Raw genomic sequence first — 72,089 nt, 5'->3', positions numbered from 1 at the left:
AAGTTAGTTAAACGTGATTGATGTCAGGTTCACCAATTGTAAGACCAAAAAATGAGCTAATGTCTAACTTACTATGAGAAAATCACAAACTCAATAACAATACATTGACACCCTCTTGTCTACCATGAAAACCAAATAAACAAAAAGGAAGTAACACAAAGTTAGAAACCCCCTCTTTCATTTGTAGCTCCCATGTCCCTCTTTCTTCTCCATATGATGTAGCTCCAAATTGCCTATAATGCACACAATTAGGAAGCAAGAGTCTATGATAGGAATAATGCTATGAGAATACTAGAAGATGTGATTTAAGTGTGAGCACAAGAGTGATAAATAAGAAGCTAGAGACCTAAGGACTCAAGCTAGGAATCAAGGACTAGAAATGAGAGGAAGAATGCTCATTTTATAATCAACACAAAAGATGAGAGCATTGGAATTTTCACCTTGGATATGCAACTTGGAAAGAGATTTCTTTGAGAATCCATGATGCATATGACACAAGATGCCACATGTAGGATTTTATGATGCTTGGAAGTAAAACAAGGCTAAATATGGTTGAGAATCTATTACGCGTCATATGACAGCTCAAACCTAGTTAAAGCCAAGAATCTATGATAAAGGAAGCTAAATATGGATGTGTGTAATGAATAAGAATATATGGATTATGACATATCTTAGCCAAGTTTCAATGGAGAATCAACAAGGAATCATACCCAAGTGGCATGATGATGTCAATATTGTGTGGAATATTCAAACTAAAAATCCATTACTCCACACAAATAGGAATTAGTAAACATGGAATTAATCATGGAAAAATATGACTTAGGAAATTGTGAATTTTCAAAGTTTTTGAATGATAAATCAATTAATTAATAAAATAAATTAATTGAGGATGATAATTAGGAAAAATAATTAGTAAGAATGACATAGGATTAAATTATGGGTTATTGAATCCTATAGAGAAAATTAGTACTTGGATCATGCACAGTGACATGGATCAGTAGGTACAAGTCAATAAATAAACATAATTTTCTTATATTCTTCTTGTTTATCATTAAACATGTATGTTATAAATAGATGTATTATATAATCATATAATTTATATATAGACAAAGAAGTTCCGTATAGAAATATAATTGTATAATCACTTTAAACTTACTACATTTTATATTTGTCACTTTCACTTTCCATTTGATGAATTGCAGGACCCACCAAATAGGTACTTGTCAGATCTATATACATTGAATGAGGGAAATGAGGAAATAGTAGATGAAAGCTCTACATGTAGTACAACTAAAATAGGGAGATCAACTAGATCTTAAAAGGTTAGAAAAAATTTGATAAATGCATGCAATTTTTCCTTACTAATGGGAGGTCATGTTCTTATGATGATGAGACCAAAGGTGACATCAAGGTGCCCTTTTGGTACACACACATTGAGAAAGAATGGGTACCCAATGAGCTACCTCCAATTAACACAGATTTTTGTGTTAATGAGAGGATATATCACATTGCTCCATCCTCATTACATGGTTTGAGCCTATTTTCCATGGATGGGATAAAAGTATGTTACAAAAAAGTTGTCGAATTGTTCAAGTATCTCAGTCTATGTTACAATTACAATGATTGGATGTAAATTGTTCGATATAAAAAAAAGTATGTGTAGGTATTCACTATCAGCTAATTATATACAAAAAAAAGAAAATGACCAAAGTAAAATATTTGCTATGTACATTGATGGGAGACCAAAAGCAACAGGTAATATTGCAGGTTTTATAAATAGTACGTGACCTTCCTAAACTAGTAAGCAACCCAATTGCATATTTGAGGTGTGTGAGGGGAATGAAGTTTTTGTTTGTGCAATAAAGTCAATAAGTGCAAGGGAAGAACTGCTAATAGATTACCATTTAAATCACATATATACAAACAAAGTTACTATCATTGGGATTGTAAGTACTATATACCATTTTGTTAATAAGTTATTTTTCATTGTCTATTGCTTTCAGTTAGCTGAATTTTTTATGTTTAATATTTGTGATAGGATGATATGGATCCACCAGATGATAAGGGCCACTAGGATGCTGCTCCCACCCCTTCTTTAGCAAGGTTAAACCTTAATGAAATTGTAAAAATTAGATGGTTTAAAAATGTTATTTTATTTATGGTTTTTGAGTTTTTATGATAGTTTTATTGATATTCCTCTCACAATTTGATGTTCAGGATAAGGGAAAAGCACCAGTAGTAAGTACCAGGCCACTAGCTATGCCTTTTGATGAGGATATTGTTGAAACTCCCAATGTAACAAAAATGTTGAAGAAAAAAATTTAAAAAATTAATTTGGAAATAATGAAAATTTTGGTTTGGATATTCACAAATCGGCATTGTCTAGGATGTATTTGAGCAAAAGTTTAGTTAGTGCATTGTCTTTCATATTCATGGTGGCTTTTTGCTTTGTAGTATTGTTAAATTTTAATCAAGCATTCAACTTAGTACCACCTTCTATTTAAAAACTTGATTCGTAACATTGTAAAGTAATTATTGATAGACTGTTGATTTTGTTATGAAGATGATTGGCCAAATTGACTAAAAAAGTGCGACACTATCCTTTTATGAAAATGTGATGATGATGTAATTTGACCAGGATGATGACTAGTAGACCAAACCTATGGTCAAATTAATTGATTTATTAACATTGACAACATGCCAAGGACACAAGACATGGATTAAAGACATGTAACACTTAACCAATATCATAAATGCTATAAGATTGAGATTGATTGGTATGGTTGATCATAATAATATTGATAGATATTATCAATATTATTAAAATGGTTTGATGATGCCATGATTTGACACTAAGAGACTTGAGAATGCCCATGATCAAATGACAAGAATGATGGTTTGACCTAGCACTGAGAGCCATGACAGTACTAAGGTCAAATTGATAAGTTTGATAGATAGATAGGTTTTTGAGACACTAAAAGCCACAATGATTCCTAGGGTTGGAAAAATAATGATAGATTTTTTATTTTTGATATGTTTCAAGTTGATTAGGACTAATTCTAGGTTATTCAAATTTGATTTGGGGTGATTATAGGTTGATTTGATATGATTTTGAGTTAATTTGATGAGATTTTGAGTTGATTTGAAATAGTTTCAAAATGACATGCAATTTATGTGAAAGAGGATAGAAATGATGAAATATGATCAATTTGTCCAAAAGATCAGAGTTAGTGGAATGAGAAAATGGGGTGAATTAGTATGTAAGTGTGATGAAATTGTAGATGTGAACCATTTTTTGAGCGTCTATAGTGGCGTTGTAATATGAATATGTGTGTGTGGAAAAACCATCAAATTTATTTTCATAAAGTTAATATTTGACAAGATTACATGGAAATTTTCTTTTAGATCCCTTCACTGGGAGCATTAATTATTTATGAAAAAGGACAAGTGGCACATATTTGATCAAAGTTAAAAACCTGACTGGGAAGGATTGTAAGGACAATTTCACCAAACCTCACTCCAACCAATCACACGTGCCACTAAGAGAGAAATTTTGGAAAGTGTGAAACCTTGAGATATAATGATGGGTTTTTTTATTGCATTCACAATTTCAGCTCAAGTGTGAATTACTTAATTTGTTGTGGTGGCCACAATTTGGTTTGCAATAAAGGAATGTGAGAAGACTCTGAGATGTTGGTGGTTGAGCTTGGTGAAGAAATGGGTGCCAATGATTGCACTGAACTAGTGAAGATCATAAAAAATAGTGAGGTTGCATGGGTTTACTATGTTAAGGAGTATTGGTGTCATTCATGGAAGGCATGGAAAAGAATGATACACACATTTCCATGCAATTCATCAACTCTTGGACTAATAGGAAGGTAAAAATTAATGAGATGGCATTTAAAATAATGAAGGAGCTTTTTGCTAGGGTTGCATAATTATCCCTAGAGGGAAAGAACTGGTGCAAGCAGGCCAAGGTGTCTAATGAAATGAGTCTAAAGAATTATTTTTGAGCTAAAGAGGATCTTATCTTGATGCATGGTGGGTTCTCAAGAGAGGATCTTTTGGAGCCTTGGGATGTGATTTTCTATCCCATTGTGAGGTATATTACTCTTGAAGATTGGTTCAAAGTATTGTATTACTACCACTTTCCCACTCTCAACTATTTCAGAAACCATGATTTGATTTCCTTTCCACACTTAAATCTAAATTCCATGGAAGGCTACATTTTTAAGGCTAGAAAAAATATAGAGTAAGGGAAACCCTTTTATATCATCCATCGAGGTTTCATGAACAAACTTGACAAACACCACCTTACCATAAACTTGCCACTTCTTGTCAACCTACTGGCTACCATTACTCTCCAAGTCTCCATGGACTCGAGCCCTAGCTCAAGCTATAAAAAAGTGAAAAATGCCTAGTTTTGAGGTGATCATAAGTCTCATAGAGTCTAAAATAGACATGAGGAGGAGCAAGAAAACTAATAGGAGAGCTAATCAACAACTCCAAATGGAAAAATTAATCTCCCCCCCCCCCCACACCCCACAAAAAAAAAAAGGAGTTTAGTTTTGAGTCCACTAAGAGTGAGAAAAACCCCACCAAAAGGAAGAGGTGACACCTAGATATTGAGAAGAAGGCAACACCTAGCCTACTTAGCCCCTCACATATCTCAGACATCCTAGAAGTCATCTTGTCCCTAAGTAGAAGTGGGAGTGCATGAGGATATCACCTCCCCCATGATAGAATCTCTCAAAGATAGAGGGAAGAAAGGGAGACATAGTCATGGATAGAGCCAAATCAAGGATTAGCTAGAGAGGTAGGACAATTCAATGAAGGAACTTGTAGATAACCATATTGGCATATCTTGAAAATTCAACACCTTGGCAAAATTGATCACAAAGGTCATGCACTCTACTTTCACCACTCTCTATTTTCTATAGGTAAACAAGAAATATTTGAACAAAGAGAGTGAAACTACCTACTTGATCTATGTTTTCTTGGTGCAGGATTGGATGAAGATGCTACTTGATATCCATTCAAAGAGGAGGGGGTGGACTTGAACATTGAAGAACCCAAGGAAAAGAAGGAGGAGGAACAACAAGAGAAAGAAAGAAATTAGCCCCTAGTTCTTTGTGTGATTTTTTTGGTTTTTTATGATTTGGATGCTATTGAACTTGATGCCCTATGTGGATTTTATTATGTATTTGATCATGAACTAGACTAGTAGTAGCAATAAGTTTTCTTGCTGTTGGTATAAGTTTCTATATTAAGTTTTTTGATAAGGGTTGCTTATTTTTGGAACTTGTCTTTAGTTGGTTTTTGAAGTATAAAACTAGTATCAGTTAGATAAGTGGGAGGTGACTTTTGACTATTCTTCAACCTATTTGTACTTCAAGTTCAACCCACCTTTCTTTTGGTTGTCATCTAATACTTCAAATACACAAATTAAAATCAAGTATCATTTTTTTAGAGAATTAGTTGATAGTGGTAATATTAAAAAAATTACTATTTTGAACATCAATTAGTAGATATTTTCACCAATTCATTAGAGAAAAAACATTTATTGCCTAAAAAGAAATTTGGTTGTAGATGATTTGGATAAAAAATATCTTTGTTTGTTAGCATAGGACAAAGGGAGAGTGTTGAAGTTTTAAATTATCATGAACCCTCTTTGATTTTCACTTACCTATCAATACCTACTAGAAGTAAATAGAGAGGAGTTAATGCAACCTGTAGTTGAATCCAACATTGCTAAAAAAACCTCTAGTTGGATTCTAACATTTCACAAATTGTGCAACAACAAAAATCAGGTGAACATAAATTTTGGTAGGTGATATTAAATTCTAAATTTATAGGAAATAATTAAATTCAATAACAAATTACAAAAGGAAAGAATGTGTTTCAATATTCATTTTTTATTATGAAGTGTATACTGTAGGAAAAATAATAATTTTGTGTTTTATGTGATTCAAATAATTTAATGAAAAAATGTGTTTTACCTTTTGAACATTGATAAGTGGATATGTGCAAGATCATGGTGTGGCAAAAATTGGTGATATGAAAAATATGTAGTTCTAAAATACCTCAAAGTATTTCAAAATCTATTCCAACTTTTTTCCCATCCATCATGATACCAAACCAAAAATTTAATACCTTTATAAGGCCTAGTATATCTTTGGATAATAACTCTACGTGGTCAATTTTAAAAATGTCCCAAAAAATGTGTTTTTGGCATGTTCTTGTGTGTGCATTTGATGACTTTTTTCCCACCCAAATTTGATGAAATGAAAAGGGTTTCTTAAGAATGTTCCTAACTTTTCATAAATGTAATGCCTGTCAAATTACAAGGTTAGTAAGTAATTATTACTAATTGTCTAATGGAGTTATGTATAAAGTGTTGATTGACACACTAATTGAAAAAAAACTATAACTTTCAAATGGTACAGTATTTTGAAATCTAAAAGATGCATCACATTCTATGGTTCTTCTACTATAAGGGGAAAACAATTATAGAGTTTTGAATTAGTCAAGGTGGGAAAACATGAGAGTTATTTTATTTCAAAAATACTATAGTAGAAAATTCATAATTAATTATTTATTTAGAATAAAGATACCCTAAAATATGCTCCACATCTGAGCATGATTTTACTTCTTATATCTAGAATCTTATTAAAAAATATTATCATTTGATTTTGATTAAGGTTGTTAGACATACATCTACTTCTTATTTTTGTCCTAAATGTTTTGTACTATTGCATTAAAATTAACACTTTTGTCCAATCAATTTTAAGTTTTTCTTTTTTCCTGATAAGGCCTTATAGTTTAGAAACTAAATTCAACTTCTTAGAGAGTCTTTTCTCTCAAATTTTTGATAGAAAGTTCATAACAAGTTGAAAACTACACATCAAGTTGACATAACCCTAATTTTTTTATTTTCATTGACACTTGTGGTTATAGTTTGGTTGACCATGATCCTACACGTACCCAACTCTAGGTAGTTAGTAAGATCTCTTAGAAATTCCATATTATTTTTGGGTGCAGCCCTAGATGATTACAAGTTTAGTTTATAAACAATAGTACTGTCATAGTTTATTTTTGAGAGTTCATAATTAGTTTATCTTATATTTATTTATTTCTAGAATTGAATACAAATAATACAACTTGTGTCCAATTTTTTATTTATAGTTTTACTTCCTCTATGCATTCTTAGTGATTAGGAAAGAGAAAAGTTGGAATATTCAATAGTTTCTACCTTATTTTGGGGATTTAATATCATTAAATGGTATTAGAACTTTGTATTTGTGTTTTATATTTACAATTCAAATATGAGCAATGTGATTATTTATAAATATTTTTCCATAGTTTGATAAACTAAAATTAAAAATTTGGTAAATTATAGGAGTTTCATTTTGTATCTAGTCTTAGTCTAACATAGTTGTTAAGTCTCTAAAAAATATTTACCTATTAGTGTAGAAGATTGCATTTCCAACTTATTTGGTTTTGAATACATTTTAGCTTGGGTAAATCAAATAGATTTTTTACTTCTCTTGTTCATAATACTTTTCATTCTTAACCTCACCTAACTTTTCTTTTTATAGATAGGGTTATTTATCTTAATTATTTATTTAAATAAATTAGGTGGAATGAATGTGTTGATCCCTAATGTGTTGAATTCATGAGTTCTATTGTACCCAAATTTAAAATAATATTGTATTCTAAGTCTTTCTATTATTAAGATTTGTTTTATTTTTTCTAAAGTTACTTTCTAATATGTTAAGATAAAACACACACACACACACACACACACACACACACACACACACACACACAGTGGTGATTTCTAATGTGGCTATTTGGTCATTCTATCGTATCCAAATTTGGTTTTACCTTTTAATAGATGGTGTGTTGCTTGCCTTTTGTTTTCCATTATGCTACGACAATGTTTATAGATTTATTTTGGAGGTTGATCTTTAAGTTTCACATACTTTATTCTCTATTTATTTAAGAGGCATCAACCACTTGCTTATGTAGTACTGTGTGTGTATTTTAATATCTTAATTTTACACTAGATTTAAGTATTACATATGTGTGAACTAATTTTTTCTTATAATGCAATGGTTTCATATCTTTTGGCATAATGGTTATCACTGCATGTGTTTATTTTATTGTATCATTTTTATAGTCTTTCTGACTTTCTAGATTTCTAGGTTTTCATATTGGCCTCTACATTTTGTGGGAGTTATTTTTCTCTGTTGTCAATGGAAAAAATATGTTTGGTTGTCATAGCTCTTTGGTTGGATCCAATTATCTAGTCGATATTTGTTAGACTTCCTCTTCACTACATATGGATTATTATCCAAGAAATTATAGAGTGTTCTTGGAACCTAAATATTGGGAAATGCCTTTTCTAGGTTATATTAAAGATGATATGCTGGGAACTATCTTTTTCTATGAGTGTCCTCATATTTGAAGAGGAATTAAGAGGATTATTAGTAATGAGATTCTCTTTCCTCCTGGGAAAATATTGATATATCCCTCTCAAATTCTATCATTTTTTGTCAAATCCTCTTGATTTATTGCAGTCTCCATTTCATTTGGAGCTGATAGTTTCTAGTTTTATCAAACCCAATTTCTTGCAAGGAAGTAAGCTTGTTAAAGCTTGTCAAAAATATGATCTCTAGAGTAGTGCTACTCTCAGTGGGAGTTTGTTTCATCATCATGCACTTCTTAGTAATCATAGTGTTTATGCAACATTTAAGAGCATTAAAAAGGCCTTAGGGAGGCAATCTTTTCATCCAGTTAAGGTTGCATTGCAGTAGTATGGTGATTGTTTGCCCAAAAGTTGTGTTAATAATGTGCATCAAATTATCTTTGACATTTTGGATCTTCTAGAGCATTAATCTTCTCAGGCATCTGTTCCCCCTCTGATATCCCCTCCCAATTACATACTTGATATTACTCTTAAGCTTGGTAATTCTGCTCCTACAATAGAAGTTATGAAAGAATAAGATTAGATGGTATGGTGCTATTTTTGTCTTTGTGATTTGCCTTTTTTTTCTAAGCAAGTTGATGCATGGAGCTTTTTCAACAAATTGGCTAGCATTTGGTTTGGTAGAAAGGTTTTAATCTTGGCAGCATCTTTCTAACATTCTTTGATTGCATTTTGGAGATACTTACTCATTTTGTTAAAGTAATATCAAAGTTGTTTATGTAAATATTTGTACATATTAGTCAGATGATTATGTTAGGTTCTCTTCCTCATTAATAAACCTATTGTGAATTGGAAGTTTCATTTATGGGATATTATAACAAGGTTTGATCACCTACCATTTTCTTCCTTCTTTTCTTTTTCTTATCAATGGGTTATGAATGAAGTTTTTCTTCCTAGTTCTTTTCTCTGGGAGATCCTTTAATGTTAGAATTAGAGTATATGTAATATATATATATATATATATATATATATATATATATATATCAAGTGGCTTTGTCACTATTTTTTTTTTAAACATAAAACATATATAGTAATAAAAGAAAAATAAATTCAAATGCACATTTATATTTTAATACCATTTCTTGCATTTGAAATTTTTAAATTATTTCTTGACTTCTAGTATATAGCCAAAGTCAGTAGCATATCAATTGATATCATTTCTTATATGTATTTTTTATATACTTCTTATCCAACATTACTCAATTGAATGATTGATGCAAATATAATACCTTTAAGAATTAACAAAAAATCAAGAGATAAAATTATTCTTCATTACCAATTCAACTTTCAATATTGCAATGAAAGAAAATACTAGGTTAAGAACAAATTTGCAAATTTCTATTTTTTATTATTTTTTCACAAATTTAATTATTTTTTGGTCATTTTTTATCATTTTTAAAATAAGTTCTATAAATTTGGATTTTTCATGAAGCTTCCTAAAACCAAGTTAAGATAAACTTTGAATTGGAAACAAGATTTCAATTTTTTTTTTTTTTAAACTTTATAAAAAACTAAAAAAATACTAAAAATAGGTAATTTTATATGTCCAAATGAAATTCCTAACCCCAAACATATCAAAATGATGAATTATAGAAATCTAAATAACTTCTCAGAGTAAAAATACCTATAAAATTAATACAAGAGCTTATAAAACAATGGTAATTTATGAGCCTCTTATCTAGGAGATTGTGGGTTTGAGTCTACTCAAACTTAACAAATACTAGTTAATAATTTTAATAACTAATAATAATTAAAATTTGTGACCCTCCAAAGTCTCATCAATAACCCATCAGAATGTGCTTACCAAATAATTGAGATATAGTTATGATAATTAATATAATTATATTATTAAAACTATGATATTTAATGTTTAAATATATAATTGAACACTCTAGTTTAATAATTACTATTTCTTATATCAAACAAAAAACTAAAGTAAATATTCTATTTAAAAATTATAATATACAATAAACATTCTCTCATATAAGAAATAAAATTGAATAATAAATATCATTTAATTCTAAGGAAATTTAATATATAAATAAAATTATAAAATATAATATTTTAGATTTTTTTGGATAGAGGTAAAAACAAGTTTTATAGGGATCCAAAAATCAATGTTTAATGTAAAAGGATAAAAGAAGTTTAAAAGTCCCTACAAACTTCTATGCTAGATAGAGAAATAAATATTAAATATTGTAAGAATTTGCCTTAGGGAAAAATTCACCCAAGATCGAAGAACTCAAACACAAGCACAACTATAGACCAAATAGACTATGATCAATATATCAAAGCATTCTCTCATACATCACTCTATGTACATACACACTAGGAGTGCCTCTATATAAAGGCCTCTCAAGGTGCATCTAGAATGGGTCTAGAAAGAACACAGAGATAAGATAAGCATGACAACTAAGCACACGTCTTATTCTTCATTGTAGATGAGAGGATAAGAATGATAATGTGTATCTCAAGTGGAGATGTTGTAGACACCATGTTCTTAATTAGGGTTCTAATTCCTATGTTGTAGACACCATATGCATAAAAGAGGTGTGAACTCCTATGTTGTCAACATGATAACTCACAAGAGTACACATACTCCTAGGTGACTAATAAATAAATAATAAAATAATGCATTAACCTAAGTAAACTTAAGTAAGTGTAAATAGTAAATACTTATTTACACTGACACCCCCCTTAAGTGCAACTTAGGGGAATGCACTTAAGCTTACAAAATCTAGGATGAAATGCATGATGGGTCCTAGCTACTAGGCCATGTTAGATAGCCATGTATAGAATGAAAATGAAATCTCTCATAAAGTGGAGCAAGAGGTAAAACCTCATGGGAAAAACCCTCCCCCAAAAAGAGAGATGAAAAGACAAGATGCATGGATGGATGGAGTAGTCAAGACCCCCCATTACAACATAAATCTAGTATATACAAAAGTGAGGAATGAGAAGGAAAAAACCCCCTAAGAGAAAAAATTTCCCCCCATAAAAGAGAAGAGGAAGAGAGACAAGGTAGTCCCTCCCCCCCCCAAAATAAAAAATGTTGGTTGGTGATAGCCTCTCCAAGGTAGAAGCTAGTCCAAGAGTGTTGAATGATGTTCCTCCCCTTTAGAAGGAACAATGGTAGAGGTACAGGTGAGATGCTTACCTTGTGTGTGGAAAGAATCTTGATGATGAAGGGTGTCTCTAAAACTTGCTCAACTATCCCTATGTTGATGTTGATAGTCACCCCTTCCAATAGTGCTAAAAAGAATGAGTGCAAACCTAACAAGGATGTTGGTAGAACCTATTCCATAGAGACAACTATCTCCTCAACTAATAAAGGGACCTCCTACAACTGCTATACATAAGGATCCACAATCACATCAGCCTATAAAGATTGATCATGTAGAGAATGGACATGAAGGTCAAAGTGAGCCCTCACAATAACTGTAGAAGGATCTTCCTCATCAAAAAGAAGATGGATATCATCAAAGAAGTCTCCCAAATCTATTGCATGTGACTCCATGAACAAACCTAAAATCTTTGCCAAGAAGTCATCACCTAAGGTTAAAATTGGAAGATAAGCTATACCCTACGATGCTGAAGTACATGAATCATTCATTGTGGTAATGGATGAAGAATTCACCTCAAAGAGAAGATGAATATCATCAATGATGTCTCCCACATCTTCAATGTGAGACTCCACAAATAGTTTTGTAATGTCTGGAAGGAAGTCATCACATAAAGGTAAAGTAGGAAGACATGAAGGTTCTTACTACACTGAAACTAAAAAATTTGTGGCTAGAACTAGATTAGTAAAAATAACAAAAGCATTTGGAGGTGAGATTTCATCTAGAGTTGAAGGTATCATAACTAGAGTGATCGGATGTAGAATGTCCTTTGGAGATGGAGGAACACATGGATCTCCATATGCTTCCCAAAGACCCATCCAAAAATCATGAGGAAAACTTGCCATTCTAAGAGGAGCAAAAGATTCCTTACTAATACTATGATACATCAAGTGACAAAGTTGCAAAAGATGTGTCCAATTAAAATATGGTGGCAATGAATAGAGATAGGGAAGAAATTCTTGATGGTCTCTTAGATTATCAAGTATCAAAGAACTTCATTGGTGCTAGTTCCAATGTATGATTTAGGTACTTTACCAGTTGCCAATTTAGGTCCTATTTTTGAAAGTAATATTTATGTCCATAGAACCTATAATCTGATTGTAGATTTGGAAAGTAGAAAAAAAATGCACTTTAAAAAAAATAAAATCTAATTTGGAATCCAGATGAGCTTGTACTAAACATTTGAAGTAGAAAAATTTGGGATTTGTGACTTATAGAAAAATTTAGGAACATAGATCTGAAACCACATGCATCAATGTGTAGATCATGAAATTCTACCCCAAAATAAAAAAATTAAAAATTAAAAAAAAACAAGTCCATATGAGGGAGATATCGCAGTTTGAAAATCACCACTATTATTATTTTTCCTGAATTGCCACCGCACCTCCAAAAATCAAATGACTCTAGATTTCACCTCGGATGTCCAATTTTGATGAAACAAAAGTCAATTTGGGGGTTTTTTAACCTTATTAGTGTGATGAAAATATCTAATTTGAACTAGCAAGCACCAATCTTCACCCATGAAAAATCTATCCTATGGCTCGATACCCAAAAAAATTCTAGAAAATAATGCAGATCTGAGTTTTTTTTAGAGATGTAGATGAAAAAAATGCAGATCTAAAAATTAAATGTACAAATCTAAAATGATCATACCAATTTTACAAATCGGCCTTCAGGTGCCAAGTTGCAAAAAAAATTACCTCAATTTTGACTATAGCCTAGAGTACACAAAATTATAATCAAAATTTCACTAAATTGACACACCAAATGCAATGAAGGGGTCCACTTTGGCTCTAGACACTCCTAATGACTACACTACTCTAGATATAGGTCAAGGTGCTAAAGCAAGAAGATGGTCTCAAATGGCTATGTGAAGAGAAATTCCCCAAGAGCTCTAATACGATGTAAGAATTTTCCTTAGAGAAAAATTCACCCAAGATCAAAGAATTCGAACACAAGCACAACTGTAGACCAAAAAGAGTATGAACAATATATCAAAGCATGTCCTCATACATCACTTTGTGTACATACACACTAGGAGTGTCTATATATAAAGGTCTCTCAAGATGCATCTAGAATGGGTCTAGAAAGAACCAGGAGATAAGATAATCATGACAACTAAGCACACATCTTATCCTTCATTGTAGATGAAAGGATAAGAATGAGAAGGTATATCTCAAATGGAGATGTTGTAGACACTTTGTGCTTAATTAGGGTGCTAACTCCTATGTTGTAGACACCATGTGCATAAAAGAGGTGCAAACTCCTGTGTTGTCAACATGACAACTCACAAGAGTACACACACTCCTAGGTGACTAATAAAAAAATAAAAAAATAATTCATTAACCTAAGTAAGCTTAAGTAAGTGTAAATAGTAAATACTTATTTACACCAACAAATATAACCAACACCCTAAACCAGCAACTAGTAAAACTATCTAATACAAAACAATAAAAATAAGGACAACACCTAAGAAATCTCTCTAAGAGCTTTGACCACCTAGATCTTGGTGATCTCTTGGACTCCGACCATGGTCCTGGAACCAAACAAGGTATGTGTGGGATCTTGGCCAATAAAACTACGCCCTTAAGTGGCAATGAAAATCAAAAAATCAAGGTTATGTCAATTTGATGTGCAATTTTCAACTTGTTATGAAATTTCTATAAAAAATTTTGGGAGAAAAGAATCTCTATGAAGTTGAATTTAGTTTCTAAATTACTAGGCCTTGTCTAATTTTTAAAAAATTGATTGGTAAATTTTTTGAATTTTAATTGAATAGTACAAAAAATTTAGGGAAAAATAAGAAGTAGATGTATGTCTGACCACATTAATCAAAATCAAATGATAATATTTTAAAATAAGATTCTAAATATAAGAAGTAAAATCATGCTCAAAAGTGAAACATATTTTTGGATATTTTTATTCTAAATAATTAATTAATTATGAATTTTCTACTATCTAATTTTTAGAATAAAAAATTCTCATGTTTGACCACCTTAACTAATTCAAAACTCTAAAATTTGGAAAAAATATTAAATATAAAATAAAATAAAAAATGGCATGTAGAACAAAATGCAGAAAAGAGAAATATGCAAAGGCATTACATACAAAATTAGACTTAGTGAAACAACCAACAATGTTACATGTTGAGCTATCGATATGCATAATGCTAAATTACAAGAACTCCTTCGAATCCCTCTCTTGAAAACTCAATATTGTAGATCAACTCTAGGGTTCCAGGTGATCTTGCAACCTACTAGAATCCAATCAATTGAAGATAAATGTTTTTTTTCAAGAGGAGGCCTTTGCTGGTTTGACTGTTTTCAAATAAAAATGAAGAATCTATTCACTATTTCAAAATAAATGCACACAAAAGAACTATGTTTTTGTATTTTTTGTATTTTTAAATGAATGCAATCTAATAATGAAACTAGTATGAATTCCTATTCTAACAAGGGGTTAGTAAACCAAATAACAAGAACTTTAAAGCAAATAACATGAAATTGAAATCCTAATGGACATAAGCTATGGAAAAAAATATGTCTGGGAGTTAAGCTTTCAAAGAAACTGGTGGGTAACTAATGAAAGAAGAAGCAAAACTTCCTTGAATCCACTAATGCAATCATTGATGGGAAACTTAGTAACCCTATGATGTTTCACTCTTAATCAAATCATAAGGCCATGAAAAGTGCATTCATGTGAGGCAAAGAGTTATGCAGGTACAATTTGGTGATTTCTTCTTGAGCTAGATATGTCAGCAGAATTCATAAAATCATAGCAAACACCAAAATTAAAAGATTGCACAACCAGAAAAAATGCAATAAACTTTTGGCTCAATCACAATTCCATGAACATAAATTCACAAAATATGACACATTCAGGCAAGAATCACTATACTCCAAATGTGATCACCAAAAGCACAATATTATTGTAAAATAATGGTAGCCCTAATTACATATTACAAAGGAGTATTTATAAGAAAGCATCTCCTTAATTTTTGTTGAGAGTTAGAGATATCTTCATGTAATAATATGCTTTTAATATAATAAAACAAATTAACAATCTAAGTGGTGCTTAGTAGGACTCCATCCATTTTTATATTCATTAATTGGATGCATGAGCCTTTACATGTCATAAAACAAATAATTTATGAGAGAAGAAGAATAAGAAAGTCTTCAATCAAACTAGAAGTGTCCGAAAGTGTCAAAAATAGAAGCTAATCCTTCATTGGGTGTCTGTTGGAGTTAAACTATTCTTAGAATGTGTTTTTGATGCATGTAAAGCTCTATTTTTGGAACTAGAAGTTAACTATTAGTGCACTTCTAGAAAAGTGCACCTTCTCACTAGCTCACTAGGCATCAATGCACTAACACAATAGCACACTTGCTCACCTCAAAAGGTCCAAAAGAACAAAATTTTATTGAGTGTCAAAACTGAAATTCTAGCTTCTGGGTTTTGTAGCCTTCATACCAAAGCTATGTCTAGATGCTTTCCCTTGAATTTCTCAATAATATCAGTAATCTTTGTTGCATCTAGTAAATCTAAAGCATCATACTTATCTTTGACCTTTTTTGTATAGTTTTCTACTTCAATACAAGTATCAGATAAATCCTCGAGTTTCCTATCTAACTCTACCAAGGCTTATTCTATTTTGAAGGCCTATTGGATGCCATCATCACTAGAATATTCTTCAAAAATCTTCTAGAAATTCTCTATGGGCATTAATTTCTCCCATTCATTATCCTAAAAATATCTCAACACATATCACTATAATATTTCTTTGCCTCCAAAATTTTCTCTCAAGCTTGGTCCTTGAGCTGATGGATCTCCACATGTAATGTTTCCATTACTTTATTACTATCTACTATCTTCTCAATCCAATCATCAATTAAATTTAACTCCTCTACTGTATATACATCTACAAGAATCTTGTACCTCTACCCTTTTATGGCCTATAATACATGTAAATCTTTACTCCAAGCATGTACTTCATTCATAATACTAAAATCTTGCTTTAAAATTGCTACCATTTTGTCTACATTTTCCTAGGTAGCATTTAGTAGCTTCAAATTTCCTTGGATTATTAGGAAACCCTTTTCTTCAAAATGTTCTTGCCACTACTAACAGGCCTTCAATAATGGATCCAAGTGTACACCTTCCCCATCTCTAACTGTAGTGTTTAGAGTCTCCTCGAGGTGTTTAGGATCCAAGAGACCAACAACTTTGGCTAAACATCCTCTTAGGATTTCATTTTTCCTATGAAGTGTTATAAATTATGCCCCTTCTTTTTCTAAGCTTTTGAAAACCTCCTTCATGCCCATTGTGATCATCAACTTGGTTGTATCCAACATATGTTTCTCGAGCATAACCTCTTTGATCTGATAGTCTTGTGGGCCTAAATCTTCTACATCTACACTAGGAGGAGGGATAGCCACTTGTAGAAACAAATCCTAGTTTTGATTATTATTGAGGAATGTTAAGGCTCTTGCTTCCTCTGATGGTCACTCAAGTTTCTTCAGAACCTCAACCAACTCTATCATGCCCTCTTCATTGGAATTGAATTGTCGCTTCTTATTTCTTATTATTTCCTTTCACAACCACCTTGGGACTTGTTTCGACAAATGCCTACCTCTTGAGGATGAATGAGTTTTCTTGGCTACTCCTTTTCCCTTATCACTCCTCTTTGAGGTTTTCTCCATTTGCAAAGGCTTTTCCTCTATAGTTTTTGCTTTAGCGGAGCCCATAGTTTATACCTTAGTGTCTTGGAAGGCTTGTTGAGGATATTCAACCATTCATCCCTATTTAGACACTTCATAAATTTCTATTTTCTATGGCTCTTCCTCCTACTCCTTTTGAATCTATTCTTCTTCAATACTTGGAGGTAGGGGAGTAGCAGAGCCTTTATCCTCAATCGTGACATACACTAGGGATGGAGGAGTAAGATAAAGACCCTACAATTTTGGTGGTATTTGTGTCCAATATTCCTATTTGGCCTCACTTTTTGGGTATCCCTGATCTTATCCCTAATTAACTCCATTCCTATAGGCATAAAATCAAAATTTGACATCTTGAATATGTCAGTGCCCTCTACATCTTTCTCATCAATCCATTGTTGTACTTCATCCTCTGAGGTAATTATTTCTAGAGGTTCTTCTAGGATTGATGGTAGTGTAATAATGGAACTTATCCTTCTTTCTTTTTCTATGGCTATTGCTAGTCATGTTCTTCTTTTCAATGGTACTTCCTCCTCCTCGTCTTCTTCTTCTTTGTCTTCAGGAATGGAGTTTAGGACATATGGAAAAGGAACCATCCTTGTGATCACCCTTTTCCTTTTCTTGATAGGAGCCTTGATCTTTCTTAGTTTCTTAGGGGTAAAAGAGGATGCTTGTTATGTCTATAAAGGAGGAGATACTTCTTGGATTTCAACTTCTCTTTCTTCTTGGCTAGGTGTAGCTAGTGGCACTTAAGGGTCTACCTAGATTTGGAAAGCTCTAGTATCTTCCAAACCTTACACATTTTCTTCTTGTTGTTTGGAGATGTTAGGATTTTACCCTCTTCTGGTTCAACTCTTCGAGGAGAACTCCTCTTTCTTTTTCCCTTTCCTTTTTTCTCCTAAGGGTGATAGTGTCCAACTAGTCTATCCAATTGGTATATCATTCTAGGCCTAATGAGAAACTAAGCTACAAAGATAGGGATAGTGAACTTCTTCCCTCTACCTTTGGCTAGGTGGGCTTGTGTATCAAAAACCATTATCTTAGGTATTGGATCAAGTTTAAATGGTTTCCTTAACCAATCTTGCATCATTTTACTGACATGCCTTGCCTAATAATTAATATAATCATTCTCTTCCTTGTCAACCTCTACATTCATAATGGGTTGTTCCCCAATTTTATCTTCATTGAACAAAGGGTTGAGTAGCTCCCTTGAGTCTTGTTGCAATATCTCTAATGGAATATTTACCTTTAGAGCCTTTTCTACAAAATACAAAGTCATCCTACAATAATCCATGATACATATTCATTTTTTGCATTCATCCAATGGTCTTTGATGGCTTCTTCATGCTAGAATTCCTTGCCTACCAGATATTGGACTCTCCCAATATTATCAAAGCATGACCTTAGAGAATCATACTCTTCTAGAGGATATTGATCCCATTCCCACTCAAAATAATGAATATCCTAATTTTTCTTTACTTGAAAAGGTCCTATGATTATAGGCCATGTCTAACATGGTCTACCCTACTTCCTAACTCTATCATATGCAAACTCAACTTGGCGAACAATCTCCAAAAGAACAAGTCTATCACTAGGATATCTTGAGAGCTTCTTCAGATTGATAGTGGCACCACCTACCCTCAAATATGTGAATGTTCTAAATTAAATGTAATAGGCACCAAGTGCTCTTAAATTACCTATGCCACTACATCATCTGATAACCTCTTTGTATAATCTCCTTCTATGAATATGATTATGGAAAATATGAAGGCATCATTGACAATTCTATTTTCCTTGTTCTACCGTGAGAGTCTCTTCATCACCAATTGTGGATAAACAATATATGGCCAAGCATGTAGATCCTACATGTCACCTCTCTTGCATAGCCCTATGTAGTCTATTACCCTTGTGACTAATAAATACACCAAGTAGGATGTCATATAGAATTTCCTTTTGTCCTTAACTGCCTCCAACTGTTCACACAAATTTTCACTCAAGGTATTGATATAACCAAGTGGTATCTTTTCCATCTTGATGTTCTTGATAAAGTACACCATGAAGATATTTAGGTTTCGGGCTGCCAGTAGACCCATTACACTACTCAAAAGTATGATTGAGTACCCAATATCTTCCTTCATATATCCACTTGTCATATCCACTTTACCAATTATCTTCTATAGAGGATTCTTCTCTATAATGTAAGAGGATTGGATGGTCTCAAAAGCCTCTTTTAACTATTCTTTGTACTTTCTTTCTTCGACCTCATAGGTTAACCTGATAAATTGATCCACCCTTGGGAGATGGAATACTCTCTCAATGTTGTTGGGTCATAGATCGAGAACAATCTCTTCTGTAACACTCTTCACCACACTTTCCTTTGGAACAAAGTGTTGTGCAAGTGTCAAAATAAGTTCTAAATATTGCACTGACATTGGGTGTGAAGCTGCATTTAGCAACCCTAATCAAATTAATGCAAAAACCATAGCCAATCTCTCAATGGATTTTTTACAAATAATTAGGAATTTTTCCAAATTAGTGTGTGCCAAATTTGTGTCCTTAATCTATAAGTAGTCATCTTGGAACCTCAATCTTGATGGAATGCCTTAGAATTTGAACACAATGGGTTTTGGCACCATTTTCTCGCCTAATGAGATGCCATTATATCTACACAAAAGAGAATACAATAGTTCAAAATAAAAAAATATTAGCCCCATCCTAAAAAAAATCTAAAAAATTAAACACAAGAAAGTATTGAAACAACCCCCTTATTATCCCTTTTCTCTTTTAAAGAAATTTCAAATGTAAGGTGTGCACCAATGCACCTCATTAGGTGTGCTAGTGTGCACCTCTAAGTATTTTATTTGCATTTTGGGGTGTGCATCAGCGCACTTGACTAGGTGCACTAATGTGCACCCATTTTCCATGGGGGGATAATTTTTTTTTAGGTTTTTCTTTTGAAGTCTTTGAATTTTGGGTGCGTGCTAGTGTACCCAAATAGATGCCCAGGTGCACACCTAGTTCAAATTTTGTTTTACACTTTTGCTTGCATTGTGGATTTACATTTAGGTTTTTGAGGGGATTGTATGCATCAGGTGCACCCAAGGAGGTGTACTGATGCACACCATCCCTCATATTTTGTGTGGCATGACATAAAATAAGTTTGCACCTTAGTATGAGAGTAGTTTTGGAGTTAGGAGATGTGGAGTTGGAGAGGTATGGGTGTTGTTGAGTCAAGAGAGCTAAAGTCAAGGTGGAATAAAAAATGAAGAGGGGGGAAGTTCTTATAGACCCATCTTGATCGGGTGTTATGCAACTATACTAATGTGTAAAACCCTTTCTCTTGTCCTTTTGGTGCACTGGTGCACCTGGTATGGTGCGCTAGTGCACCTTTTACTTTGGAAATATTGACTCTTCCACCAAAAAATTTTGCTTTCGTCAATTGAGACTCTTGAGTTGGGACCCAGATAAGAATTAGGGCACTAGGTAATACCTTAAAATGACTCAAACCCTAGACTAAGGCCCCAAAAAGGCCAGTCTAAAAAATTTGGGGGTCCCCATTTCTGACTAAAATGGGGCATGCATTATGGAAAATCAAAAAACTAGACCCAAAAAAAGGAAGAAATGACAAAGGCATTTCTTCATCAACAAACATTCCTTCAACGTATGTCAAACACCAACTGAATTTCAAATATTCTGTGTGTATTTTGAATGACTTCATAGTCAAAACTTCAAGATCCAAAACCTTCAAGTTTAGTGTGTGTTCAGTGTATTCATTTTCCTTGATATCTCAAGATGCAGTCTATTAGAAGCTTCTAACAACTTGGAAAGAATCTTCCACCCCTCCTAGCTCATTCGTTAGAATCTCCATGAAGTTTTTTTATTGATCCTTTTGCCTAACTAGATGAGAGAATCAATCTAAGAGCTCTTAGCAGACCATCACTTTTCTTTTAAATTTTCAAGCAAATCCTTTGGATAATTGCTCCATATAGTTCATAATGTTGCCATTTGATCTTGGGATGAAGCAATGTTTTGGTACTAGATAACTCATTTTGAATGTGTATCAATTTTCCATTTTAGATCATTTAGAATCCTCTAGTCTTAACATCATTCCTTCCCTTTATTTCCTTTTCTTTATTTTCTTTTGTATCCTGACTATGCTCAAATTGTGTAGCCCAAACATTGGTGTCATTTCTTGGATTTGATCCTTTTGTGAACATCACTTGTGTTCCTCTTTTAGAACATTTTGAAAATCCTCATGCCAGACAATGATCTTAGCAATCCTTTGAAAAGACCCTTTTGTTTGAACCAATTGGGGTTTCGATCATCCCTTGCTATCTTTGACCTTGGTTCAAAAAAACCTAAAATAATCGATCTTTAAATTTGTAAAGATTTTGAGAACTTGTTAATCTATAATCCTAAAATCAAGATTGAAAGTCCCCAATTACTACAAGTAATATTCATTCTTTAGTTAGTATAAGACACACAATCATCCAAATTTTTTGACAAAGAAATACCTCTTCCTAAAATCAAAACCAAAAGAGTAGTTAGCAAGATATGTCAAGATAAAATCTCAAGTGCACCTTACCCCCTGGACTGACACAAATCTGAAAGAAAGCATGCGACTGAAAGCAAACAGACTTGCAGAAAATAAACACACTTGTGAAAATAAAATCTAACTAATAATTTTTTTAAATTTTTTTTAAAAAAAATTGGGTTCTTTTTAGGCTTCAAAATAATTTTTCAAAAATTTCCCATTCACTAGAAATGAAATAAATCCCCCCTATAAGGAACTAAGCCTAAAAGTATTTTCTCTAAGAATCTCTGCAATCTGATAAGGACTAGTCCACAAGCATTGAAACTTGGTGTGGCTACCCAACTTTTGTTTCACCTTATCCTAAAGTAAAACAAGGTCAAAAATTTTGAAGGATTTTATTGTGGCTCTCTTATCAAACCATCTCTTGATGATTGCCTAATGTTTAGCTATGTGCTCCAATGTAGCTAACCATTTCTCATCCATCTTGAAAAGATTCATCAATCTAATTTGTACTTTGTTAGCATCTTCAACATATCCACTCATGAATTTTAGAATAGGGATTCTAAGATTGAGTAGAAACACTGGCTCTTGTCCATAGACAAGAAAGTATGGAGGTCACCAAAGCATTCTTGACCCTTACTCGATTTGTCCTTAGAGCCTATTTGAGTTGTGTATGCCAATCTTTAGGATTCTTTTTCAATAACCATCTTATTACTATGATCAATTTATTGTTTTGTAGATTTAGCTATCCCATTTCCTTATGGTTAATAATTTGAAGAGAACTTGATGATAACTTGATTTTAAAATGCTCACTGATTCAAGAATACTAATGTGAAAGAAAACCCATTATCACACATAAGGGCAAATGGCATTCCAAATCTAGTGACAATATGTTCTTCTAGGAAGTCTGTTACTAGCTTAGCAAAGCAATTTCTAAATGTCTCTACTTCTGTCCATCATGTACAATAATCTATGGTTGTGACACTAAATGTGTGTCTAGTTGATGATAGTGGATTGATCAAACCAATAGAATCTAGCCCCCACTTTGCAAAGGGATGCACCTCATAAACTAGTTGTAATTGCATCATCGAGTGCCTTTCCCTATTAGCACTAGTTTACAAATATGACCAGAATGCACATGCTCAAAAGTGTCTTTAAATATCATGGGCTAGAAATAACCCAATCTTAAAATAATATGAGCAATTGCTTCTATAGAATAGTATCATGTTCCATACTTATCATGAAACTATTCTAGGACTTCTTTTGCTTCCTCCTGTCCTAAGCACTTTATGTAGATTCCTTCATAGTTCATTTTGTACAACTTTCTATCATGTAGTATGTAGGACTTGCACTTCATTTTGAGTCCCCTACCTTGTGAACTATTCATCCAATTGGGGCACTAATTTTGTAGAAGATAGTAAAAAATTTCCTAGTACTAGACATCTGTCACTACACCTTGACCAATATCAACTTGAGATACTATCATTTTCTTTTGGTCATTCTCATTCATTTCACTATCAAACTTGAATTCTTTTTCATCCTCAACCTGACTATCAGCTATCATCTTTGATAATTGTTGACCTTTGACTAACCTCATGGGTTGGATTTATAAATCAAATTCTTCAAGTATTTCTAACCACTTCCCTCATCTTTCACCAAGTTCATTTTGCATCAACAATGTCTTTACCACTCAATCAGATAAAATAGCATGCATCTTACTTCTTAATATGTAATGGTGGAGCTTCTTTACTACCTTGATCAATGCAAAAGATTGTTTATCAAGATTGGAATAATTCAACTCAACATTCTTCAGAGGGCAACTCATAAAAGAAATGGATATTTCATCTTCCTTTCTATTCTTCTGTGTTAGGATCCTAGCACACAAAATGTTCTAAAGTAAAGGAATATATATTTAAGTGTAGTTAATAATTAGGACTTATTAGTATCAAAGCCATGGAAATGGCCACTTTGGTATACTCAAATGATTTCATAATTTTCAAACCCCATTCTATCTTAGCTCCCTTTTTGAGTAAATCATTAAGGTGACAAACTATCTCTGCAAATTGCCATATAAATTTCCACACAAAATTTCTCTTCCCAAAGAAAGACTTGAGTTCTTTTCAACTATGAGGAGGTGATAGATTCAAAATATCCTCAACTCTATCAAGATCAATAGAGATCCCAGCTTTAGAAATGACATGACCTAGGAGCTTTCCCTTAGTGACCCCAAATGAGCATTTCTTGGAATTGTGAGATATGCCATATTTTTGACATCTATTAAATACCTATCTTAAATCAGCAATGTGAGTACTTTGATCCTTTGAGAAATTTATCAAATCATCCATGTAGATAACTACAAACTTATTAATCAATCACTTAAAAGCTTCATCTATGGCTCACTGAAATGTAGCTCTTGCATTAATTAGTCCAAAAGGCATTCTCCTATAAGAAAAACCATTTAGTTGTAAAAGTTGTCTTTAGTCAATCTTCTTCATCAACCATTACTTGATTATATCCTAAATATCCATCCAAGAAAGACATCATTCTTGAACCATTCATGATTTGTAAAACCTCATCTAGTGAGGGTAAAGGATAATTATCCTTTTGTGATGCAAGGTTCAAGTTAAAAAAATTGACACAAAGACGAATCCCCAGTCTTCATCTGCATCAAAACCAAATTAACCACCCATGTAGAGTGGTGACTAGGGAAGATAATCTTGGCATCAAGTAACTTCTCAACTTCTTTCATTATCACTGGTTCAATGATAGGATTTACAAGTCTATGTCTCTACCAAAAAGGTTTGACACTTGGCTTTAGTGGGATGTTATGCATGATAATCTGAGGATCATATGTTTTTAGTTCTTCATAGCTCCAAGAAATAACATCCTTATACTCAGTAAACAATTTGAGCATGTCTTCCCTTTCTTGTGCATTGCACACTTTTCCTATCTGCACCATTCTTGGATCTTCATCAGTACCCAAGTTGTACGAGTCACATTCATCAATCCTCTTTTCTTAGGTCATTCTTCTATTAAGTGCTAATTCATCATGATCAAAAATGCATTCTAATTCAACCATCCCTTTTGGAATAGTGTTGGTTTTTAGATTTAGGATCCCATCTTCATCTTCAAGTTCATCATTCTCAAGTTTATCTTCTGGAATGTCATCTATTTCTTGTCCATGAAAGTGGTTGTTGCACATGATAAATTTGAGTATATGTTGATCATCCTAAAAGACCTAGAAGTTTGTAATTTTTTCAAGAATAGATGGAGTGGCAACCAATTCTACTAAAAATCTTTTCAATTTCATTCTCTTGACTAGTTGTAATGCACTTGCTAAAATGGTGAGAGCATTTGCTACCATGTTTTTCCTCCTTAGAATAGACTTTATGTTTAAAGTTTCAAAATCATCCATTAAATCCTATGCCTTTTTCCTATAAGTGAGCAACCTCTTATCATTGTAGGAGTATATGGATTTCACTTGTCAAATAATTAACTGAGAATCTCCCTCAATTATGAGAGTAGAAATTCCTTTCTCTAGTGCAAAGAGAAGTCCTCTAATCAATGCTTTGTATTCTACAACATGATTAGTACATCTAAACTATAACTGATATGCTATGTAAAAAGGTTACCTTTTGGATTAACGAACTCAATACCTAAACTATCTCTAGATCTACATTTGGAACCATCAAAGTGAAGTGTCTAGATTAGATCTTCCTTGGGTTTTCTAACTTTATGCTTTTTTGTCCTTAGTTTCTCTTTCACTTGGGCTTGGAACTATTGTTTCTTGGGAACCCATTGTAACTTTTCATCTTTGTGAATTTTTGATAGAGAAATTGTATGATGTTCTTGCTTGTCTTGAATTTCTCCTATCAATTGTTTGATCTTTTCAACTTAAGGTTGAGGACAAAAAACCACTAAATTCCATCCTTGCCCTTTCACATATCATCTCCTTTTCTGAACTTTGACCATTCCTGGGGGAGGAGAAGAAAAACCTCCACAATCTAAAGATGTGTCACTAAATGACAAATTTATATCTTCAATTTCCTCTTCAACCTTTTCCACCAGTTCAAATAAGTTTATGAGACTTTGATATTCTATAGTTTCCTCTTCTAAAGTCTTATTATTCTTCTCTCCCATCATGTGTGTTAATACCTTTGCAACTACTTCTTGACATGATGAGCATTCAAATTCAGAGTGACTAACTTTATGCAATCAGAAAAATCTTGGAAGAAGTAGGATGCTAAGATCAACTTTCTTTCCTAAACATTGTAAATTAGCCACCATACTATCTATAAATTGTTTCACAATTTCATCCTTTGGGATTAGAATCTTGAGTTATTTATCTTGATACCCTAACATTTGGGTTGAAATTATATCAAATGCCATCACTTTGTAGGATCCTAGGTCTGATTGTAAGAATGTTATCCCATTCAAGGCATTATATTCTATGATCATCATTGTTAATTTTGGTTCTATATCTATCTTGATCTAATTGATCAACCCTTTCCATGGTAACCATAACTGAGTGAAATCCATAGAAAACCATCCTCTTAGGCATTTTGTCCATTCCCTACTTAGAAGTAATCCATATTTTTTTAGGATATCAATTACATGTATATCAATGATAACCTGGATCCATGGGTCAATTCTCAACTATATTTGAACATCTTTTAATATGCCAATAACTTTCACCTCTGTTTTTTCCATCTATATCACTATTTGAGTGGGGGGTTGAGGATTGACTCCTAACCTTTGGCATGACATTGTAGGAAGCTCCAGAATCAATATGGAAATTATGAAGATTCTTTTCAAACATCCTGATGCTAAGAAAAAATAGGGGCACCTCCACTTTGTCTTTGAACATAGTGGGCATTGCCTCTGCATCATTAACCTATTGAGGTACTATCTTTTGAGGGACAATATTTGTATTATGGGGAGTCTTCATATGATTGAGAGTCTTCCTCAATTCTTCTCAGTGTCATGGACAATTTTGTAACATGTCAAACATAGACATGTTGGCCTTTGTTTGTTTTAAATATTCCATGACACTATACTTTTCAATAAACCAAGCAAGATATTTCAATATTGTAGGTATGTTTCCTTGGTTTTGATTTTGTTGTCCTCACGATGGTCTTTCTAGCATTGGATTGTCACTCACTGTTGGATCCAGAAGAGTTGGTTGTAGTGCTAGAGGAATTCCACCTGTTAAAGGTTCTTTTCTACTCCTTAGATTGTATGTATTTTGATTATCATTACAAAAAGAAAACATCTCTTCATGTTGAAGGTCAAGTTCTTGACTAAATGGGAATGAGAACTCCTCATTGGCTGGTTGTTCTACCTATACATTTTGTGTAGAATCATACGATTATAATAGCATATCATTAAACTATATAGGAGGAGAGCTGTCATTTACTTGTGATCTTTGATTGATCTCTTGATTACCATTATAGTACGAACCATCATTATTAGGTGCATTTTGACCATCATCATACTAATTAATATCTACACACTCAATATTATTGTTATTATATGGAAGAATTCTTTCATTATTTAGATAGATGTTCCATTGTTGGTTCTACCTTTGGAAGCCATTATTAGGAGGATTTAAATTATTCCCTCCATTATTGTTTCCTACATTGTTGTTCCTACTATTGTTGTTGTCTCCATTGAAGTTCTTTTTACAATTTTGGCCATAATTTTTTTGTAAGGACCAATTTTGTTCCCTTGAAAATTGTTGTTTTTCCCTTGTGACAACCTTAGATGCATCAACTCATTGTTTATTTCTGACATAGTCTTTTTCATTTGACCAAATCCTGAAATAAAGCTATTGTCTGCTTCTACAGGAATGACTACCTTCTGCTCAAAGAAAAAAGTTTTCAGTGGTTCATACCCTGGATACATTAGAGTGGGGTTTTTTGGAGTGGGTACCTACTTTAATGGAATTAGATTCATAGGTATGAATTGGCTAGGCATCATGGGTACTCTAGCAAGGTATGTTGGCATTGTTGTGACAGCTTGAGCTAGAAGCATCAATCCTCCCCCATTAGAATTGGCTTGTTTAGTAAATGTTATTGCTTCTACAAAGACCTTTTCTAATGTGTTAATATTTTCTAGAGGAAGTCTTCTTAGAAAGATAGTAGTAAGAGGATCCATAGCATTCAAATAAATCTGAATAGCTACTTCAACTGGTATAGTATATGGTATTTCCAATTTGTGATATGCCATATGAAAGTGATGATTGAAGTGTGAAACCATCTCAGCTAGGTCCTTTTTGATGGATATGAATTATTGATGCATCAGCACTGGATTGATAAAAGTTTTGAATTGCTCAAGGAATAATCTTTTGAAGGTATCTCAATCTCCAATGCATCCAAGTGGTAAATTAATGTACCAATTAAAGGAAACTTCCCCCAAAGAGTAGGGGAATAAACAAAGAGCAACATCTTCACTGGAAATCTATTTTTGGTTGCAAATTTCTTTGAATACTTTGATGTGATCTCCAAAAGTTCTTGTTTCTCCATAAATGAACCTTGGGAAAAACTTCTCAGGGTTCTTGAGAAGGTCATGGAGTGCATCTCTCAAGTTTATTAGGGAGTCCACGAAATTTGCAAAAGAGGCCATTAGAGGATTTTGTGGACCTAAGGGTGGTTTTTGTGGAGGTGGAATGGTTGGAATTTTTGGTGGCCCACTAGGTGGTTGAAATGGAGGGGGAATTGAAGAAGTTGATGAAATGTTGAATGGAAATGGTTGGATTCAAGGTATTACTTTATCACTACATGGTTTGTAAAAGTGGGTAAGCTCAAGAAACTCGTGTGCACTTGGTGAAGATCTCAAAGCTCACTAAAATGGGGATTCTGGATCAAAATCTCTAGTTTGCATTAACTCTAGAAAAAGAACACCTCTGTAGAAGCACACTTTCTCACAAATTAGGTGCACCACAAAATTTAGTGTAGTTGCATAGTAGCTCACCTAAATTTTTGAAAAACTTAGGAATTTTTTTGATCTTGTAAAAAGTGCAAAATTCTAAAAAAGTGTAGAATTTCAAAACTTTGACAGATTTCCTTCTATTCCAAAAATTAAGAGGACCTCCTTCTAGTGCCACTTTTTTTGAGCTATCATTATGCACGATGCTAAGTGACAGGAATTCCTTTGAGTCCCTCTCTTGAAAAGTCAATCTTGCAAATCAACTCCAAGTTTTTGGGCAATCTTGTGACCTACTAGAATCTAATCAATTGAAGATAAATGTTTTTATTCACAAGGATGTCTTTGCTGGTTCGACTATTTTTAGATAAAAGTGATGAATCTATTCACTATTTCAAAATAAATGCACACAAAAGAACTATGTGAATTTTTCTATTTTTAAATGAATGTAATCTAATAATGCAACTAGTATGAATTCCTATTCTAACAAGGGGTTAGTAAAGCAAATAACAATAACTTTAAAGAAAATAATATGAAATTGAAATCCTAATGAGCATAAGCTACAAAAAACAACACATCTGTGAGTTAAGATTTTAAAGAAATCGGTGGGTAACCAATGAAAGGAGTAGCACTTCTTTGATTTCACTAGTGCAATCGTTGATGGGAAATTTAGTAACCATATGATGTTTCACTCTTCATCAAATCGCAAGGCCATGGAAAGTACACTCTTACAAAAAAAAGAGTTATGCAGGTACAATTTGGTGATTTCTTCTCGAGCTAGATAAGTTAGTGAAATTTGGAAAACCATAGCAATCACCAAAATTAAAAGATTTTACAACCAGAAATAACACAATAAATTTGACTCAATCACAATTCCATTAACATAAATTCACAAAAATATGACACATTCAGGCAAGAATCACTACACTCCAAATGTGAGAACCAAAAGCATAATATTATTGCAAACTAATGGTGGCCCCAATTACATATTACAATGGAGTATTTATAAGAAATCATCTCCTCAATTTATGTTGAGAGTGGGAGATATATTCATGCAATAACATGCTTTTAATTTAATAAAGCAAACTAATTATATACAAACTAGCAATCTAAGTGGTGCTTAGTAGGACTCCATCCATTTTTATATTCATTAATTGGATGCATGAGCCTTTACATGTCATAAAACAAAGAATTTATGAGAGAAGATGAATAAGAAAGTCTTCAATCAAGCTAGAAGTGTCTGGAAGTGTCAAAAATGGAAGCTAATCCTTCATTGGGCATCTATTAGAGTTAAACTATTGTCAGAATGCATTTTTAATGCATGGAAAGCAATATTTTTGGAATTAGTAGTTAACTATTAGTGCACCTCTAGAAAAGAACACCTGCTTACTAGCTCACCAATGCACCGATGCACTAGTGCACTTGCTCACCTCAAAAGGCCCAAAATCACAAAATTTTACTTAGTGTCAAAACTAAAATTTTAGCTTCTACGTTTTGTCACCCTTTATACCAGAGCTATGTCTAGATGCTTGCCCTTTAATTTCTCAATAATATCAGTAATCTTAGCTGCATCTGGTAAATCTAAAGCATCATACTTATCTTTGACCTTTTGTCTATAGTTTTCTACTTCAATATGGGTATCAACAAAATCCCTGAGTTTCGTATCCAACTCTAGCCAGGCTTCTTCTATTCTAAAGGCCTACCAGATGTCATGATCACTAGAAGATTCTTTAAAAATTTTCCAAAACTTCTCTACCACTACCTCTACAAGCATTAATTTCTCCCATTCATCATCCTCAAAAATATCTAGAAACACATCACTATAATGTTTCTCTGCCTCCAAAATTTTCTCTTGGGCTTGGTCCTTGAGTTGATGGATCTCCACATGTAATGTTTCTATCACTTTATTACTATTCACTATCTTCTCAATCAAATCATCAATTAAATCTAACTCCTCTACTATATATACATCTACAAGAATCTTATACCTCTACCATTTTATGGCCTATAATACTTGTAAATCTTTACTCTAAGCATGTACTTCATCCATAATACTAAAATATTTCTTTAAAATTGCTACCATTTTGTCTACATTTTCCTTCATAGCATGTAGTAGCTTCAAATTTCCTTGGATGATTAGGACACCCTTTTCCTCAAAAATTTCCTACCACTACTGATAGGCCTTCAAAAATGGATCCAAGTGTACGTGCAGAGTCTCCTTAGCATGTTCGGGATCCAAGGGACCAAAATCTTTGGCTAAATATCCTCTTAGGATTTTATTTTTCCTACGAAGTGTTCTAAGTTATTCCCCTTCTTGCTCTAAGCTTTTGGAAACCTTCTTCATGCCCATTGTGATCATCAACTTGGTTGTATCCAATGTATGCTTCCTAGGCACAACCTCTCTCATATGATAGTCTTGCTGGCCTAAATCTTATACATCTACACTAGGAGGAGGGATAGCCACTTGTGCAAAAAAATCATGGTTTTGATTATTGTTGAGCAATGTTAAGGATCTTGCTTCCTCTCATGGGGACTCAGATTTACTCAGAACCTTGACTAGCTCTATCGTCCTCTTCATTGACATTGAACTATACCTTATTATTTCTTATTATTTTCTTTTGCAACCACCTTGGGACTCATTCCATCGAAGGCTTGCCTCTTGAAGATGAAGGAGTTTTCTTGGCTACCCCTTTTCCCTTATCGCTCCTCTCTAGGGTTTTCTCCCTTTTGAAGGCTCTTCCTCTATAGTTTCTATTTCAACAGAGCCCATAGTTTGTACCTTAGTTTCTTGGAAGACTTGCTAAGGATATTCAACCATTTTTCCCTCTTTAGACACTTCATCAATTTCTACTTCCTATGGCTCTTCCTCCTACTCCTTTTGAATCTATTCTTCTTCAATACTTTGAGGTAGGGGAGTAGAAAAGCCTTTATCCATAATTGTGACCTACATTAGGGATGGAGGAGTAAGATTAGGACCCCGTGATTCTGGTGGCATTTGTGTCTAGTCTTCCTATTGGGGCTCACTTGTCAAGGTATCCCTAATCTTATCCCCAATTAACTCCATTTCTACAGGCATACAATCAAAATATGACATCTTGAATATGTGAGTTCCCTCTACATCCTACTCATCAACCCATTGTTGTACTTCATCCTTTGGGGTAGTTATTTCCAAAGGTTGTTTTAGGGCTGATGGCAATGTAACAGTGGACCTTCTCCTTCTTTCTTTTTTTGTGGCTCTTGCTAGCTAAGTTGTTCATTTCAATGACACTTCCTCCTCCTCATCTTCTTCTTCTTCTTCCTCCTCTTTAGGAATGGGTTCTAGGATAGATGGAAAAGGAACCATCCTTCTGATCACCCTTTGCCTTTTCTTGATAGGAGTCTTGATCTTTCTTAGTTTCTTAGGGGCAATAGGGGATGCTTGTTCTATTTGCAAAGGAGAAGAGACTTCTTGGATTTCAACCTCTATTTTTGCTTGGCTGGGTGCAGCTAGTGGCACTCCAGGGTTTGTTGTGGAGATGCCAAGATTTCACCCTCTTCTGGTTTAGCTCTTTGAGGAGAACTCCTCTTTCTTTTGCCCTTTCCTTTTTTCTCCTAAGCATAATAGTATCCAACTAGTCTATCCAGTTGGTATATCATTTTGAGCCTAATGGGTGATTGACCTACAAAGGTAGGGATAGTGACCTTCTTCCCTCTACCTTTGGTTGGGTGGGCCTATGCATGGAAAACCACTGTCTTAGGTATTGGATCAAGTTTAAATGGTTTATTGATCTAATCCTACATCATTTTGATGACATGCCTTTCTTGATGATTAAAATCATCGTTCTCTTTCCTATCAAGCTTTGCATTCATAATGGGTTGTTCTCTAATTTTATCTTTGTTTAAAAAAGGGTTGAGTAGCCCCCTTGAGTCTTGTTGTAATATCTCTAATGGAATCTTTACCTATAGAGCCTTTTCTGCCAAATACAAATTTTTCCTACAATAATCCCTAATATGGACATTGTAGTCATTTGTTGCATTCATCCAATGGTCTTCAATGGATTCTTCATTCTTGAATTCCTTTCCTGCCAGATATTGGACTCTCTTGATATTATCAAACATGGCCTTGGAGAATTGTACTCTTGTAGGGGATATTGATCCCATTCCCACTCAAAAGAAGGAATATCTTTCTTTCGCTTTACTTGAATAGGTCATATGATTAGAGGCCATGTCTAACATGGTCTACACTACTTCCTAACTCTATCATATGTAGACTCAACTTGTCAAGAAATCTCCAAAAGAACAAGTCTATCATTAAGATATCTTTGGAGCTTCTTTGGATTGACAGTGGCACCAGCTACCCTCAAATATCTAAATGCTCTGAATTGAATGTAATAAGCACCAAGTGTTGTTACCTGTACCACTGCATCATTTGATAACCTCTTCACATAGTCTCCTTCTATGAATCTAATCATGACGAATATGAAGGAATCATTGAAAGTTATGTATTCCTTGCTCTATGCTAAGAGTGTCTTCTTCACCAATTGTGGATAAACAATATATGGCCAAGGATTGGGATCCTACATTTTGCCTCTCTTGTATAGCCCTAGGTATTTAGTTGCCCTTGCAGCTAATACATACACTTGGTAGGATGTTTTATAGAACTTCCTTTTGTACTTAATTGCCTCCAACTATTCACACAAATTTTCACTCAAGGTAGTGGCCCAATCAAGTGGTATCTTTACCATCTTGATGGTCTCAATAAAGTGCACCATGAAGATATTTAGGTGTCTCACTGCCATAGACCCATTACTCTACTCAAAAGTATGATTGAGTACCCAATATCTTCCTTTTTATATCCCCTTGTCATATCCACTTTACCAGTTATCTTCCCCAGAGGATTCTTCTCTATAAGATAAGAGGATTGGATGATCTCAAAACCCTCTTTTAAGTGCTCTTTGTACCACCTTTCTACTACCTCATAGGTTAACCTAATAAACTAATATGCCCTTAGGAGATGGAATACTCTCTCAATGTTGTTGGGTCATAGATCGAGAACAATCTCTTCTGTAACACTCTTCATGACCCTTTCCTCTAGAACAAAGTGTTGTGCAAGTGTCAAAATGAGTTTTGAAGATTGCACTAATATTGGGTGTGAAGCTGCGTTTACCAACCCCGATCGAATTAATACAAAAACCCTAGCCAATCTCTCAGTGGGTTTTTTACAAATCCTTAAGAATTTCCCCAAATTAGTGTGTCCCAAATCTATTTCCTTAATGTCTAAGTAGTCATTTTCGTGCCATTTTATTGCTTGATGAAGATGAAATTATATCTACACAAAAGAGAATCCATTAGTTTGGAATGAAAAATATTAGCCACATTCTAAATAAAGTCAAAAAAATTAAACATAAGAAAAGTATGGAAACAACCCCCTTATTATCCCTTTTCTCTTTTAAACAAATTTCAAATGTAAAGTGTGCACCTATGAGGCCTTGCCCTAACCCTTCATAGCCTTAGTTGTTACTTTATCATTTTGATACTCACGACTCGAGATGTTCAGACATTATCAGATACTTGAACATATCATATTATTTCATGTTGTGAGATGTTATTTTCAGAAATTTGATGTTCATCATTTAATGTTTTATGTATATGTATGTTGATAAATTAAGTAAAAGGTAGGACTAACATTTTGGTTTAAGATATTTTAAATGGTTAAGAATTGAATAGGATAAGAGAAACCCTGATTTTGTTATAGATGGATGTTTTAATTTATGTGATTCCTGATACATATATATATATATATATATATATACATATGTACATGTGATTTTCGGGACTACTGATGTGAGCAATGAGTGTGCAAATATTTTAGTCAAGGAAACTGACAGAGGAACATAACTAATCCCTATGTGCTAATTTTTGAAACATTGTTGTTCATAATTCAAGTATTTTAACTGTGAGATGTATGTATTTTCTTTCTGTGTTCAGTGAATGTTAATGTTCGTAACTATTTTTCTTTAGTGTCGCTTGACACTCGTGAATTATTTATGTTCTTCTACGTGCTAGGTAGGGTTAGCTGTGTAACCTCTAGACCTAAGTTGGTTTAAGTTAGTGTCAGTTTGCTAATTGGGTCCTTAATCAAGTTTAGTCATCCCTAATTCGAATTAGTGCTTAATCTACTTTTTAGAGTAGTTAGTTGGTCCTAATTATTTTCTAACTTTTGTTTGGCTCCAAACTTATTCCTAAGGCTTTAAAACTTGGAATAATTATACCCAAGGGGTATGGGTATGGGTTGGGGGTCTTTTCGAACCCCTAAGCCCCTTTTATTGACTTTTGAGATCACTCAAAAAGTCTCATTTTACCTTTGTGCGAAAATTGCAAGTAGTTACCATGAGTTGCCTTACCTCACCTCCACTTAGTGTTTAACCATAGTGTGGGTTGAGTTAGGAGCTTCTAGATTTGTAGGTGGATGGGAGAAGTTATTGATCCCTTTGGTGGTTGAGTTTAAGGCTTATTTAGAGGCCCTTCTTGGACTAGTGGAGGTTGTTACCCAATCTCTACATTTAGAGAGGAGTTTTGGAAGATTGAAACAAGGAAGGGGAAAAGCTCTACTCAAACTTGTTCATTTCCATTACCTCTTTGTGAAGGTAGGAATTCTCATCTCCCTTGTTCAAATTTTCATGTTTGTTTCATGATTATGCTACCTTGTTGTTGTTTGAATGTTTGTATGATTGTGGGTATGTTGGAAAGCTTTGAAAACCATGTTTTTTTTGAATGATTTCCTTTCATGTTTTTGTATGAATTTTTGAGATGTTCTTGCATGGGTGTGTTGGCATTACTCACCCTTGGAGAGGGCAGAAGTGGCCAATTTTGGGAAAGGGCATTTTAGTTGGATTCCAACAGTGCAGAGTCTCTTCTCAAGATGATAAGAGGGAGAGAGGGTAGGGTGTTATAGTCCCTTACCTGTTAGCACAAACCATGAATGAGTTTTGGCATGTAAGAATGGAAGAACGGAAGTTCTTGATTTATAGCCCCGATTGGGCACTTGGTTTGGTTTTGTATTTGATATCTCCTCTTGGAAAAGTCCACCTTTCCCTAGTTTTGATTCATTGTGAATCCTATTGTGAAAGCCTTTTATGAATATGCATGTTTGATTTGTTCTTGGTCATGCTTGTGGTCACCTGATCAAATTTTGTTCTCTCCAAGGTTCGTAGAAATGTGTTGCAGAAATTGATATAGAACCCTTGATGATGGTCACGAAGGAAATTTAATTTAAGTGCTGTAATTTAGGATTGAAATCCTATGTAATTTGTATCTCAAAACCTTGTTGTAATGGAAATGATGCCAAGTTTTCTTCCTAGTTCTTTCTCGGCTAAGCCTTTGAATCAGGTTTGCCAATAAAAATGGTGATTGAGTAATGTTGCTTACCATGAGATTTAATTGTAATTTTTCAATTATATGGATGCTCATTAAAAATAGGATGAATGATGATGGTTGAACTAAGAAAAATTTTCAAGTTCCTTATATGTTCAAAATGAAAATTATGTTAAGGAAAGAAAATAATGGCTATGGTTGATATATATTTCAATTCAAGTTGTATAGGAGATCAAATAAATATGATGTTAATGTGACACAAACTATTGTATCAATGTTTAAATCTATTCAAAAAAAATATAAACCTTGAAAAAAAAATACATTGCCTTATATATCTATATTTAGAAAATTTTCAAAAAAAAAATGTTGCAAGAGAGTAAAAACTCTCTGTCTTTTGTATGGGAAAAGAATTGTTACCTTTTTGGTAACAGAGAATCTAAAAGATTCTCTTATTATCCTCTTTTTTTTATTGAATATTGTATTTAAAATTTAAAAAAATAGTAATTAAATAAATAAGAAATGATAACTTATCATGTAAACTAAATATCCTAAACTTAACTAATAAACTTTATGACATAAATGTGTCACCATCTCCCCTTGCGCATTACCCTTGGTATGAATATTTTTAAAAGGGTTTTATAAAATATGTTTGTACAAAGTCAACAATAATCATGGGGGGGGGGGGTTGACGTTACCCTGCCCCCATGTCCCATCCCCATCTCCCTCACTTAAGTGGGTGCTCAACTTGGAGGGGATAATATTAAAGTTTTGTTTTTAAAAAATAATTTTGCATAGACCAAGGTTTCCTTATTCCCTTGCACTTCTTGTTTGGTTGCCCACCTTTCCTAAAGGTCTGCACCAACCTATGTTGGGGCAGAGCATTGTCCCAAGGATAGCACTTGGGAAGTGTTGCCCAAGGATGTAGGGTAGGGGGTGTAGGGGGAGAAGGGTAGAGTAGGATTAATGTTAGTATAGGTTAGAGTTAGTATAGATGTTAGGGATTAGTGTTAGTTATTTTAAAATTTTAAGTTAATTTAATTTTAGTATGTCAGGTTTTAGTGTGAGTTTAATATGTTAAGTTATTGTGTTAGGATTTTTTTTGATATGTTAGTTTAGATTAGTACTTAGGTGTAATGCCCCACCAAGGGATCCAAAGAATTCACCTAGAATTTCACTAAGTTTGGTAGCATTTTTTTTTTCCATGAAAGTAAATACCGCATATAGCTTATTCACTATAACGAAAGAAATAGCAATGACCATCTAAAGAGTAAACATAACATACACAACATATTACATTCTTTGAGATCCCTTTATGTGAGTACTTACATGAATCCATCTAGTACAACATCCACATGAATAAATAATGATAAGTCCAATGTTCAATTATTACATATCCAATTGCTCATTCATCCACTGTACATGTCATAGGGTATGAAGGCTTAAAAGAATATACATATGTAGAATAATTTACATCATCCTATTCTAATCCATGATACATCAAGTAAAGATAATCACATGATACTTATGATACATCATCATAGAAGTCATATACATCCATCATAAAGATCAACAAAATAAACTAAGTTCATGGTTCCTCCCAATCGTTAATAGCATCATTAGACCATCGTGGGCCCTAGCCATCCCTCCGTGTGTAACATCCCAAATCACCGAAGAGATCATCGGTATTAACATAGTAGGAATGTCACTCCTAATAAATACAACATCATATGTAGAAAGAAATCTAACATGCAGATATAAGCATAAGATAACATCATCTAACATATGCTAATCATCAATGAAAGGATACATATCCACCATCACGAAGGATGCATCAACCACGATGTCTCAATGAATCTCAAATGATAAGAGTGGAAAATACACTACCACCCGACCACGTGGTACCTAAGTGGTCCACTCCCACCATGCTGAGGAGATAATCCCAAGTCCCAAACAGGCTATCAAAACCACATAGCACAAGTCTCTAAAGTCCAGGAATCCTAAAAGTATACTAACTCAAAGGTTTCAATCACCAAAACAGACATCTACTTCCCAGAGGCACACAATGACATGTAGGAACCTACTATGCAAGCAGGAAAGTGTCATCACATTTATCTCGTACAAGTTACCCTGGCAGTTAGCTAAACTCCATGGGTCCATACAGATCTCATGCGGCCACTAGTATCCTTTCATACTGACAAGGCATACTATGGAATGCAAGGTCACAACCATGCATTCTCTCTACTCCCATCCTAGCCTATACAAGCACTCAAGGCATGGGCGAGAACCAAAACTCTTATCTTTTTAGGTTCATTCAATTAGTATTAAGTGTGAATGTTATCACTTATTAATCCAACTTACAATGAGTTATCCTGGCAGCCTCTTAGGGCCCCGGCCCCTATTGCAAGCCACTTCTCGACACTACATGCAGATATCCTACCCTAATGCTCATGGTATCATAATCATAAAGAAAGTCCACAAAATCATCAAATATCCATGATAAAATCATCAAATATGCATAAAAGCATCAAATCTCCATGAGCAATATCCATAGAAAATCATGACTACAACAACTCTCTATTGGCAACTAAAGTATCACTGATAATCAAAGTATCCATTGGTTCTTAATAACCAAAATATATCTCAAAATAGATCATCATATCCATTGGTTCTCAACAAACAACCAAGAATATCTCAAACATACTGATCAAAGACTCCAAAATGGTTGAGTCATACATGTCACCACATGACATCATCAAGAATAAATCCACATATTAGTCCCATCATGGCGACTAAAATATATTCAAGGATAACTAATCGATGACCAAAAATAATGGTTAAGAAAGGGTCTCAAACATAAGAATCTCAACTATAACAATCAGTATTCACAACCAGTACATAGAGCATTCCATCACATAATCATGGTTGGGTTTATAAAGATCAAGAAATAAAACTTCATCATGACATCACAATCACATAACCCCCAAGCCTCTGGTAGACGTCCTATAACTGGTCAACACTAGTCAACCCAAAACCCAAAACATTAGCATAAGGAATACACAATGTAAACACATGTTTTGGTTTTGCTAAGTTTCAAATTTAAATTTCAAATGTCTCAGTTTACATTTTCCCAAATTTAATTTCAAGTGGAGAAATTTCACGTTTTACCTAACCCATGTATTTACTTGATAGATAAAAGTTCCTCCATTAGATTCAATTTTCTAATTGATCCAATACTATTTTATTTATAAAAACTTTGTTTGAGAAATAACATTTCCAATAATCAAAACTTCGATTATGTATATGTTAATAATTAATCTTAATTAAAACTAATGTTTAATTAAATTAATTATTAAAAAATCTCTACTAACTCACATCTTTTATTGATATAATAATTACTTGTTAAAAATTACATATATACATATATACTTTTATATATATATAAATATATATATATAAATATAAATATACATATATAATAATAAAAATCAATATATATATAAAAATTGAAATATTGATAACCGATTTCATGAAATGTTTTAAAAAAAATTGAAATGCTTAAACAAATCTTATGGGGCTGCGCGGTACAAGGTACTTGCTATCGCAGGTCTGCCCGATAGCGGGTACAGAGTACCCCTATCATCGCAGTCCCTGCGATGGTAGGCCCTCTGCATACTCGCGGGGTGATACGGCTCCGCCGGAAATCATTTAAACATTTTTTTAAAAATGTTTCCACTACGCGCGGTGTGATTTGGTTTGTAAATAATGTTTAACGTTTTTGATTAATGATATTCGACTTTATCACACATGAATATATATATATATATATATACATATATATATATATATGTATGTATGTATATATATATATATTATATACATATGTATGTATGTATATATATATAAGTATATGTATATATATATATATATGTATATATATATATATATATATATATATATATATATATATATATATATATATATATATATATATATATATATATATATATATATATATATATATATATATATATATATATAATATATATAGAATCACAGTATATATGTAAAAAAATAATTTATGAATACAGGCTTTCATTTTCAGAATCTCTCTATGAAACTCATTTTCTTCAAAATTTTCTAATAACTAATTCTAATGAGTTTGTCCATGAATTGTAACCCTAACCCGTGCCATTTTTAGATCGAAGCATATAGAATCCTCAAATAAATTTTATTTGCCCAAATTGAAAATGCATAATGAAGACATATGGAAGACATGACGAAGATAGGGAAAAGCAAGATGCAGAAGTAGCATAAGTGAAAACACAAGAATCTACCCGAATTCTGATGCTAGCTCGCTCTTCCTTAGATAACCCGCTGAGCAAGCTCCCCTTCTTCAGAATTCCCGAATCCTCCAATGCTTCAATTGTTCTCCACGCTATCCACACTATCCACACTATGTCCAAGCTTCTAAGGAATGCCCGAATATAAAGAACTCTCAAGAAAACCCTAGAATGCTTCTAGAACCAGCTGGAAGATGTCGCCAACTAAGCATGGGCCTTTTTCCAACCTTTTTGATAAGCCCTAGGGTTGTAGACACCATGTGCTCAATTGATGCACTAACCCCTGTGTTGTTGACACATGAAAAATGGAGAACTGCATTAATTTCCAAGCAAGCTTATAATTCCAATTATTTTAAAATAATTTCCATTTAAATATTTATAACTCCCATTTTAATTTAATAACTTTTATTTTAATTTTTATAACCTTTATTATTATTATTTGTTTATTAATTTTATTAGTATTTTATAATTATTATTTATTTTAATTTTCTAATTTTCTTTTTTATTTAATTCTTTTCTCTCAATTAATTCTCCTTGAATTAATTATAATCAAAATATCAAAATCATGATATTTAATCTTCTCAAATAATTAATTTTATCAATTAAATCTATTTGTTAAGATTTAATTAGCAAAAAATTCACCATAGACCTTCATAACAAAATATGAAAACCCATCATAGGTCAATTCATACAAAACCAGTCTAAAGGATTAAAAATCACAAAATATGTCATCCGACACATTCAATGGGTGCTCAACTCTGATACTTGTCCCAACTCACTAGGACAAATGGTTTTAGGGTTTGGGATTTGGACTTGAGAACTTATCTCCCTTCTCTTATCATTGAGATAGTATAATACGGTACGCTCATCTTGGCAATTCAGGGAAGTCGATACCCAATACCTACAACTTGCAAAAAAACCATGCATGTACATACAATATATATATAGCGCTAAGCTAAACAGGCAATGGCAGGAAGTGGTGCATCGTGTAGATCACGACTAAGCAGGTGACTACGACTCCCTTCCTTAACCACATAAAAAATTCCATACTATAAGAAAACATGCACACCATACACATGCAAGTATGGGGTAAGTATCCATAATAAAACACATGCAATAATAACCATCTAACTAATCATCAACAATAACTAAAAACAATATAATGATCATCATACATACATGAAATGTAAAGTCTAAATGATCTCATCATATAACAACTGAATCCATAACATAATGTCTGATAGTGTCAAAACAATACCTACTAATCCATCAAAGTCTGATAATAATAGCAACAATGAGTCTAGAAAAGATGTGAACGAGGGTAGGCACTACATTAGGTTAGGATAGTTAGAATGTTTTTTTGATGATTTATTTTATTAAAGTTTTTAGTTAGTTAGTTTTTATATTTTAAATTTAAGTCTTTCATTTACGTTAATGTTAGTGTTAGTAAGTTAAGTTTTAAGTTAGTATGTTAGATTGTATTGTTAGTTTTAGATTATAGATTAGTTAGAAAGTTAGTTTAAGTTTTAGGTAATTAGTTTGTATTAAAGCTAGATAGTATATGTTAAATTTAGTTAGTATAAATTAAAGATTAGTTAGTTTATAATTTATGATTAATTTTAGATTTAAGATAGGTGTTGAAATGTTAGTTTAGGTTTGCAATTTTGTAAGTATAAGTTGGCTTAGTATGAACGTTTTAATATTTAGCATCTTAGTATGTTCTAGTTTAAAATTCATTCATTCAATCTTAGTATAAATTAGAAAATGATTAAATATTTGGTAGATGTATTATTAAGTAAGTCGAGTGATTAGTCAATAAATGTTAATTTATTTAGTACATTCTTTTATTGATTAAATGTCAAAAGTTTTAGATAAGAAGTTTGTGAGAAATGTTAATATTGATTGTTTATGATTATGTAAGTTGAGTTTTGATGACCATTAGTTATAGTTAAATGTATGATTTATTAACTAAGTAAATTAAGATTAACATTTTATGGTGTTATAATAGTTTATGTTATTTAATTATCAATTTGACTAATATAAAAGAGAATGAAATAGATTTAATTAGATGGAGCATCATTGTTGTTTTGTGTTTTTAACTAACTATATTGAATTTCTTAATATTAGTCTTGATTTGAAAGATGTTTTGCATATTAGGTTTAAGTATGATAGATTAATAAAAGGTTAAAAGGTAGAGATCATTAGATATTAGTGTTTATGCTCATTTATTATCTTGTTTAGTTTGTTAATATATGTGTTAAGTTTTAGTTATAATTTTAATTATGGATTAGTTTTAATTTATTGGTAACTTAATTAATACTTAGAGTATTTTAATTATTCATTTAACAAAAAAAAAAAAAATATTTGTGTCCTTGTGCCCTCGTAGTTTGGGCATGAAATTTTGGTATCAGAGCTCGTGTTTCAACACTAGGAACCTTAGACCATTATGCTTTTGAAACTTAAAACTAAACATTAAATTGTGTAGGATGCCTCCTGTTAATCGAAGCAACCGATGAGGCAGTGTTCATAGGGTGAGAGGTGGTAGAGAGGGACAGGAGGATGGACCACCTCCACCTCCACCACCTCCTAACTCAAACTAGGACATTTTGGATGCACTTTAGACTTTGATCGGTGTAGTTCAGCAGAGAGTAGTACCTATAGATCAGCTAGTTCAACAGATTCTAGTAGTGGAAGTAGAGGGGCCCAGAGGAGGTGGGCCTAGAGGTAGAGAGAGGACTAGGAGTCCCCCACTGAGATAGTTGGAGGGGTAGGATGAGCATGAAGGTGAGTCAATACACTAGAGAAGACCCCCACTTGACAGACCTCCTAGACATATAGGAGATGACATCAAGGAATTGATTCGACTCAAGCCACCATTATTTATGGGTTCTACTAATGAGAAAGTAGCAGAGGCATGGTTGTAGAGCCTACAGCGGTGCTTTGGGTTATGCCCTTATGGGAGTAATCTAAAGGCACACCTAGCAGTTCATCAGTTGAGAGGGGATGCCTCCAATTGGTGGCATCAAGAGGAGATCATAGGAGGAGTGAGGATGGACACCCTCACAAGGGAATCATTTCTAGAAATATTTTGAGAGAGGTACTTGTTATCTAGCATTTTTGACAGAAACAGATAGAGGAGTTCCATTCTCTTCATTAGAGAGGTCTTACAATGGCATAGTATGAGAGCAGGTTTCTCGAGCTCCTTCCTTATGTGGAATACATGAAGGAAAATAAATTACGGGTACATCATTTTATCATGGGTTTGAATTTCTCACTTCAGGGTCTAGTTCAAATGGCCTTCCTTACCACCTTCAGACAGGTAGTGGAGATAGCACTAGTGGCAGACGATACTCGGGGTAGACAGGAATCGTGAGATCGGTCTCAAAACTGAAACTCTACCCGATAGAAACCCCCTTGGAAAGGGAATCAAAACTATACATAGGGTCCTCTAAGGGCCAACAGTCTCAGCAGCAACAATAGGAACTCTCACAGGGTTACTAGGGCTTCGAGCCCAGGTAGTGGCAATCACAGCAGGATCAAAAAGTACATACCCTGCAGTCACAATCAGTGTAGACTTAGCAGTCTTCTAGGGGTGAATATAGTGGGTCTAGCAGGTCAGGAGCCCCACAACAGTCTAGATCATAGGATACACAATCTTATACCTGAGGACCATGCTACACTTGTGGTGGCATGGGTCACATAGCTAGAGAGTGTTCACAGGGACAGTCATCTAGTGGTCAGAGAGGGGCTTTTTTAGAGCCAATAGTTGGAGACATGGGTAGGTCCCACAGAGTTTTTACAATGGTTGACAACTGCCAGACTGAGCATCAGGCTACAGATATTGAGGCTACAGGAGGATTTGGTCAGCTAGTTAGTGCTAGAGCCTATCCATATTATTGAACGACAGACCCTAGCTCCTCGAGGTCGAGAGGTAGACCAAGTTAGGGTTTAGTGGGAATGTTACAATGAGGTCATGAATTTTTTGGGAGGATGCAGCACGGATGCGATCTCAATATCCTTTTCTTTTGATGAACTCTAGGAGGAAGTTCATGCCTAGTGGGGGAGGATGTGAGGCCTTGCCCCAACCTTTTGTAGCCTTAGTTGTTACTTTATCATTTTGATACTAACAACTCAAGATGTCGAGACATTATTAGATACTTGAACATATCATATTATTTCATGTTGTGTGATGTTATTTTCAGATATTTGATGTCTGTCATTTAATGTTTTATGTATATGTATGTTGATGAATTAAGTAAAAGGTAGGACTAACATTTTGGTTTAAGATATTTTAAATGGTTAAGAATAGAATAGGATAAGAGGAACCCTGATTTTGTTATAGATGGATGTTTTAATTTATGTGATTCCTGATACGTATATATACATATGTACATGTGATTTTTGGGACTACTAATGTGTGCAATGAGTGTGTAGATATTTTAGTCAAGGAAACCGATGGAGGAACAGAACTGATCCCTATGTGCTAATTTTGGAAACCTTGTTCTTCATAATTCAAGCATTTTAACTGTGAGATGTATGTATTTTATTTCTATGTTCAGTGAATGTTAATGTTCGTAACTATGTTTCTTTAGTGTCACTTGACACTCGTGAATTGTTTATGTTCTTCTACATGCTAGCTAGGGTTAGCTGTGTAACCTTTGGACCTAAGTCAGTTTAAGTTAGTGTCAATTTGCTAATTGGGTCCTTAATCGATTTTAGTCATCCCTAATTTGAATTAGTGCTTAATATGTTTTTTAGAGTTGTTAGTTGGTCCTAATTATTTCCTAACTTTTGTTTAGCTCCAAACCTATTCCTAAGGCTTTAAAACTTGGAATAATTATACCCAAGGGGTATAGGTATGGTTTGGAGGTCTTTTCCAACCCCTAAGCCCCTTTTATTGACTTTTGAGATCACTCAAAAAGTCTCATTTTACCTTTGTGCGAAAATTACAAGTAGTTACCATGAGTTGCCTTACCTCACCTCCACTTAGTGTTTAACCATAGTGTGGGTTGAGTTAGGAGCTTCTAGATTTGTAGGTGGGTGGGAGAATTTATTGATCCCTTTGGTGGTTGAGTTTAAGGCTTATTTAGCAGCCCTTCTTGGACTAGTGGAGGTTGTTACCCAATCTCTACATTTAGAGAGGAGTCTTGGAAGATTGAAGCAAGGAAGGGGAAAAGCTCTACTCAAACTTTTTCATTGCCATTACCTCTTTGTGAAGGTAGGAATTCTCATCTCCCTTGTTCAAATTTTTATGTTTTTTTCACACTTATGCTACCTTGTTGTTGTTTGAATGTTTGTATGATTGTGGGTATGTTGGGAAGCTTTGAAAACCAGGTTTTTTTGAATGATTTCCTTTCATGGTTTTGTATGAATTTTTGAGATGTTCTTGCATGGGTGTTTTGGCTTTACTCACCCTTGGAGAGGGAAAAATTGGCCAATTTTGGGAAAGGGCATTTTAGTTGGACTCCAACCGTGTAGAGTCTCTTCTCAAAATGAGAAGAGGGAGAGAGGGTAGGGTGTTATGGGTCCCTACCTATTAGCACAAACCACATATGAGTTTTGGCATGTAAGAATGGAAGAACAATTTTTTTTGATTTATAGCCCCGATTGGGCACCTGGTTTGGTGTTGTGTCTGACATCTCCTGTTGGAAAAATCCACCTTTCCCTAGTTTTGATTCATTTTGAATCCTATTGTGAAAGCCTTGTATGAATATGCATGTTTGATTTGTTCTTGGTCATGCTTGTGGTCACCTGATCAGATTTTGTTCCCTCCAGGGTTCGTAGAAATGTGTTGCAAAAATTGATATGGAACCCTTGATGAGGGTCATGAAGGAAATTTAATTTAAGTCTTGTAATTTAGGATTGAAATCCTATGTAATTTGTATCTCAAAACCTTGTTGTAATGGCAACGACGTCGAGTTTTCTTCCTAGTTCTTTCCCGGCTGAGTCTTTGAATCAAGTTTGCCAATAAAAATGGTGATTGAGTAATGTTTCTTACCATGATATTTAATTGTAATTTTTTAATTATATAGACGCTCATTAAAAATGGGATGCATGATGATGGTTTAATTAAGAAATTTTTTTAAGTTTCTTATATGTTCAAAATGAAAATTATGTTAAGGAAAGAAAATAATGGCTATGGTTGATATATATTTCAATTCAAGTTGTATAGGAGATCAAATAAATATGATGTTAATGTGACACAAACAATTGTATCAATGTTTAAATCTATTCAAAAAAAATATACACCTTGAAAAAAAAATACATTGCCTTATATATCTATACTTAGAAAATTTTCAAAAAAAAAATGTTGCAAGAGAGTAAAAACTCTCTGTCTTTTGTATGGGAAAAGAATTGTTACCTTTTTGGTAATAGAGAATCTAAAAGATTCTCTTATCATCCTCTTTGTTTTATTGAATATTGTATTTAAAATTAAAAAAATAGTAATTAACTAAACAAGAAATGATAACTTATCATATAAACTAAATATCCTAAACTTACCTAATAAACTTTATGACATAAATGTGTCACCATCTCCCCTTGAGCGTTACCCTTGGTATGAATATTTTAAAAAGGGTTTTATAAAATATGTTTTTGCAAAGTCAACAATAATCATGGGGGGGGGGGGGGGGGGGGTGGGGGGGGTGAGATCACCCTGCCCCCATATCCCATCCCCATCTCCCTCACTTAAGTGGGTGCTCAACTTGGAGGGGATAATATTAAAGTTTTGTTTCTAAAAACTAAGTTTGCATAGACCAAGGTTTCCTTATTCCCTTGCACTTCTTGTTTGGTTGCCCACCTTTCCTAAAGTTCTATGCCAGCCTATGTTGGGGCGGAGCACTATCCCAAGGACAGCGCTTGGAAAGCGCTGCCCAAGGATGTAGGGTAGGGGGTGTAGAGGGAGAAGGGTAGAGTAGGATTAATATCAGTATAGGTTAGAGTTAGCATAGATATTAGGGATTAGTGTTAGTTATTTTAAAATTTTAAGTTAATTTAATTTTAGTATGTCAGGTTTTAGCATGAGTTTAATATGTTAAGTTATTGTGTTAGGATTTTTTTTGATATGTTAGTTTAGATTAGTACTTAGGTTAGGATAGTTAGAATGTTTTTCTGATGATTTATTTTATTAAAATTTTTAGTTAGTTAGTTGTTATATTTTAAATTTAAGTCTTTCATTTATGTTAATGTTAGTGTTAGTAAGTTAAGTTTAAAGTTAGTATGTTAGATTGTATTGTTATTTTTAGGTTATAGATTAATTAGAAAATTAGTTTTAGTTTTAGTTAATTAGTTTGTATTAAAGCCAGATAGTATATGTTAAATTTAGTTAGTATAAATTAAAGATTGGTCAATTTATAATTTATGATTAATTTTAGATTTAAGATAGGTGTTGAAATGTTAGTTTAGTTTTGAAATTTTGTAAGTATAAGTTGGCTTAGTATGAATGTTTTAATATTTAGCATCTTAGTATGTTCTGGTTTAAAATTCATTCATTCAGTCTTAGTATAAATTAGAAAATGATTAAATAGTTGGTAGATGTATTATTAAGTAAGTCGAGTGATTAGTCAATAAATGTTAATTTATTTAGTACGTTCTTTTATTGATTAAATATCAAAAATTTTAGATTAGAAGTTTGTGAAAAATGTTAATATTGATTGTTTATGATCATGTAAGTTGAGTTTTGATGACCATTAGTTATAGTTAAATGTATGATTTATTAACTAAGTAAATTAAGATTAACATTTTATGGTGTTATAATAGTTTATGTTATTTGATTATCAATTTGACTAATATAAAAGAGAATGAAATAGATTTAATTAGATGGAGTATCGTTGTTGTTTTGTGTTTTTAATTAACTATATTGAATTTCTTAATATTAGTCTTGATGTGAAAGATGTTTTTCATATTAGGTTTAAGTATGATAGATTAATAAAAGGTTAAAAGGTAGAGATCGTTAGATATTAGTGTTTATGCTCATTTATTATCTCGTTTAGTTTGTTAATATATGTGTTAAGTTTTAGTTATAATTTTAATTATGGATTAGTTCTAATGTATTGGTAACTTAATTAATACTTAGAGTATTTTAATTATTCATTTAAAAAAAAGAAAAAATATTTGTGTGTTTTTGCCCTCGTAGTTTGGGCATGACATTTTGGTATCAGAGCTTGTGTTTCAACACTAGGAACCTTAGACCATTATGGTTCTGAAACTTAAAACTAAACATTAAATTATGTAGGATGTCTCTTGTTACTCCAAGCAACCGACGAGGTAGAGGTCGTAGGGCGAGAGGTGGTAGAGAGGGATAGGAGGATGGACCACCTCCACGACCACCACCTCCACCTCCACCACCACCTAACCCAAACCAGGACATTTTGGATGCACTTCAGATTTTGATCGGTGTAGTTTAGCAAGGAGTAGTACCTATAGTTCAGCCAGTTCAGCAGATTCCAGTAGTGGAAGTAGAGGGGCCCGGAGGAGGTGGGCCCAGAGGTAGAGAGAGGACTAGGAGTCCCCCACCTAGATAGTTGGAGGGGCAGGATGAGCATGAAGGTGAGTCAATACACCAAAGAAGACCCCCACTTGACAAACCTCCTAAACATATAGAAGATCACATCAGGGAATTGATTCGACTTGGGCCACCATTATTTATAGGTTCCACTGAGGGGAGAGTAGTAAAAGCATGGTTGCAAAGCCTATAGTGGTGCTTTGGGTTATGCCCTTATGGGAGTAATCTAAAGGCATGCCTAGCAGTTCATCAGTTGAGAGGGGATGCCTCCAATTGGTGGCATCAGGAGGAGATCATAGGAGTGAGGATGGACACCCTCACATGGGAATCATTTCTAGAAATATTTCAAGAGAGGTACTTGTTAGAGCATTTTTGACAGAAACAAATATAGGAGTTCCATTCTCTTTATCAGAGAGGTCTTACAGTGGCACAATATGAGAGCAGGTTTCTCGAGCTCCTTCCTTATGTGGAATAAATGAAGGACAAGAAACTATAGGTACATCATTTTATCATGGGTTTGAATTTCTCACTTCAGGGTCCAGTTCAGATGGCCTTCCCTACAACCTTCAGACAAGTAGTGGAGATAGCACTAGTGGCAGAGGATACTAAGGGTAGATAGGAATCACGGGATCATTCTCAGAACTGAAACTCTACCTGGCAGAAACACCCCTGGAAAGGGAATCAAAACTATACACCAGGGTCCTCTAAGGGCCAACAATCTCAACAACGGCAATAGGAACTCTCACATGGTTACTAGGGCTCTGAGCCTAGGTAGTGGCAGTCACAACAGGATCAGAAAGTACATACCCCATAGTCACAGTGAGTGCAGACTCAACAGTCTTCTAGGGGTGGTTACAGTGGGTCTAGTACGTTAGGAGGCCCACAGTAGTCTGGATCACAGGATACACAATCTTATACTCAAGGACCATGCTTCACTTATGGTGGCATGGGTCACATTGCTAGAGAGTGTTCAGAGAGATAGCCATCCAGTGGTCAGAGAGGGGCCTTTTTAGAGCCGATACTTGGAGACATGGGCAGGTCCCATAGAGTTTTTATAGCGGTTGACAACTGTCAAACTTAGCATCAGGCTATAGATATTGAGGCTATAGGAGGAGTTGGATAGCTAGTTAGTGCTAGAGCCTATCTATATTATTGCTTGATAGATCCTAGCTCCTCGAGGTTGAGAGCTGGACCAAATTAGGGTCTAGTGGAAATGTTACGATGAGGTCACAATTTTTTGGGAGGATGCAACATGGATGCGATCTCAATACCCTTGTCTTTTGATGAACTCCAAGAGGAAGTTCATGCCTAATGGGGGAGGATGTGAGGCCTTTCCCTGACCCTTCATAGCCTTAGTTGTTACTTTATCATTTTTATACTCATGACTCGAGATGTCGAGACATTATCGAATACTTGAACATATCATATTATTTCATGTTGTGTGATGTTATTTTCAGATATTTGATGTCCGTCATTTAATGTTTTATGTATATGTATGTTGATGAATTAAGTAAAAGGTAGGACTAACATTTTGCTTTAAGATATTTTAAATGGTTAAGAATTTAATAGGATAAGAGGAACCTTGATTTTGTTATAGATGGATGTTTTAATTTATGTGATTCCTGATACGTATATATACATATGTCCATGTAATTTTTGGGACTACTAATGTGTGCAATGAGTGTGAGATGTTTTAGTTGAGGAAATCAATGAGGGAATAGAACTAATCCCTATGTGCTAATTTTGGAAACCTTGTTGTTCATAATTCAAGTATTTTAACTGTGAGATGTATGTATTTTCCTTCTATGTTCAGTGAATGTTAATTTTCATAACTATGTTTCTTTAGTGTCACTTGACACTCGTGAATTGTTTATGTTCTTCTATGTGCTAGGTAGGGTTAGCTGTGTAACCTCTGGACCTAACTCGGTTTAAGTTAGTGTCAGTTTGCTAATTGGATCCTTAATCAAGTTTAGTCATCCCTAATCTAAATTAGTGCTTAATCTACTTTTTAGAGTTTTTATTTGGTCCTAATTATTTCCTAACTTTTGTTTGCCTCCGAACCTATTCTAAGTCTTTAAAACTTGGAATAATTATACCCAAGGGGTATGGGTATGGGTTGGGGGTCTTTTCCAACCCCTAAGCCCCTTTTATTGACTTTTGAGATCACTCAAAAAGTCTCATTTTACCTTTGTGCGGAAATTGCAAGTAGTTACCATGAGTTGCCTTAACTTACCTCCACTTAGTGTTTAACCATAGTGTGGGTTGAGTTAGGAGCTTCTAGATTTGTAGGTGGGTGGGAGAAGTTATTGATCCCTTTTGTGGTTGAGTTTAAGGCTTATTTAGAGGCCCTTCTTGGACTAGTGGAGGTTGTTACCCAATCTCTACATTTAGAGAGGAATCTTGGAAGATTGAAGCAAGGAAGGGGAAAAGCTCTACTCAAACTTGTTCATTGCCATTACCTCTTTGTGAAGGTAGGAATTCTCATCTCCCTTGTTCAGATTTTCATGTTTGTTTCATGATTATGCTACCTTTTTGTTGTTTGAATGTTTGTATGTTTGTGGGTATGTTGGGAAGCTTAGAAAACCATGTTTTTTTTGAATGATTTCCTTTCATGTTTTTGTATGAATTTTTGAGATGTTCTTGCATGGGTGTTTTGGCATTACTCACCCTTGGAGAGGGCAGAAGTGGCCAATTTCGAGAAAGGGCATTTTAGTTGGACTCTAAAAGTGTAGAGTCTCTTCTCAGGACAAGAAGAGGGAGAGAGGGTAGGGTGTTATGGGCCCCTACCTATTAGCACAAACCACGATGAGTTTTGGCATGTAAGAATGGAAGAATGGAAGTTCTTGATTTATAGCCCTGATTGGGCACCTGGTTTGGTGTTGTGTCTGACATCTCTTGTTGGAAAAATCCACCTTTCCCTAGTTTTGATTCATTGTGAATCCTATTGTGAAAGCCTTGTATGAATATGCATGTTTGATTTGTTCTTGGTCATGCTTGTGGTCACTTGATTAGATTCTGTTCCCTCCAAGGTTTATAGAAATTTGTTGCAGAAATTGATATGTAACCCTTGATGAGGGTCATGAAGGAAATTTAATTTAAGTGTTGTAATTTAGGATTGAAATCTTATGTAATTTGTATCTCAAAACCTTGTTGTAATGACAACGACACCGAGTTTTCTTCCTGATTCTTTCCTTGCTGAACCTTTGAATCAGGTTTGCTAATAAAAATGGTGATTGAGTATTGTTGCTTACCATGAGATTTAATTGTAATTTTTCAATTATATAGATGCTCATTAAAAATAGGATGAATGATGATGGTTTAATTAAGAAAAATTTTCAAGTTCCTTATATGTTCAAAATGAAAATTATGTTAAGGAAAGAAAATAATGTCTATGGTTGATATATATTTCAATTCAAGTTGTATAGGAGATCAAATAAATATGATGTTAATGTGACACAAACTATTGTATCAATGTTTAAATCTATTCAAAAAAAAGTATACACCTTGAAAAAAAAATACATTGCCTTATATATCTATACTTAGAAAATTTTCAAAAAAAAAAAATGTTGCAAGAGAGTAAAAACTCTCTGTCTTTTGTATGGGAAAAGAATTGTTACCTTTTTGGTAATAGAGAACCTAAAAGATTCTCTTATTATCCTCTTTGTTTTATTGAATATTGTATTTAAAATTAAAAAAATAGTAATTAAATAAACAAGAAATGATAACTTATCATATAAACTAAATATCCTAAACTTACCTAATAAAATTTATGACATAAATGTGTCACTGTCTCCCCTTTGGCATTACCCTTGGTATGAATATTTTTAAAAGGGTTTTATAAAATATGTTTGTGAAAAGTTAACAATAATCATGGGGGGGGGCTGATGTCACCCTACCCCCATGTTCCATCCCCATCTCCCTCACTTAAGTGGGCGCTCAACTTGGAGGGGATAATATTAAAGTTTTGTTTTTAAAAACTAATTTTGCACAGACCAAGGTTTCCTTATTCCCTTGCACTTCTTGTTTGGTCACCCATCTTTCCTAAAGGTCTGTACCAGCCTGTGTTGGGGCAAAGCGCTATCCCAAGGACATCGCTTGGGAAGTGTTTCCCAAGGATGTAGGGTAGGGGGTATAGGGGGAGAAGGGTAGAGTAGGATTAATGTTAGTATAGGTTAGAGTTAGTATAGATGTTAGGGATTAGTGTTAATTATTTTAAAATTTTAAGTTAATTTAATTTTAGTATGTCAGGTTTTAATGTGAGTTTAATATGTTAAGTTATTATGTTAGGATTTTTTTTGATATGTTAGTTTAGATTAGTACTTAGGTTAGGATAGTTAGAATGTTTTTCTGATGATTTATTTTATTAAAGTTTTTAGTTAGTTAGTTGTTATATTTTAAATTTAAGTCTTTCATTTATGTTAATGTTAGTGTTAGTAAGTTAAGTTTTAAATTAGTATGTTAGATTGTATTGTTAGTTTTAGATTATAGATTAGTTAGAAAGTTAGTTCAAGTTTTATTTAATTAGTTTATATTAAAGCTAGATAGTATATGTTAAATTTAGTTAGTATAAATTAAAGATTAGTTAGTTTATAATTTATGATAAGTTTTAGATTTAAGATAGGTGTTGAAATGTTAGTTTGGTTTGAAATTTTGTAAGTATAAGTTGGCTTAGTATGAACGTTTTAATATTTAGTGTCTTAGTATGTTCTAGTTTAAAATTCATTCATTCAATCTTAGTATAAATTAGAAAATGATTAAATAGTTGGTAGATGTATTATTAAGTAAGTCGAGTGATTAGTCAATAAATGTTAATTTATTTAGTACGTTCTTTTATTGATTAAATGTCAAAAGTTTTAGATTAGAAGTTTGTGAGAAAAGTTAATATTGATTGTTTGTGATTATGTAAGTTGAGTTTTGATGACCATTAGTTATAGTTAAATGTATGATTTATTAACTAAGTAAATTAAGATTAACATTTTATGGTGTTATAATAGTTTATGTTATTTGATTATCAATTTGACTAATATAAAAGAGAATGAAATAAATTTAATTAGATGGAGCATCGTTGTTGTTTTGTGTTTTTAGTTAACTATATTGAATTCTTAATATTGGTCTTGATTTGAAATATGTTTTGCATATTAGGTTTAAGTATGATAGATTAATAAAAGGTTAAAAGGTAGAGATCATTAGATATTAGTGTTTATGCTCATTTATTATCTTGTTTAGTTTGTTAATATACGTGTTAAGTTTTAGTTATAATTTTAATTATGGATTAGTTTTAATTTATTGGTAACTTAGTTAATACTTAGAGTATTTTAATTATTCATTTATAATAAAAAATAATAATAATAATTTTTGTGTTTTTGCGCTCGTAGTTTTGTCATGAGAACACCAACACACCTCATTAGGTGCGCTAGTGCGCACCTCTAAGTATTTTATTTGCATTTTAGGGTGCACATTAGTGCACTCAAGTAGGTGTGTTGATGCACACATTTTTTGTGGGGGAATGAAAGTTTTTTAGATTTTTTTTTAAAGTATTTGAATTTAGGGTGCGCACTAGTGCAATTGGATAGGTGTAGGGGTGCACACCCAGTTTAAGTTTTTTTTTTTTTTTCTTTTTCTTGTACTATGGTTTTACGTTTAATTTTTTGAGGGGTTTGTGCACATTGATCACACCCAAGGAGGTGTGTTGATGCACAATATTCCTCATATTTTGTGTAGCATGACTGAAAAGAATTTTGTACCTCATTATGAGTAGAGTTCTAGAGTCGAGAGATGTGGAATTGGAGACAAATGCTACGGAGTCGAGAGAGCTGGAGTCAAGGTAGAGTAAAAAAATGAAGAGGGGGGAAGTTCTTATAGACTCAACTTAACCGGGTGTTGCACAGTTGTGCTAATTCACAAAACTCTTTCTCTTGTCCTTTTGGCACACTGGCACACTTGGTATGGTGCGCTAGTGTGCCTTTTACTTTTGCAATATTGACTCTTCCACCAAATTTTTTGACTTGTGTTAGCTAAGACTCGTAAGTTAGGACCTATATAAGAATTAGGGTAGTAGGTAAGACCTTAAAATGACTTAGACCCTAGACTAGGGCCTCAAAAAAACAAGTCTAAAAAGGTAGAGGGTCCCCATTTTTTACTAAAATGGGGTGTGCATTGTGGAAACACAACATTACCCTAAAATGAGAGGGATTTTGGTGACTAATACAAAATCTCCATCAAAAGCAACTATACTATCCAACAAAACCATTTATAGTAGAAAATTTAAATCTAGACCTCCCAATGATAAGATTCAAACAGATCTTAATTTTTCCATCAATACCTCAAATTTGTTTGCCACTCTAGATGGCTTACAAGATCCAGATGTACTCAATATTCAAGAAAAAATCCCCAAAATGGGGGCCAATCTGGAAATAAATTAGACCAATAGTGTAGGGAGATTAGGTTTTCACCTCCAAAGAACACTTGTAGCAGTTGATTTGGTTGTCATCTTTATTAGTATTTAGTTAGATTTCATCCGTTTATCCATTCCACTCTTAGTTTAGATAAGAAAATCCAATTCTTAAACTTAATAAAGTATGTAGAATCCAACCTAAACCCCTTATATGTCCACTAAATAGGTTTTTCTATTAAACCCTTTGTAGTGCCTTCAGATCCTGATACGAAGAAATTTGGGAATGGTATCAATTTTGGTTCTACCCTAGCTCCATCCTTCTCTAAATGTTATATTCCTCCTCACTACATGTTGCCTACCCCTAACCCTCTTTTTCATTCTATTGCCTTGTCCCCTTTGACACCCTAGCCATTCTTCAACTGAGTATGAAGATAAATTCCTCATCATCAGTCACCAAGATAGTAAAAATTTTTGGTAGGAATGCCTAAAGGTTGGACTATTTTCTTTCTAGAATGGGCCAAGAGATGAACTACATAACCTTATCAATTGGCTTGAGGACTACTATAGCTATCAGGTATGTATTTCTCACCATACTAACACATTAATTTATATTCATTGTAGTGGCGAGTCTATGAAAAATGACTTTCTATATACTTCTGATTGTTTTTTAAAGGTCATGTTGTCAAATTTTGTGAATGGTCACCAAATTGTAAGGAAGATAACTTAAATTTCTTAATCCCAACTTGGTTTTCCACTAACCCTATCCCTCCAGAGTTAAAACAGATAGATATCATTAAGAAAATAGGTCATTCAATGGGAGATCTTATTGGATTAGATGCTCCTTTGAATCTTGAAATAACATAAAACTATTAATTAAATGTAAGGCTAATAATACAAATCTAAAACCAATAAAAATTATTACAAAAAGATCTATCTACAAACTAAACTTTTAGATGTGTGAAGGCAATATTTTAGAAATGATCAAGCTAGATGATGAGAGGAAAATTACCTTCAAAATTCTACAAGTTTCATCAGATCTTGATGCTTCCTTCCCCATGATTAGAATAAGGAATCAAATAATGAATCAAAAGGAGTGCATACCTAAGAAAAACTACATGATGGTCACTAGGAATAACTCTAGGGAAGAAGTGCTAGAGAATGGAATGGTAAAAAGGCAATCAAGACAAATTCAAAGAGTGACAACAACCTATCTTTCCCAATCATGGAATATTAGAAGGAAGAAATTAAGTTAGCACAGGGGAATAAAAAAAGAAGTCTTCAATTCATGAACATGGATAAGTCCCCAAGAATAGATAAGAATAAAGACATATTGAATTTTCCAAACATGATGGAACATGAAGGCATTAATCCCAACTTGGAGATTCATTCTAAGCTGAATAAGAAGATCTATAAAATCCCTAACAAAGCAATAAATGAACACATCCAAGATGGGACTAATATTAGAAGGTAGAGCATAATAGTTTGCAGCAAAAAACCCAAAAGGAAAGAAAATAAAGCTAAGAAGGGGAAGACCCAAAAGAATTAAATGAAGTACAAACTACAATGGAATTTGAGTCTAGAATTTGGGACACTAAGGGTTATGTTAATCCACTCAGAAATATGGAAGAAATGGAAAACTTACTCTTATTCTTTGATGAAGATCAAGAATATGGAAAGATTAATCATATAGAAGATAAATTAAAGGTCTCGAAGCAGTAGTTTGAAGAATCTACAAAGGATATTAGAATATCTAACATTAAGGCCACAAATCTGCTCACTAAGTTCTGGTAGACTCCCCTTACAAGGAAAGATTCTCTTGAACACACACCTAATGCAATCAATATAGAGGGGAATAGGATAAAAGACATCCCAGTACAATATTTTCAAGATTTTTTGAACAAGAATCTGGAGGAGGATGAAGACACAAAAGTAATGGTATTAAATGAGGATGAAAAAGAAAATTTAGAACTTCTTTTAGAGGAAGTTATTGAAGTTTTTGACTTGAGAATTTAGGAAAGAGCAAAAATTCAGAGAAAGGAGAACTTATGCAATGAGTATTACAGTTAGGCAGAGATAATTACACTTAAGATCATAAAAGAGATTTTTTATCTTTTTAAATTGGAAATAAGGAAAGTGAAATACCCCACAGAGAAGATAATAAATTATTAGTAGTCCAGTTACATGATTTTGATGAAGATAACTTCAGCAAGATGCATCCTCCAAAGGATCTACCTTTCACAGCATAGCAACTTATGAAAGAACTAGTCAATGAAGATAAAGACAAAGCAGAAGGCAATCAACCCAATATTGCATTGAATGTGCTTGAAAATGCAAATCAATTGGGTATCGATAAGAATCAAGAAGGGCTAATATCACCTAAGTATGGTAAGGTTAAAGCCAAAAGGGGAAGGAAATCCCTTAAGGAACTTAGAGAAGTAGATGGGTAGGCAAAAGAACAACAAAAGATCAGCTACCTACTTAATGCAGGGAAGGGGAAGATCCTTCCCAAGGCAACATGAAGATCACAACTTGGAATGCTAGACACCTAAATGCCCATAGTAAGAAATGGATACTAAAACAAAATTTAAAACAATTTGAATCAGAAATTATCATGCTACAAGAAACAAATTTAAATATAGAAGAAAGAAACTAGGTAGTTGGAATAGTTATTTTTATGAATCTAGAGGAGCTTCAACGGGTTTAGTTATGATTTGGAACCCTAGGAAAGTCACATTAAATATTTTAAGTTCGAATAATTCATGGCTGAGCAATAGAGTCAGTAGCATTAAAACTTATTTGCACTTTTATTTTAGTTAATATCTATGGTCCACCACTAATTATGCTAAAAAAAATTATAGAATGAAATTAGTATCTTCATTAACAATCACAATAATGAAATCATTCTACTTGGTGGTGATTTTAACATTATTTTAAATTTAGATGAAAAATATGGAGTTATTCAACATACTTCCCAAGCTACTAAGGAGTTTAAGATTTGGACAAATCTGAACAACCTAATAGATATCTCATTTAACAATGGGAAGTATACATGGAAGAACAAAAGGAAAGACTTCACTTATATAGTAGAGAAACTTGATAGGTTTTGGATAGATTTGAACAACCTAATAGATATCTCATTTAACAATGGGAAGTATACATGGAACAACAAAAGGAAAGACTTCACTTATATAGTAGAGAAACTTGATAGGTTTTTAATTAAAGGTGATCTCAGTAAACTAAAAATTGAGATCCAAGTTTTAGTTCTTCCTATAGCAAGATTTGATCATTTTCCTATTCAATTTACATTTTCTAAACCTTCTAAACCAATTAGAGACCAATTTAAGTGTGAAAAAATGTGGTTTTGATATAAATATTTCATCAAACTCATCAAAGATTGGTGGAAGCAACGTAATTTCAAAGGTTCCAAAATGTACATTTTTGTATCCAAACTAAAAATGATCAAAGAAAAGATTTTTAAGTGGAATAATGCTCACTTCAATAACATATTTAAATAGAAAATATAAATAGAAGGGAAACTAAAAGAATTAAATACATATCTACAACTTAGAAAAAGAAAAACTATCCAAGTAAGAAGCTATCTTGGCCAAAGAAGAAGACTTTTGGAGACAAAATTCAAGAGAAAAATGGCTAGAAGCAGGTGATAGAAACACGAAATATTTTCACAATAGCACCCTTCAGAAGAGAGCTCAAAGAAAGATACTTAAAATCAAGGACTCTTTGGGCTCAACCATAGATAACCCAGATAAAATAGCTGAGGTCTTTGTTAGCCATTATCAGAAATTACTAAATAATTATGACCATTCAAATTTAACAGCTCAATTAGAGATGTTGAAGGCTATTCTGATAGTGGTGTCCCATGAAGATAATAAATTATTAAATAAACCAATAAGATTGGAAGAAGTTAGATGTGTGGTGTTAGACATGAATCTGGACAAATCTCGAGGCCCAAATGTCTTCCAAGCCTTTTTTTCACAAGTGCTAGGATATCATTGGAATTGATTTGTGGAAAGCCATAGAAGCTTCAAGAAACAAGGGTTAGATACTATTAAAAATTAATAACAATTTTCTCACTCTAATTCCTTAAAAAGAGGATCCTCAAAATCTAAGTGAATTTATGCCAATAGCCCTTTGTAACATTATCTATGAAATCTTACCTAAAATTCTTACCAATCATCTTAAATCTATTCTTCCCAAAATTATATCAGAAGAACAAATCGGGTTTTTTCTAGATAGATCCATCTTAGATGGTCTATTGATTATCCAAGAAACTTTGCATACAGCTAACAAATTGGCTAGCATGTTCTTGAAACTAGATATGTAAAAATCTTATGACATGGTTGACTACAGGTTTTTATGCAAAGTCTTAGAAGCCTTTGGATTCTCTCATCAATGGATAAATTGTATCTATCAATGCATCTCCACAACCAAAATATTAGTCTTCATTAATGGAGCCTCTAAAGGTTTCTTTGAGACCTCAAGAGGCATTAGGTAGGGTGATCTGCTATCCCCTTCATTACACATTATCATGGCAGAAGCCTTTGGAAGGGCATTAACCAAAGATCACTTAGAAGGGAAAATTAATAGTATCAAGATCATAGAAAATGTTCCTAATATCAGTCATCAACAATACATAGATGATACCATCCTACCTTGTAAAATTTCAACAAATAAAGGCCCTAAACATTAAATCTATCATCCAGTAGTATATGGTAGCTTTAGGCCAAAAAGTGAATGCCTCTAAATCTAAAAAAAGAAATCATCAACACAAAGTTTAAAAAGGAATCCCATATTTGTAACATCATGGGTTATAAAGAAAGATCTTTTCCATGCAAATTTAGGAATAGAGTTAGAAAAAGGAAGTAGATCAAATAAGGCATGGCTTAGTTTTCTTAATAAATTAGACTCTTGGATAGGAGGTTAGAAAGATAAATGGCTCACTAAAGCAAGTAAAACTACTAAGGTTAGGGTTGTCCTATCTTCCTTGCGAACCTATCCTCTTCCTTGTCTTCCTTTAGCTAAAAATATGTATAAGAAATTTGAGGACAAATTTAGAAAATTTCTACGGAATGATTCAACAAATTTGAATAAGTTGCCTCTTACCAAATGGGAGAACATATGTAAACCAAAGGATTTAGCGGGGTTTAGGAATTAAAAACTTATGTTGATTGAATAAATCTCTTGTGGCTAAACTCACTTGGCATCTTTTTTTTGAAAGAGAACAAAAATGGACTAACGTTTTGTACAAAAATATTTTAATGTAGTTGATCCCTATTTTATTTTTAGAATGAAGTCTCTCCCCAAAGGCTCTAAGAGCTAGAACTCCATTGCTAAAAGTTGAAAACTTATTTGTAGATACCTTACCTAGAATATAGGGATGGGGGATGAAGCCCTCTTTTGAGAAGACTCCTGGGATGGGTATCCCCCTTTAGATAGTATGGGGATCCCAAAAAGCATCAAGAATTATCTAACTAATTCCTATGGGCACAAGGTCAGTGACTACAAAACTAAATCTTGTTTTGATGGATTCTTTAGATGGGAATGGAAGTCAGTCGATAACCTTGATATAGACCCAGTTGCAAAAAAGGTATTCAAGGAACTCCTCCAAAATAGGAAAATCAAGCAACTAGACAAAAGGACAACCTCATATGGGCTACTTCTAATGATGGTAGATATAGTGTCAAGAATGGTTACAGAGTCATCAATAACTCCTTTGACTAGGGAAAAGTAGACATCCCATTGAATCTATGTTGGGATGTATCATGTCTACCCAAGACTAGCTTCTTTCTTTGGCTAGTTTCTCATAATAGAATTATAATAACTAATTGTTTAAAAAAGATAGGTATTCCGGGTCAACCAAGATGTGAGTTATGTAGATAAGATAGTGAAGACACTAACCACATTCTATATAAATGTTCATATTCCTAGCTTTGTTGGGATTGACCTCAATAAAGATTAGGCTAGATAGCTCCTTTGCCTAATTCCCTCTTTGATGTCCTTAAGGGATGGCCTACTAGGCCCGCAATGATGTTTATAGTAAAATTTGGAATATTAGCCCTTCTATTCTAGTGTGGGAACTCTAGAAAGAAATGAATTGAAGAATTTTCTATAACATGGATATGTCATTAGAGGAGATCCTCAAAAAAATTGAAGTTCTAATAGTCGAAACCTTAAATTCCTATCTCAGGAAAACTTCACTTGAGGAATGTTCTTTTTTGAATTGGGATGGTTTTATAAAAAGGAATTGTATGAATCTTATTAATCCCCCTCTTACCTATAAAAAAAAGAATAGAGAAGCAAGGGAACTCTACAAATGGACTCCGTCTCTGATTGTGTGGACTAAGTTAAACTCTGACAAGGCTTCCAAAGGTAATCCTAGTATCACTGATATCAGTTGTATCATCAATAATGGATCTAGTAGGTGGATTGCTAAAAGAGCTAAACCTTTAGACCCTACTTGTAATAATATTAAAAAGTTAGAAGCTTTGCAAGCAGGTCTACAAATATGTCTAGATTTAGGATATAGAAATATCATCATCAAAGGTGACTCCCAAATTGTTCTTAATGCTATCAGGAAGCACTTGACACCAAATTGGGTCCTCAACTCCAAATTAGAATAAGTTCTTAATATTATGGACCTCTTCTCAGATATACAAATTTGGCATATTTTCAGAGAAGGTAGAAAAAATACAAATCAATTGGCTAATAGAGGTGTTGATGGAGAAGACTTTCTAATTTTTAGTAATATATCATCCTAAGTGGCTGATTAGATATTTTAGAATTTTTCTTCTTTTCTTCCTCCCTCTCTTGTATTTATATTAAGTCCATTTTTATATACTTTATCTACAATATTAGCGCAACAAATCAACTTAAATTCCATTTAGTTTTTCTTTTATTTGCATCCCCTTAACTGGTTAGAGTCTTATTTTCTCCCTTATAAATATAGGCTTATTAATTTCATAATGGAGCTAGTTCTTTTAGTAAGGAGACTCTTTGGATTTCATTATTTATTATTTTATAGCTATAGTTTTTAGGCTTTCCTCCCTTGTTTTCTATTTTTTCCTACATTGTTGTTATGGTTTGGGTTTTTGTTTCATTATTCCTACTGGCTGCAACCATAGCGTGATCATTATAAGGAGTGTTAACCTTTGCCTACCATTTATTCATTATTTGTTAACACTAGGTGTCTGCATCACTAGCTAGCATCAATAAAGGTTGACATCGCTGTCTTGATTTCTCTAGATCCTTCGTAAGCTAGTTTTATCCTCCCCCTTTTGTGTTTGGAGTTTCTATTGCTATCATTTTTTGCCTTTCTTCCCCAAATTGGATACCAACATCTATCTTTTTCATGCTTCTGAAGTTAGGACCATGGTGTTTTGGGAAAGTGTAAAACTAGAAAGATGGAGTTGGATCCTGAAGCCTATAGGAAACATGACCATAATTTCTATGTGTTGTACCATTGGAGAAGGTACATTCAATTATGAGTTTATTTGGCACACCAATAGTGACATAATAGGGGCTTTCATTGGGTGCTTGGCTAGAGCTAGGATAGATAAGTGGGCTATGATTCATCTCTATTGTAAAATTTTTGATCTAGTCTAGCATGTGGGGTTGAAGGAAGTTGTTAAAAGCATTGTCAAGAAGCTAAGGATCCCATTACCTAAAATATACATGGTGCATCCTCTGGCTAGCTTCGATCTGGTAGTGGTTATTAGATGCCTTACCTTGGTTATTCAAGAAAATGTGGCTTTCATCAAGGAGTGGCCCAAAATGGAGGCTAGTATTTAGTTTCTCCTTTACTGGAGAGGTATCATTAAAGATGATAGAAAAATATGACTTCAAAATTATCTAGGCCTCTTCAAGGCATATATTCATCCAGGTGTGGATCTTGACAACATAGATGATTTGGAATTTTGTACTCCAAGTATGGAAAAATCAAGTTGAGAAAAGACCACATTCAAGTTCCTACCAAATTTTTAGTTGGAAAGCCCCAAGGATATTTCAGAGATTATCATGGTATTCTGAAAGTAAATGTCAATCTTACAGATTTCATTTTTTTGATGTCATATGGTTTGGAGTTTATTCCTCTAATGATGTTCTCTATTTTGGTTTCTCCCCTATTTTGGCTCTTCTTAGATAGGTTGGTTGTATTCTATAGCTTTGATATTTTTTTAGTCTTTATTAATTTCTCCTATGCTTTATGATTAGATTTTAGTTTTTTGTAAAGTCTAGGTATTCGTAGGACTTAGGCCTCTATACTGATTCGTCACAGATTGGTTTGGAGGCATTTTGTAGTACGTATATCTCAATTTCAAACTCTATATGTTTATCTCCTGAATATATATATAATATTGAATTGCAAATCAAAGATTGATGTATGTGTGTGATGGTCTATTAATTTTCATTTATATTGATTTACCTCTATTGTTACGAGTTTAGAGAATTTTATTAGCATATCAGATTCAAATTAAACAAGGTTCATTATATGATTCATTTTGGCCCTAATTCTCTGGTTTGTTGATCTTTTTTTGTCTTTGATATTCAAAATCATTCCTAATACATTTGAAATTTGGATGATGGAGTCAAGTTCATTTTTCTCCTCTCCATTTGATTACAAACTGATTTTTGTTTATCTTTGGCTATTGTTATTGTTATCACTTTCAAGTTTGGTTTCATGTAGTTTTTGCAAATGTTTAATTTATACTATAGTTAATATTTTAACTAAGATTTCATATCAGAGTTTATGAGAAGAAAAATCTAGATCTTTTAGTGTGTTCACTAATTAAACTGTTCTTTGAGATAGGTTCTTATTGGGTTAGTAGTACATCATTTTTTGTGTGTATTTTATGCTTCTATTTCTAAGTGAGCATTAAACTTTTGGTTCAGTCTCTTTTAACAATATTAAATCAATCATGCGCTCTCTGGCCATGAGGTTGGGTAGATATAGTTGGTTCTAGCTGGGCTAGATCTGAAATGCTTATTACTAATATTACTAATGGTTGGTTTAAGTTATTTCTTATGTTTATTAGAACAGTAAGGAAATCAGCAATTAAGAGGTATCTACAAAGGTTGGAATCCTAGTTGGAATGATCCTTGTGATAAGGACACCATCCACTTGGTTTGGTCTTCAGAATTATCTATTCAAGCTTGGCTTTAGCTTCCTTGTAACAATAACTAAATATTTTGAAGTAGAATAACTGGGGCATGCCCCTTTTAAAATGTAATAATAAAGGACTTGGATGTTGGGCTAGACTAGAGGTTTTATTCTCTGTTCTTTCCTACCAATGCCCATTTGAACAAAGTTTACTCTCTTGTAATTTTATTAATTAATATAATCAAAGGCTTCAGCCATTTACCAGTAAAAAAAAGAACTAATTCAAAACTCTACAAAATTTAATTTTCTCATTTTCCCCTTATAGTAGAAGAAGCATAGAATTTGATGCATCTTTTGGAATTCAAAAATGTTGTACCATTTGAAAGTTATAGTTGTTTTTCTATTAGTGTGTCAATCAATAGTTTATACATAACTCCATTATAAAATAAGTAATAATTACTTACTAAACTTGAAATTTGATAAACATTAAATTTATAAAAAGATAAGAGCATTCTTAGGAGGCCCTTTTTGTTTCATCAAATTTGGGTGAGAAAAAGGTCGTCAGATACATGTTTGAAGTAGAAAAATACACAAGAATAAGCCAAAAGCATGTTTTTGGGACTTTTTTTAAGTTGACGATGTAGGGTTGGTATCCAAAGATATACTAGGTCTTATAAAGGTATAATTTTTTTTTGGTATCATTATGGGCCAGAAAAAATTTGGAATAGATTTTGAAATGCTTTGAGGTATTTTAGAACTACATATTTTTTAGATCACCACTTTTTGGCACACCATGATCTTGCACATACCCAACACACTCTTCTTTTTTTTGAGTCTTTTGTGACTCCTTTCATATGGGCCTTGGATGTCCACATCCTTCTTTTCTCCAGTGATATCAACTTTTAGTTCAATGCCTTTTTGCTCCTAGATTAACAATGTCTAGACCAACAAATGAATCTTTCTCTCACTATCATTTTTTGGCCCTTTTTACCTCTCCCAACTAACCTATAACATTTTGCTCCTTTCTATTCTGCACTTCCTTTTGGAGGTTCCTTTATAACTCATTAACCACCATTTTAAGGGAGATGATTTCATTGTGAGCCCCTGAATAATAGGCATCAATGGCTTCCATTTTAGTCTTTGATTTTCTCCACACTAGTCAAAGAATGAGCCAAATTCTTCTCTTTACCCCTCTTATTTTTTTCCAATTGGGATGTCTTCATAAAAGGAGGTATAATAACCAACCATATGCTCAATGAATTTTTCAAATTCTTTTCTTGTGATTTCATTGCCTAATACCTGAGTAATATGATCTAAGTTCTCCAATTTCATCTTCTCCTTAGTTTTATGTGTTTTCATCAGTAGTGTAGCATCTTCTTCCTTGGTCTCCATACCCTCCTTATTTCCTTCCCATAATCTAATGAGAGCCTCTCATTATTCAACTTCTTAAACTTTGAATTTTCCTCCTCCACACTTCTAGTATCATCATCATTTTCAATCATAATCTTTTTCTTACTTGAAATAAGGGCTTTTGCCTTAATTGTGGGGGAGCTATTGTTCTCTTCTTTTCTAAACTTTAGGCTAGGGGATGGGTTACAAACCTTACAATAATCTAAAAAAAAAAAAATAAGGCCTTCATGTAACACTGGTAAGGAAGCCTTCTTCTTTTGATTAATTAAACTATGATGCAAAGACCTTAGAATGTAGTAGAAGAAATTTATCTTATAACCATACTAAAAAATGATTTAGAAAAATAAAGTTAATATAATGCACCCTTTTCTTCTTATCATCTAAAGTAATATAGGCTCTCCAAACCACTGTAAGGCCTCTGGGTCACCAATTGGAAGAAATAGTTAAGCACACTAGTTATGCTATATTGGATTTGTTGAGCCTGTCCAACTTTGATTATTAGATTCATGAAGGGATTCCTTCAAGTGCATTCCAAGATTTTTTTCTTGATTTACAAGATGACTTAGTGATTACTAACCAAGTTTATTGGCATGGTACACCAACCAAGTCTTGAGGGGTGGCTATTGGTGGTGACATGACCACAGACCTAAGCTATGAACAATGGGAAATTGAATTTGTTGGTTGGCCTCCTCCTATTTTGAACTTTGAGTGTAGATCAGAGTGGGAAAAATCCCCTATTATTCCTTCCTCTACTCATTGGGGATGTACATCACATGAAATGAGACATGCTCGAGAGGAGGCATGCACAACTATGGAGGACATGGAGGAGTAAGGTTGGAAACAAAGATTTTGAATTCTTGATATATGTTTAAAAAATGAACAAATCTAATGTATTTGTATTTTATTTGCTCAAAATTTTTTTATGTATGAGAAAATTCTCGTCGATATAATAAGTTGTACATATTGATGATTTATATTTTGCGCGAGGAGGATGGGTTTTCTTTCTAATTCTTTCTTGGTTGAGCATTTTGAATCAATTTTTTATTAATAAAATAAATCTAGTGGCTCATCCACTTTTGCTATATAAATATATATATATATATATAGGCTCTTACACTACTAAGCACCAATTTCCAAATAAGTTTAATATTCTTATTGGAAAGAAAATTTCCTACCTCGATTAGTGCTTTCTTTCATCTTCTTTTATAGGATATTTAGTGAGAGCATTCCTTGGTGGTTTTCATCTCCTTGAAGAATTGGATGCCCTCATTGAAAAGGCATGAGATCTCTAAAATGAACTAGGTACATTGAATGGAAACAAAATACCATACATCATGGTCAAAGGACCATAATCCAATAGAAAATATCAATTTTAGGAGTTATACCTTTTATCCATCATGACACCCATAAAGGATTTTCCTCAGTGGGTGTAATCAAGGACAAACTAGAGGCCATAGAGTATGCTCCATTTGGATTATTACACAAAATAACTCTATCCTCTTTGTCTTCAATTCTCCAAGAATTTAGAGAAGCCTAAATAAAATGAAGATCAACATAAGTATTCTCTTCTTTAACCCAATTTCAAATAATCCAATAATCATGGAACCTTCTCCCCATAAATTGTTTAAAATGGCCAATGATTCTTAGATCCTCTATTTTACTAGCAATAGGAATATTCATTAACCAACAATCTTTGCAAAATCTTATTTTCCTACCATTGCCCATCTTCCATCTGGCACCTTTATTGGAAATAATCTTGCCCATCTTCCATCTAGAAACTTTATTGGAAATAATCTTGAAATCCTAAATGGATTCCCAAATATAAGATTCTCCTTCAATGTTAGGGGCATTCAAAAAATCTTGTAGGGAGGGGCAAGTGGAAAGATACTTTCCTCTAAGGATAGGGTTCCACTCCTCCTCACTTTAGATTCTCCTTAATTTTTTTTTAGGAAGAAGATCCCTATTCATATTTTTAACTAATCTTAGAACCAAACCTCATCTCCTTTTAGGTTTTCAAATATTCTCCTAGGTGGTAAGAGACATCCTTTTCCACTCTTACACCCCTGACCACAAGGAATTCTTTTGAATTCTTTAGATTTGCTAAGAAAAGTTACTTCGAATCTTGAATAGACTAAGTGCATAGGTGGGAAGCTTTAAAGGACACTCTTTACAAGAGTTACCTTCCCAACTTGACTTATAAAATTTTCTTTCCATCCTGTAAGCTTACAAGAAAATTTATCTAGCGAAATTTTCCAAAAAGTATTATTAAAGCAATTACAAAGGCTAATAGGTCTAAACTGATCCACTTGATCAACACTAGTTTTCTGAGGGATGAGAGAAATAAAAGTCAAGTTGATTTCCTTCAATAGAGAGAGATCCAAAAAATTCCTTGAATGCATTGGAGACATCTTCACCCATAATATGCCACATTTCCTTAAAAACAAACCTAGGAAAATGATTTGAGCTTGGTGTTTTTTCTTTTTCAAAGGCCATCACCACCTCCTCAATTTTCTTAGAAGAAGAGATTGAGGTCAAATATTTATTTAATATTTTTTCAACTAGCTTGGGAATATTAGATAGAAGCTTCTCCTGATTACCATAATTTGGCATTTTTTCAAAAGAGAGAAGAGATGCAAAGTGTCTTTGCATTTCCAAATATATCCCATTCTCATTAGGTGTTGAGGTAGATGATGAGTTAAGAAGCCCTATGCTTGAGATTTTTTATGTGGAAGTATTTTAGAATTCTTGTCTCCTTCTGCCAACCAAACTGGTCTTAATATTTTCCTCTAGAAGATCTCCTTGTTAGCTATGATATACACCAGCAACTTGCTCTCCAATTTATAGAGATGATTGGAGAGACCATCATCTTGTATGTTCTCTTGAGAATCCTTGAATTTAATTTCAATTTCTTTTTTTATTTCAAAACTAGAAGCAAAATAGTTTTTGTTCCAAGCTCCCACTCTCTTCTTAATATTGTTAAGATTTTTGGCCACTCTAAACATGGCTCTACATTCCACCTTAATATCCCACCAATCTATGAAAAGATCTTCAAAATTAGGATAGGTCATTCACATCTTTTCAAATATGAAAGGAAAATTCTTCCTTCCATTCATTGGATCACATGAAAAAAGAATAGGAAAGTGATCAAACCCAATTTTGGGAAAAGATGAAAGAGAGTAGGAATAACTTTGAAGCCAATCGTGAGAGATGAGGACCCAATCAAGCTTAGCTTGAATGAGATCTCACCCCACCCTAAGATTGGACCAAGTATATTTAGTTCTTGAGATCCATCCTACCATCTTGAGATTAGAAACACCCCCAAATTTCTCTTTGTTATTGAAAATAGTATTGAAATCACCTATGACCAGCAAGTTTTCCATCCTGAAAAATGGTTAATAATCTAAGATCTACTCCCAAAATTTTCGTCTTTCTACTTTTTTATTAGGATCATAAATATTAGATATCACCTACTAAAAATTATCCCTAATATTATGACACAAAAGATGAATAACTTTTTCATCAAAGGATAAAGGCTTACCTGTGATGGTTTAATCATTCAAAAAGATGATTGTGCTACCTAAATCACCATCAACATTTCTACCTATTACTCCTTCATTTTTAGAAAAATTAATCTTTTCAACTCTCTCCTTGGTCATTTTTTGTTTCTTGAAAAATAACTATATCCAACTTGTGGATTTCCTAAAGGATGAAACACATTTGATATCCTTGTCAACCTTTTTTTTGCTTCTCTACCCCATACCCTCTTGAATATTTTGAACATTATCTTTACCTAAAGCTTTCTTATTATTCAAATATATGATATCATTGAGGTAGGTTAATTCAACCATATCTACATTTTCTAATTCCCCTAAAAGGTTGGTGTTCATTTCCCCCAAAACAAGATAGACTAAGCTTCATTGAATGATGGGGCTTTATTTGTTCTATCATAGGAGGTTTTAATTCTTGATGGAATGGGGATAAAGAAGAGCTCTCCCTCCTTTTGCACTACATCTTGATCTTCATCATGTTCCTCTCTACTATATAAAAACTTCTCTACCTCTAGGCTCTAGACTATATCCTCATTAGGAGGTTTTGGAGAAGATGGACACTAGATTTACTTCATACATAGAGTTGGGGAAGAAGCCAACTAAGCCACATCACCAAAAAAAACCATATTATTGTTAGCTTCAGTCCCATTAGGCTTGCAACAACTATCCCATCTTTAGTAGATTGATAATTCTCATTTCTATCATGTTCATTTGGGAATGATTTATCCTCAGCATATTCTTGCTTTCCAACTTGATCATAATTAACTTCTAGATCCTTGGATACTTTACCTCCCTTTTCTTCATTTCCCTCAATTGGTTTTTTTCTTTTCCACATTTTTTGATGTTTGGATGCTTGGTAGAAGGATCCTTTTAGAATCTTTCTTTGGTTTCTTTAGACATCTCTTAACCTATTGTCTTGCATTTTTATAATAGAAACAAGAAAAGGGGAGATCCATATTAACCACTTTCTAATCCCATTTACCAATCCTAGAAACAATTTCAATTTTATCTGATAAATCAGAGAACTGATGAGCATTAGCATAGACTCTAGGATAACAAGATGTGATTTAGAGGCTATCATAGGGTCTATAGATAAAAGAACCCCAAAAGAGAAAGCTAAACCTTTAAGAACATCCTCATGCTAGAAAGGAAATGGATGGCTAGGAAATTGAATGCAAATGGTAGTCACATGGAAAAAAGTTTCATAAATATCAATATTAGGCTCTCAATTTTTCAAGGCTAAAGAATTTCTTCCAAACATCCAAGGGTATCCGCATAGAGAATACTCTAGATCTTCTTTGTTGGTAAGATTGAAAGAAATAAATTCACAGGGGAAGTCATGATATCCACCTACACTTTCACCTTCCATTTTCCTTTTTCCATGGTTAGCATGACTTCTATATCAGGCCTTGACCCTAGAAACTTACCAACCAACATGATCTACAAGCAAATATGAGACAAAAGGACGACTTACAAGTGGGTTTGACCCCAAAAAGTGAATATCATTTCTTGGGATCTTGACTTGTCTCCAAAATAATGTTATTCTCCTAAGCAACATAAAGAGACCTCTCTAAAATAGCCTTGATGCCCATAATACTGCCAATATATTGGCATTTTCATCTGTATCTTCACTACTTGCATCTTCCTTTTGACCATCCGCCCTTCCCAAACCACTATCATGAGATCCTTCCCTTCACCATCCTTCCTCTAACCCCAAAGGGGCCACAAAGCTATAGACTGATCCCACATACCACCATGGAAACATTTCCCACTCACCACCTAATTCAAGTTTACTTTTTATATTAAATTTATATAAAAGATATAAAATATTGAACTAATTATAATATTTTAAATTACTTACTCATTTTAAAAATATATATATTTAAAGAAAATAAATTAAATAATATTATAATTCAGAATATATTAATTTTCAATAAAATGCATGAAGTATGATTTTAAAGATTTTAAAATATATTACTACTTTAATACTTAATGAAAAAAGTGGGTTCTACAATTTATTCTTTTTTTAACCATTAGTCCTATAGCCCAATTTATTCTTTTTAACTATTAATATCATACTACAATATTTATAATAATGTATCTTAATCACACTATATATGCTTGGGGAAAATACTAATATATACCAAAGGTTTTAAAATATTCAAAATATGAATCAAAATTTTTAATTTTAAGAAAGTCTATTTGAATGAGGGTTAGAGGTTCTTATAAATATACTCTAATACTTTTCTATTTCTTATCAAATTATTTAAGAACATCAACAATAGGTGCCTATTGTATCACAATCCAGATAGTAGCAGGATGGGAGTGCATGTTCAAAATTCAAATCTAGAGATGGGCGAGAAGTCACAAGGAGACAGACCTCGATCACCAAGTAGGCAACGAAGATGAGTTAGGAGATGGGGACCCACATGAGGACATTCCAGGGAATCTCTCAAAGAGATGGGCCTCACTCTTTGGTGTCATGCCATCTGGTAAGTCATCTTTTCCTCTGGTTAAGATTGTGTCAGGACTGGAAAAGGGATCTTGCACGATTTCTATTCCAGACAAGATTGTTGACCACATCATTGCCTCTATGGCCTCAACACTTGTCAGGAAGTTTATTTTCCCAAGACCAAATATTGAT

Source organism: Cupressus sempervirens, chromosome 4 (genome assembly GCF_028749045.1).
Source record: "Cupressus sempervirens isolate cs-2001-9-10 chromosome 4, ASM2874904v1, whole genome shotgun sequence".
Taxonomy (NCBI): domain Eukaryota; kingdom Viridiplantae; phylum Streptophyta; class Pinopsida; order Cupressales; family Cupressaceae; genus Cupressus; species Cupressus sempervirens.
The sequence above is the reverse complement of the archived record's forward strand: the minus strand, read 5'-3'. Positions refer to the sequence as shown.